At 37.0% G+C, this 72,089-nt stretch overlaps 2 protein-coding genes, 2 long non-coding RNA genes, 1 other non-coding gene and 2 pseudogenes across 19 annotated transcripts; 2 read left to right on the forward strand and 5 right to left on the reverse strand.

Moving 5' to 3' along the window:
• The first annotated feature begins 306 nt into the window (after positions 1-306).
• LOC148783103 (uncharacterized) lies at positions 307-2,249 on the forward strand. Its single transcript, XR_016049135.1, has 2 exons — positions 307-504; positions 859-2,249. It is a non-coding gene; the product is annotated as an uncharacterized LOC148783103 (long non-coding RNA).
• Positions 2,250-6,340: 4,091 nt separating this feature from the next.
• On the reverse strand, positions 6,341-11,464 carry LOC110008441 (disease resistance protein At4g27190-like; annotated as a pseudogene). Its single transcript, XR_016049412.1, has 4 exons — positions 11,028-11,464; positions 10,025-10,912; positions 8,034-9,909; positions 6,341-6,613 (listed from the first exon to the last, which is right to left on the reverse strand). The product of XR_016049412.1 is annotated as a disease resistance protein At4g27190-like (transcript).
• Positions 11,465-15,822: 4,358 nt separating this feature from the next.
• Positions 15,823-18,443, reverse strand: LOC110008442 (disease resistance protein RPS2-like; annotated as a pseudogene).
• A 6,629-nt stretch (positions 18,444-25,072) lies between these two features.
• On the reverse strand, positions 25,073-28,589 carry LOC18426882 (disease resistance protein At4g27190). Its single transcript, XR_016049413.1, has 3 exons — positions 26,596-28,589; positions 25,897-26,540; positions 25,073-25,838 (listed from the first exon to the last, which is right to left on the reverse strand). It is a non-coding gene; the product is annotated as a disease resistance protein At4g27190 (transcript).
• A 6,547-nt stretch (positions 28,590-35,136) lies between these two features.
• LOC110008452 (uncharacterized) lies at positions 35,137-36,518 on the forward strand. Its single transcript, XR_016049136.1, has 2 exons — positions 35,137-35,403; positions 36,119-36,518. It is a non-coding gene; the product is annotated as an uncharacterized LOC110008452 (long non-coding RNA).
• Positions 36,519-43,050: 6,532 nt separating this feature from the next.
• Positions 43,051-54,458, reverse strand: LOC18447972 (putative serine/threonine-protein kinase PBL7). 4 transcript variants are annotated; one of them, XM_088857975.1, is made up of 6 exons: positions 54,232-54,456; positions 53,853-54,096; positions 49,459-49,640; positions 48,184-48,373; positions 47,701-48,092; positions 43,051-44,010 (listed from the first exon to the last, which is right to left on the reverse strand). In XM_088857975.1, the coding sequence occupies exons 2-6, from the start codon at positions 53,944-53,946 to the stop codon at positions 43,654-43,656; spliced, it is 1,215 nt and encodes a 404-aa protein (XP_088714101.1). In that variant the 5' UTR covers positions 53,947-54,096; positions 54,232-54,456; the 3' UTR covers positions 43,051-43,653. The 4 variants fall into 4 exon arrangements, with proteins under 4 accessions (XP_088714101.1, XP_088714103.1, XP_088714102.1 ...); XM_088857977.1 differs by having other exon boundaries at positions 49,464-49,640; positions 54,232-54,442; XM_088857976.1 differs by having other exon boundaries at positions 49,464-49,640; positions 53,853-54,458.
• A 3,228-nt stretch (positions 54,459-57,686) lies between these two features.
• On the reverse strand, positions 57,687-65,496 carry ATG10 (autophagocytosis-associated family protein). Of its 11 annotated transcripts, none has more exons than XR_016049139.1 (9): positions 65,234-65,482; positions 64,992-65,124; positions 64,206-64,283; positions 60,618-60,886; positions 60,470-60,523; positions 60,184-60,246; positions 59,466-59,512; positions 59,281-59,378; positions 57,687-58,070 (listed from the first exon to the last, which is right to left on the reverse strand). XR_016049139.1 is itself a non-coding variant. In XM_020675920.2 (9 exons), exons 4-9 carry the CDS (start codon positions 60,771-60,773, stop codon positions 57,834-57,836), a joined length of 708 nt encoding a protein of 235 aa, XP_020531579.1. In that variant the 5' UTR covers positions 60,774-60,886; positions 64,206-64,283; positions 64,992-65,124; positions 65,234-65,491; the 3' UTR covers positions 57,687-57,833. The 11 variants fall into 11 exon arrangements, 7 of the variants coding, with proteins under 7 accessions (XP_020531579.1, XP_088714106.1, XP_088714105.1 ...); XR_016049140.1 differs by having other exon boundaries at positions 64,992-65,075; positions 65,234-65,431; XM_020675920.2 differs by having other exon boundaries at positions 59,466-59,565; positions 65,234-65,491.
• Between the last annotated feature and the right edge of the window lie 6,593 nt (positions 65,497-72,089).

Raw genomic sequence — 72,089 nt, forward strand, 5'->3', positions numbered from 1 at the left:
ATTTTTTCTCCATAGTAAAATGACGATCCATACCACCGATTCATTGATCTGGAGCAGCTTTTGCGATGCTTGATCCTAGTTACCGATCTGTTTTTAAAATCACTGGTGTTCAACATTTTTGGAAACTCGATACACTTACTACACTATGTAGTAACTTTTTTGTCTAGAGGTTTTATGTAATTAATCAGTGACAAAATTGAAATTCTAGACAGAAAGAAGATCATTTACTCAAGGATATGGTTTCTATGAGTCCATGTAGAAATAAATCACCTCTTAAAAATCTATTTTTAGATGAATTTTTCCCTTGATCTGCCTCTCTTCCTTCCATCTCTCTCTCGTCCCCAAAGCTCTCTCTCCATCTCCCCCGTTTTTGCTATGTCTCTCTCCCCCATTTTTCCTCCCATCTCTCTTTTCGCCCCCTCCCACCAAGTTCTCAGCGTGGAAACCCAATACAGAAAGTGGAAAGAAGAGGAATAGATCAACCCTAATCTCTAATCAAACTTGGTATGAACTCTATTCTCTTCAAGAAAAAAATTGGTGTTCAAAATTTATTACGTGAAGAAAATTTTGCTCCTCCTTTCTCACTCTTTCCCATTTTCCTTCCCCCTTTTTCTCCCTCATCCTCAAAAGCCCTAACAGAAAAAAAATTTTCTTTTAAAAAGAAAAATCTTACTGTTGCAGTAGGGCAAAATCTTTATCTATTTTTTTTTTTTTTTTTCATAGATACAGTAAACAAAATCCATGCATCGAGGAAAAAAATGGTATCCAAAATTTATGCCTCGAGGAAAACAAATGTCTCAAAAAACTTGTGCTATCTCAAGCAACCAATCTATAGATGATAAACTATCATGTTTGTAGGTGTCCACACTACTTTGTCCCTTCATTGCTCTGCCAACAGTGATGATGGCAAGTGGTAGACCACCACATTCCTTGACCACCGCTTCTGCATGTGGTTTTATTGCTGGCAGATCTACCACTCGAGAAGCTTTCTGAGGAAACAAGTCCCATGCTTTATCATTTTGTAAGACATCCACTTTCATATCCATATCAGTGCCCATTTGATTACATTCAACTATCTTTCCCATGCTTTATCATTTTGTAAGACATCCACTTTCATATCCATATCAGTGCCCATTTGATTACATTCAACTATCTTTCGGGTTGTTATGATGACTTTGCACTTATTTTGTGCATCTGGGGGAGGAACTCTATATCAAGCATTTCCCACACATCATCTAAAATAAGAAAAAACCTATGTTTCTTTAAAGTAGAAAACAATCTATTTGAAATCATCTCTTCATCTTCAATGTGTAATTCCAAACCCATTTGATATCATCTCTTCATTTTCAACGTGTAATTCCAAACCCAATTGCCGAGCGATTTCTTTTCGTATTCTTTGTATATTGAGATCTTTGGATACAGTGATCCAAAGTATTTTACTGAATCTCTCAATATTGGATTCATCAGTTTCTAAAAGAAGATTGTTTACATATTTCATGAGTCTTGTCCGTGAATGCCAATTGTGTCAAATTCATCATTATTTATGTCTTCAAGTACCGTTCTTACATTCTCCATGAATGTATACTGACCTGTGATGGGTGTTGAAGGCATCTCTCTGCCTAAAGGGGGTAGTGTATCCACAGCCAAACGGCTAAAATTAGCTCTATCAATGTGGGGAACAACTTCAATTCGTTTCTTTGTCGCACACCTGCCTGATTTGTAGTTGGAGAGGCAATTTGGACACAACTCTCCAAAATATCTATTGTTCTCGTTGTGGTTCGCGACTTCTTCGTCATCTTTGTTCGCAAAAACGTCGGCTCTTCTAATCCACTCACCCACTTCGCCTGTGGCCACCATTCCATTTCTCTCTGCTGCAATATCTCGATTCAAATTCCCCATTCGAGCCTTGAGTCGGCCTGCTTCACTTCTAGATCCTGAACCTTTAACCCGGATTTTACCAGATACCCAATATGTCGAATGATGGGACTGGTTACAAATTTCAAGATATCGACCAAGGAAATAACAACTATAGCCAAAGGCAGGTTGTTTTGCAAAGGAGAAACAACCAAAATGATGACTATACTGCGTAAATTAGAAGTAGCGCGATGAATGCCTCTTCATTCTGCTCAAACAGCTGAAAGAAAACCTGTTTGAAATGACAGTAAGAAAATGGTTTTAAGAACTAGAGACGTGTACAAGAAGTATAGGAGTTGAAGATTGCAATTTAATTGATAATTAATTCACAAAAATAAGGATTATTTGTATTTTATCTATATATTCATAAGGAAAGCAGGACAGTGTCAAATTAAATTAATGAACTTTTGAGAAATATTACTGGTTCTCTAGTTACTAAAAACTAAGAAGCAACCCGGTCACTTGAAAGTGGACGATCATTCTATAATATGTAAAATGAGTAGGCATCTTTTGACTATTTCTTTTAATTATTAATGTACATATCAATGTTTTTAAACTTTATTCGGGCCTCGACATTGTCCTTGTTCTGAGATGAGTAACTCAGCCCAGCAATATACAAGATCAGAGAGGACAAGTTGTGTTCTCTTATGCGGGACCACTGGGGGTGACTATTGCCAACTATGCGGAGTTCCATGTTGTGCTTCAGGGGCTCAATCTTGTTATTGATAGAAATTTGGGGCACTTATGTTTAATAGAAGGACATTCACTTAACTTTATCAAATAGTGCAAAAGAGAGCAGAAGGTTCCATGGGAGTTGAGAGCTACTATTGCAAGTTTGAGACTTGGTTAGACCTTTTTTCTTGTCCTTCTTGTACAGAGAAACCAATGGGCTGGCAGATTTGATGGCTAAAGAGGGTGGTTTTTTATCTGAGATTATTGTCTTTAATAATATAATTTCCTTTGATTAGACTTTAATAAAGATAGATAAATTCTCGTCAAAAAAAAATATACAAGACAGCAAAGGCTAAAAAACAAAAAAGTAATGAAAATTATTAAAATTAGGAAAAGGTAATTTACATAGTAGGATTCCTTATAAGTCTATAAAAAAACAGACATTTTAGTAATAACGGAAACTGTTTGGTATTTTGGTAATAACGAAAACTATAACGAATATTTATGTAATTTTCTTATAAAAAAATAAAAAACAAAAAATTGGAGCATGTTAGGAGAAAGCTTCATGAATCTTAATAAAAATTGTATAAACGATATTTCAAAATCACTTAATAAGAGTTTTTTTAACAAAATTGGGTGCTTTAATCATTTCAAACGGGGGCGAAGATGTCCCTGGAGCTTGCCTCGGCTGGCCGAGTTACTCGGCCAGAGTTCCTATTTATACTACTATAGTAATTTATATTTCTATAAAAGACACCGTCGATTGGAGGGAAGAAACCACTAAAACTTTCTATCTTTGCGCTTCCTTTCTTGGGTTTTCTAACAGAAATAGAATGCCATGTTGCCATGTTGTAGCTTAGCTCTCCTTACATATATTTCATAAAAATTGTGTAAATCTAGACTTTTTTCGTCGTGTAGAATGAGAATAATTTGTAATCTATTGTTTTCAAGATATTATTATTTTTCCAATTTCATTTGTACCAAACAACAAAATTATTATTTTTATAGATATCATATATAGAAACTGGTATGCTGACATGAATTAAAGGTGAGATCATTAGATCAGGCATCAAGGTATTTAAATCAGTTTATTGTCCTCCAACTGGTAGAAGGGTTGGAATGGTAGAGTAGGCCAAATGGCATTTTAGTCATTATATTAAGGGTGTAGGTTGTATAAGGTTTCAACTGTAAACAATCCAAGTAAGCCCTAGCTCTAAATTATACTAAAGATGTAGTTTTGGTGTCAGAAAACTTTTTGATGGCCTAAAAGAATATTTTTGTCCCTAATTGTGAAATTTAAAGCTCTAAAAAAAGGTGCAGATCATGTAGATCTATAAAATCTCGAAAATCTTAAAAATAGATGGTCCTGCACTATGAGATGCACTATTTTCAAGACTTTAAATCAATATTTTTATATCCATATATCTCGATATTAAGATGATTAATTGGAGAGTTTTCCAGCACCAACAATATGTTTTGGTGGGTCTTTGATACACCCTTTATTTCTATAGTATAGAGTTGACACCTTATATACACGGTTTCCTTTATTAAATACCCCAATGACATCTAATTATTGATATTTGGTATGCTTAGTGAGGATTGGTGCCTATAAAATAGTGAAGTATGCAACCCTGAGGCACACATGGTTGAAGCAACAAAACAAAAGATAAATAGAGTGGCCACAATTAAAAGAGAAATAGAAGTGGCAATATGCAACAAATTAACATTTTATCGTTCTTTATGCTAAATATTAGGGTTTTTGAAAAGAAAAATCTTATGAAGTGATTTTTTTAGACATAATGGATTTGGATGCTAATGTCTACGAAAAGCTATCCCTCCTTGTTGCCTTGCAATACGACATCCTCTCTAAGCTTTTTTAAGAAGGATTATCAAAAATAAGATTGCTTAATTTTGTATTAAAAAGTTACATTTATTTTTAGTCATTGGATTTGATACAACATTTGAGAAATATTAGGTATGGCTCCAATAGGTGATAAGATGAGAGAAAGTAGACTTAGGTGGGCTGATCATGTACAGTGCAGACCTAGTATGGCGGGAGATGCGAGTTGGTTCAAGGAGAAGGCTACAAAAGGATAAGGGGTAGGCCCAAAAAGACATGGTTGGAAGTAATGAAAAAAAGATATGGGCTTATGACATGAGAGTGTGGCCCTTGATAGAACATAATGACAGACTAAGATTTGTGTAGTTGGAACAAGGCTATGATGGTAATTATAATGATGACGGATGTATAGCAGTTGAGAGTTTGTCATTTCTCTTCACAAAGTTTGAGAGAAAATTATTTTGGACCTTAACCACAGTCAATGTCACACTCTCTACAGATTTCTTATCTAATGATTAAGAGTGATTATGGCCATTTTGTACTATTGAGAACCAAGATTTGCTCGTAGGGGTGGCGATAGGCTGAGTGGCTTGGCCTGGCCCTAAAAAATTAGGGCTTGGGCCACCTAAAGGGGTAGGCAACACAGCAGGGCTGGGCAGGTTTGGGCCGGGGTCAGGACCATGGCCAGGGCCAGGGATGGCCCAGTTGGAATCGACCTATCCCTTTTGATCTTTCTAAGTTTCTTTTAGTTTTCAAATTTCCGTTTTGGCAGGACCTCTTTGGCCCTTTCAGGATTGGGTCGGGCCTAGGCCAGCCCTATGGAGATTAGGCTAGGCTATGACTAGGGCTAGCTTGTTGCCAGCCGTACTTGGTCAATGGCCTCTTGTTATGGTGAACTACTTACAGTAACAAATTTAATACCTCAAAACCAACTCGCCTATCACTAGCAAATCAATTTCAAGAAATCTAAATTCCCAAGAACATTTGGTATAATACATTTTAAAAATAGAAAGATTTCAAGACAAGCAAAAATAGAAAATCTAAAATCACAATACACTACAAACCACAATTCTAACACCACAAATATGCATATTTCACCATAGGGCCAGATCTACAGGAATCTAGCAAGGGAATAATTTCATTATTATGGAAGAGTTACAAGATTGGGTAAAATATGAGGGGTTACCTCACATTCTACAAAGCACCACTAATTCCCTTTTCCACCACAATAAGAAAACCATGGAACCAACTTTCATTATGTACTATTACGGCCAATTGCTACCACCATATACAATTCGTTTGTTCATAGAGTTCTCCACTCTACATGTTTTATGGTATCAATTATCTCAGAGAAGAACAATTGTTTCATATGAGCTAGACCACATTTCTACAATATGCGATCGAGCGGTATAAAGCATCCATCTTAAAGATGGATACAAATAGATGGCCATCTAAAAACAATTGTAACTAATGGTCCAAATGTTTTCTTAATATAATTATTATTTATATACCACATGCTTTACATCGTAATGTCACTAACGTCTGAAAATCTTCTCGTGCTAGACATGGATTACCTTGAATTCAGAAAAAATTTTTAAATCTATGCCACAGGTGTATAATGGCACATCTCTCTCTCTCTCTGTGGCACCTGTGCCAGAGAATGGCTCCGGATTTCTTGTAAAGCAAATCGTCATTGTGCTTCAATTCCAAATAATGGTTCTGCATATAATGGCACCTATGCCAAAATGTTTCAATAGATACAGTTCTAGAGGTAACAACTACTGTATCACGAATAACATCAATTTCTTTAATCTATTATTTATGTGATCCTGCAATCAGAAGCATGGCCAAGAAATTCCATCAGTTTCTGGTTATACGTTTTATCACAAGGTTTCACCACTAGATTTCCATCAATATGGTCCTCAATCAATAGCATGGAAATATTATTAACTTGCCTATGAAAGACACCATGAACAACAAATTAAGAAAGAAAATTGGCAACTGTCATCATAAACATAGCTACCCTCACGAACAGCAAGTTCAGTCTGTATTAGAAAAATATAGGAAGTACAAAAGGAGCCATTTTCATATTGGATTGAGATCATATCGTGCTCTTCATTCATCCAAGGATCTGTTCGATGTCATAAAAGTATAGGCTGAGCTCCACCCACCATTGTTTTTCCGAACCTAATTCACAAAAGAAAACTGCATTTTAATGCTCATGTGCATGCTCTATAAATTCTGAAAGCAATTACATGCAAGCAGGAACTGACAATTCAACAAGAAATAACAAGCAAGCAAGCAATGGATATATTTCAACATAAGGTGATAACATGTACGAAAGCATCACTCAGCCAACCAGTTAATAACTATTCAACCAGTAGGCAATCACTAGAATTCATATTGACTCCTTACCATCAATGGTCATGTTCCACGATCTTATTAGACTGAGATGTATGGCAGATTTTGTCAGTTCTTCTATTTCTATGCCTTTGGTTGATGAGCCATGTTCCCTATCTCGCATTTTTGTAAGATAAGAAACATGTTCCATAGACTCATTTTCATCATCCATGCTTACGACATTTGGGCATGTGGGGGATGTCACACCAATTGAAATGGTGGGGTCCATCTCAATTTTTTAATTGACCCTATGTAAAAATGCAAACTACATAAATACATGTCTGCAAACACTTCTTTGAACAAAAGAGACAGATATAGAAGTAGAAATTATTTCATGCAAACACTTTTTTGAAAAATCGAATTCATGTGAATCAATGTAATAGCACCAAACATTGACATTGTGCTTCAATGAATTAGCATCGATGACATAGTCACCCCCTTTCTGGGAATTAATGTGCATCAATCACTATCACATGAATGAATTGAGTTGATGTATCCAAAATGATATCTACACAGATACAAATATCATGGTCATGGGCATTATTAAAAAAAAAGAAAAAAAAACAGAGCATTAGCATCTAAGAACTGTCTCTGTGTAGGAAAGAGGTCAGTTCTAGAAACAAACATCAAGTAATTTATGAAATTAAGAAAGATGGCAATTTCCATATTCCACCATGAATTTAAAAGTCGACATTTTTTTTTCAGAACAAATCATTTGGGTATGGGCATCAAATTAATCCAAAAAAAGGCATTCGGGCAGTCATTGTAACTGTCTATTTGATTGGTTTAAAAAAAAACATGTTAATGAGCATGAAGCATTAGGGTACTCAATATCATGGTCATGAGAATAAATTCCACAAATCAAAAAAGAAATGAAGAAAAACAGAGGCATTAACATCAAATAATTGTCTTTGTATAGGAAAGAAATCAGTTCTGTAGACAAATATCTAATAATAGCAGGTTCCATATTGTACCATGAAATTTTTGATGTCAATAACGTGATTTTAAATGTTCCCATATTTTTCAGAATAAAGCAATCGAGTATGGGCATAAAATGAATCTAGAATACAGCATTTGGGTAGCTATATTGTTGCTTGCTACGACCATATGCCATCTGATAAAGAAGCTTCTAATCTTTCCCATCTCACAACAAATAAATTTCAAAAAAACAAGTATAACACATAATATTGAGAGAAACTTCCCGTACCTAATTTTCAAGCTATTGATGAGAAAGAAAAAATATTGAGCACTGAGATGGGGAAATGGAGAGCCCATAGAGCTAATGGGAGAGGGCAGGGGGCTGGACTTGATTGCTACAAAATGTAGCTCGGAGAGGGGCTGGGCTTCCTTGCTGCGACCTCGGAGATAACGAATGCAACAATGTCTCATATTCACCATGCTTTATGCGGATGAAGGTGGATGGCCAGTCGTAGTAGCATACACCATACACTGCTCTATAATAATTTCTATTCTTTGACCAATGCGAAGAACCTTTCTCCGTACTCTAGTTCGGCCACTACTGATTCCTCTTCCTCTCCATTAGGATCCAATGGTGAGAAAATCATATGCTCTCAAACAGTGGCTGAAGAGTAGATTTGGCATGTTCATCTTCCCACTCTAATCCCTTCCACCAATCCAATGATCCCATTATCGATCCTAGATTTTTGGCTTCTTCGAGACCTGGATGGAGCTTCTTCCACTTAGGGCACCAATTCACATAGATGAAACTCATTGAAGACCAAGCAAAGCGACTCTCACATACTCTTCAATTTCGGCAATTTTCTGAAATCCAGCCAAATTAAATTGTGCAGCACATTTTTTTCTTCTACCACCCCACTTATCATCTCTTCCATCTCACTTATGCAAACACATTGTAAGTTTAGGAAACAGGGCAGCACAGCTGACAATAAGACATTCTTCAATCCATTGCATGACGTTATTACAATCATCTTTAAATTATGATGGACACTCTTTAGATCATCCCCTTCCAAATGCCACTTAGCCTTGGCAAGGAAAAGAGAAGCAATTCCTCCAAGTTGAGGACAAGATCCAGGACAAGCGACTCCAATTCCAAACATGACTCTATGAACAAAGTTTTTAAGCATGTCATGTGTGGTAGGTGATCAATATTCATCAGACCTTGGCATCGAACTAGCTCCAATTTTCTCACATGCACAAAAATTTCTTTGTACTCGGCTTTGTTTATAATCCGTGCTTCACTACATATAGAAATGCCCACTAATTACAAGCGTGTCATGCACTCCAATTCCTCCCAATTGGCAGCCCAGCTGCCTTCCCCTCTTTTCACTTTCCGATCCTGGTATCTGGTATCATCACTCCTGTGTTCTTCATCTCCTTCCAATTTCCACTCCTTGAATCCACACTCAAAAATATTGACCTCCTCCAAGCAAGTCAACCTCGATATCATCCCATGCTCAAATATTTTTAGTTGTTGAGTACCTTCCAAATCTAGATAATTTAAGTTCACCAATTCTTCTAATCCTTGAGGCAATCTTTCGATTTTAGTTTCCCGTAGGTTCAATGACTGGAGATGTTTGAGCTCTTGTAGAAGAGGAATGTCTACTAAGCGATAACAATCACTGAGAAGGAGGCAACGGAGGTTCCTCAAGTTTGACAAGGATGGGGGCAGTGACTGTATTACAGTTCCTCTGAGATCCAGAACCTTAAGGGTCACCAATTCTTCTAATCCTTGAGGCAATCTTTCCATATTAGTTTTCCGTAGGTTCAATGCCTGGAGATGTTTGAGCTCTTGCAGAGGAGGAATGTCTACTAAGCTATAACAATCATTGAGAAGGAGGCAACGGAGGTTCCTCAAGTTTGACAAGGATGGGGGCCGTTACTGTATTTGAGTCCCACTGAGATTCAGAACCTTAAGGGTCCCCATAAATTCAAAAAAGCCACTTGAAATGGAGCTCAAGGTGATGTTATCTTGAAGCAGCAATGTCGTGATTCTTGGACATACTGGCTGATTTGGAAGCCTTTCGATTCTATTCCTTGCTAGTGATACCCATTCAGCAGCTTCCCACATTGCAGTTTGCGTGTTTCCATTAGTCCCAAACCAGCTTCAACTACAAACTTCCCAGTTGAGGAACCAATCCATACCGCTAAGTCACAGATCACATCGTGAAGCTTCACTCTTCTTTCACTTGTGGGACACCTCTGTAACATGCATGACCCTATAAGCTTTTTATATGATGGCCTTTGTTTCTTGCATCCGCGAGACTTAAACTTCCAGCTATGAGCCCTTCCCATATCCAATACTCAACCAAGTCGTCAGTCTAGAAATTCATGGTCTTCTGGGAACAATGAACAATACAAGAAGCATTCTTTGATGTTTTCAACCTTCAACGCTTCATAACTAAATTTCAGAGGCAAATAGACTTTGGATTCCATTCCTTCTATCTCTGTAGATGCCTCACGCAAGGCTTGTAGAGCATTCTTCCACACGGCGATGCTTCTTTGCCGCCTCATTGCACTGCCAACTGTTGTGATGGCAAGTGGCAGACCACCACATTCCTTGACAACCGCTTCGGCATGTGGTTTTATTGCTGGCAGATCTACCACTCGAGTAGCTTTCTCACAAAACAATCCCCATGCTTCAGAATTTTGTAAGATATCCACTTTTATATTTGTATCAGTGCCCATCTGATTGCATACATCTATCTTTCGGGTTGTTATTATGACTTTGCACTTGTTTTGTGCATCTGGGCGAGGAACTCTTATGTTATCTATATCAAGCATTGCCCACACATCGTCTAAAATGAGCAAAAATCGTTGTTTCTTTACAGTAGAAAACAATCTATCTACCATCATCTCTTCATCTTCGACGTCTAATTTCAAACCCAATTGTCTACCAATTTCCTTTCGTATTCTTTTTATATTGAGATCTTTCGATACAGTGATCCAAAGTATCTTACTGAATCTTTCATTAATGAATTCATCAAGTTTTAAAAGAAGATTGTTTACATATGTCATTAGTGTTGTCTTTCCCACTCCTCCCATACCGAGAATTCCAATTGTGCCAAATGCATCATTATTTAAGCAATCACGTACCTTTTTTACGTTCTATTTGAATGTATACAGATCTGTGATGGGTGTTAAAGGCATCTCTCTGCCTAAAGGTGGTGGTGGGTTCACAACGACATGGCTAAAATTCGCTGTATTAATGTGGGCAATAACTACCTTTCGTTTCTTTGTCGTACGCCTGCCCGATTTGTAGTTGGAGAGGCAATTTGGACACCCCCTCCAAAGCATCTATTGTTCTCGCTCTAGTTCGCAATAACTTCATCAGTTTTGTTCGTGCTCTTCTAATCCACCCCCCTACTTGGCTTGTGGGCACCATTCCATTTCTATCTGCATCTGTAATCTCTCGATTCAAATCCTCCGTTCGAGCCTTGAGTCGCCCTACGTCGACTTCAAGATCCTGAACCTTTTTCCTGGATTTTACAAGATACCCAATATGGTGAGTGATGGGGCTGCTTACAAATTTCAAGAAGGCCACCAAAGAAATAGGAAGAGTAGCCAAAGACATGGTTGTTGTGCAAAGGAGAAACAACGACTGCAATGTGTAGAGGGACGAATGCCTCGTCCTTCTGCTCAAGCCGCTCAAACAAAATCGGTAGGAAACTAGAGACGTGTACAACAAGTATAGGAGTAGAAGATTGCAATTTAATTCACAAAAATAAGATTTATTTGTATTTTATCTATATATTCTATAAAGAAAGCAGGACAATTGATAAATTAAATTAATGATTGAGAAATATTACTGGCTTTCTGGTTACTAAAAAACGAAATTTTACCCAAAAAAAAACTCTAAATAACACACTTTCCATACAACTTACCCCCAACCTAACTTTTTATCTCACTTTTTACCCAAAACAAACTTTCTATGCAAATACCTTTCTAGCAAATACCTTCGAAGGGAAAAAATTAATTTTTTTTTAAACAGGAATGCCCTTCTTGTACAAAAAAAATCAGTTTTTTTTAATAGGATTGCACATTGCTGTGTAGCACATTGCTGGAGTGCATCATTACATTGCCGTAGCGCACAAGTGCCAGACCGCCCTAAGGCAACTACCGGATTGAAACTGAGTACTGCCAGACCGCTCTTTACATAGTGCTGGAGCCTTGGAGTCCAGTAACATCTACGGTCGGACCGCCCTTTACAACTGTTGGACCGCACTTTGCAATTGCCAGACCACACTATACACAGTGTATGAGCCCTACCGCTGGACCACACTTTACACAGTGCTGGAACCATACTATCAGACCGCATTTACATAGTGCGGGAGCCCCTATTTTGGTGGGATATAGGATAGAGAGGTGTGGGTAGGGTTAGGCATTTATTTATTTATTTTTTAGTTGGGGGTATTTGCATAGAAAGTATATTTTGGAGAAAAAAGTGAGAGAAAAAGTTAAATTGGGGGTAAATTACATAAAAAGTGTAGTCTTGGGTTTTTTTTTTTTTTTTTTACAATTTTCCCTACTAAAAACTAAGACGCAACTTATATTGTGAATGAAGACAAATCACTTCCACTTACCCCCACCTACTCCTACTTTTGGCGAATATAAAAATAGGTAAATGCTTTTATATGGATCGCATTTACCCTGACCTACTCCCACTTTGGTGTTGGAAATGTAGCCTATCAAGCCTTTTTTCTCTCGAAAATTTATTTTTTCAATAATGGTACAAAAGCCATATTGAAGTAAATGTGACATCCCATGTGGTTAACATAAGGCAATGCCATTTATATGGATCCATTTTTTAGCTTTAATAGGATGTATCAATGGAAGGAAAAAAACAATGTCACTGGAGGGAAAACCCAGTGGTATATTTAGATTTCTTGTAAAAATTTGATTTTTATATTATAGATATACAAAGTTTATTTAATTTTTAAATTTCTGTTACCAAATTGTGGGAATGCTTGGATGACATCCTATTATATGAGTCATTAATAGATTAATGACAGGTTTAGTTCATTACATATGATTAATAGTTTGGTGACAACTTGTTAATCTTATTTAGCTGCACTTAAGGGAATTAATGCAGGAGTTACACTTAGATCTCAACTCCTATAGACTGTGAATGTGAGAGTTGCAAAATAAATGTATTCTCTATAAAAGGAGGTTAACCCCTCTAGAAAAGACAGATAAAATGCTAGAAAAATAGAGATGGTAGGTAAAAAAGATTCATTAATAAGACTCTCAAAGTAGCCTGTCACCGGATGGCGTGGTTTATAGGTTTTGACGTGAAACCTTAAGTCCTTTATGTTATTTAAAGACATATCCGAGTAAGTTGTTTATCGATTTTATTTATTTATTAATTAATTTTATTTATTGAAAATAACAATGATATCAGAGTCAGGTTATGAGATAGGAGGGCTCAGATTTTTCTGACACTTGCTTACTTATTCTCGCAATTGGGGATGTAATCCGGATTCCTATTTCAATTATTTTATGGCTTCATGGAGCTGGACTCCAGACCTAATCCGCGTTCTCTATGTCGAATACCGGAGCAGAAAGAAAAAGGAAAGTTAATTTGAAGAACCATCTCTCAGTTGTTCGAAGTTTTCGATAGGTTATTGGGTCATAGGTCGAAAGCCATTGGCACGGCCTTCAATTGCACTTTTCTGCCATTCGGTACTGTTATCCTGCGCAAGCTAATTTCTCTCTAAACCATCACAATCTCTTGGGCTCGAGAGCACTTCCAAGCTACAACCCCCATTTAATTTCTCTCTCTAAACCCATCACAATCTCTTGGGCTCGAGAGCACTTCCAAGCTACGACCCTCATTTAATTTCTCTCTCTAAACCCATCATAATCTTTTGAGCTCGAGAGCACTTCTTAATTACGAACCTCATTTAATATCTCTCTTTAAACCCATCACATTCTCTTGGGCTCGAGAGCACTTCCTTTATACATAAGGCTTGGTTGTCCAGAACTGGAGTAGTTTGGTGAAGGATATTTGGATCCACTTTCTTTTTTAATTGATTGATATTTTCTTAAAAAAATAAATAAATTACAAGACACTCTTACTTTTGGCGTTAACCTACTTTTCTGGGGTGCTTGATGTGGTGATTCTAAGCTATAGTCATCAGCATCGCACTAGATTGGACAATACAATGGTTTACCCATTTCAAACTCGGTGAAAAGACATTTTTTTTTTTTTGAAACCTTCCTCATTGCTGATATTTGAGACTAAAAGGTTAAAGTTAAACCAATTCGGATTCGAACGATATTTTTTGGCCTTTGAGAGTTCATCTATGTGGAAGGTGCCATGATTTTTGTAGTCACATATTACATTTTTTTTGGTAAGTTTGAATATGAAAAGAATTTGATAGATTTCAATCACAAACATTTTATAATAAGCTCTTTATTGCCTTAATTTTTATAATAAGTTTTTTATTGCCTTAAATTAGAAATTTGTTCACATTTCTATTTTATCTAAATAACATGAAATCAATGCACTTTGAATATGAAAAGTATTTGAAAGGTTTGGATTACAAAGATTTTATGGTAAATTTTTTATTACCTTAAATTAGAAATTTGTTCACATTTTATTTTATCTTAATAACATGAAACCAATGTAAAGAAGTATATTGTACTATTTCAAAAAGTAATTCTCTCTCTCTCCAAAATTTAAGGTTCTCTCTCTACCTAAGGATAATAAGTCTACTTTTTCAATAAACACATAGCTTATCATTTACACCATAGGCCATAAACCACATGAACACCGTCATCCCCTTGTTTGTGGAGGGAAAAGAAAAGAATTGATTAAGTTCTAGGAACAAACACTTTTTTATTTTTATTTTTTTGGGTGGTTTAATGGAACAAAAAGACATTCACCCATAATAAAAATGAAAATAAAAATAAAAATCAAGACAGCACTTGTGGTATCCCACCACTGTAACTTCGCTAAAAATTCTGCTTGAAAAACGTAAAAGAGAGAGCCTGCATATTCTTGAAAGGGCTGCACCAATATTTATGTCATGCATGTTGGTAGAACACCGAAATCTTTCTATTAGTTGCATCATTGAATTATTACTCATAATATTCTTTTTAAAGGAGAGGTTATATGGTGGTCCTACAGGATCAACTTGTATACTTGGTTCCAACGGTTGGGGAGGGGGTGAGCATGACCTAATGCGCCAATGAGTACGCACGTATGACGCACACACAGAGACTTGTGGAAGGAAGCTGCAACACAATTAGGGGAGAAGGGGAACACAATTTGGGGAAAATCCTCTCTCTCCCCTAACTATTCAATAAGTCCCTCCCGTTCATGTAATATGGGCCAGCTACTTATGTATAACACATGCATGTTAGAAGTAAATTCTTCTAACAAGCATCCTATATTGGTTGGTATTTTATCAATGAAAAGGAGTCATTCTTGTGCTTAACAAGACAATCAATAGAATGTTGTGTCTCCCCTAATTTTTGAAACCTAATTCTCCTAAAATTTCTAATAGAGGCACTAAAAAACTACGTCTTGGCCCACAAAATGTGGCCTGACGGCTGGGCCTGGGTTAGGGCAAGACAAACCCGGTTCAGTTTGGCCTGTCCCGGCCTTTTTTTTTTTTTTTTTTTTCCCCTTTTTGCATTGTTTTCTTTTAATTTTACCCGGAGAGGCACAGCCTGGTTTGATAGGGCCAAGACCTGGCCTGGGCTAGCCCTCAAGGGAATAGGGCTGGGTTAGGGCCAAGGCTAGGCAGGCCCAGGCGTGGGCCTTGCTAGCCTTACTCTCATTTTGCCATTTCCTTTCCAAAAATGAGCCATGAATCAAAAGAGTCATTCTCCAAGTAAGATTGAATAGCTAAATCTAAGTGATGATGATAACAATGAGTTAGGCATGATTTCTTATCAATGCAAAACTAAGCTTACAGAAAAGTACATAAAGAGAACCACATTGGGGTTCCAAGCAAAAATTATAGCTTAGAGCTTCAAGGAAAACATTCAAATACAAGAGAAATCAACACATTACAAGAAAAGAGAGGGGCTTGGAACAAGAGCAAATTTCAAAGGGGTAAAAAAAAGTTGGATTCACTGATAGAAGTTGCTCCATCCCTTTGGACTGGCCTCACTACCCTGCTTACACTTACCATGGCTCAAAAAGAGATTGAAGAATGTACTTTGCTATAAAGTCTTGGTCGTTGTCTTCCCACTCCAATTCTAGCTCTCCTTGAATGATGCTCAGATTCTTTGCATCCACAAGACCTCGAGGGAGCTTCTTCAAATTCAAACAATTGTCTAATGTGATGGAAACCAATGAGGCCCAAACCAGTTCACTTCTACAAATGGTCCTCAATTCTGGCAGATTAGAGAGTTCCAGACTCCTTAATTTTGAGAGTGTGTTGTTTTCGTCTCCTATTTTCTCTTCTGTACCTTGGTGTTGGCCTATGTCTAACTCACCGCTGATAATCTCTTCCATACCTGCGCATTCCCATATGCCTATGAATTCGAGGTTTTGGAGACATGGCAACAAAACTGATGAAATAACACTCTTCAGTCCACTGCAGTTAAACATTTTGATTTGTCTGAGACCGAGATAAAGGCCCCTATCATGTTGAGGAACATAATCTCTCGTCCAGATGCTGCTTAGCCTCGGCAATGACATGAGACCTAACACCTCCAAACTTGGTACAACATTCACACTGAGCGACTCCAATTCTCGACAAGACATGAGTGTTAGAGAATTTAAATTGGTCATATAAGATAGGTGGTATTCTAAATTAGTCAAACCATTGCAATGGATAAGTACTAATTTTCTTGAACTCCGAAATATTTTCAGAGCATTGGGTTTGTCGAGAATTCGGGAATTATTGATGGATACACCAAGTGTGTTTAAGTTCCTCGAGCGTTCCAACTCCTCCCAGGATGCATTCTCACTGCCTTCCTCCCCTTCCACTTTCCAATACCAGTATCCACTCTTGTACAAGTCAATCTCCTCTAAACAAGTTAGCCTCGATATCACTCCACCCTCAACTATTTGAAGATAGCGAGTGCCACTCAGGTCTAGATGCTTTAGATTTTCCAATTCTTCTAACCTTTGTGGCAATCTTTTGATTGCGGTGTCGCTTAACTTTAACACTTGGAGTTGCCTGAGCTGCCCTAGGGGAGGGATGTCAACTAGCCCCTCACACTATGTTAAAAGAAGGCAACGAAGGTTCTTCAAATTTGATAAAGACAGGCAATGAGCGTATGCTAGTCAAACTGAGATCCACCACCTTGAGGGCTACCATACATTCAAAGAAGCCATCTGGAATGTTCACCAATGTTTTGTTTTGCTGCAGTATCAGTGTTGGGTCGTGTGAACATTCTAGCCGATTTGGAAGTCTCTCTATTTCATTCAGAAATAGTGATATCCTTTCTGCATCTTTCCACTCTCTCCCCTTGCGTGCTTCTTTTAGACCCAAACCAGCTTCCACGACAAACTTTCCGACCTCTCCCGAGGAAGAACTGATCCATATTGCCAAATCCCGGATCACATCATGAAGCATCACCAAAGTATCATCTCCAGGAACCCTTTCTACCATGCAAGAGTCTATCAGGCTTTCAATAAGAGCATGGCCTTTGTTTCTTGCATCCTCTATGCTGTCCACTCCACCTATGAACCCTTCCCATATCCAGTACTCTACCAACTGCTCCTTCGAAATTGTGTAGTCCTAGGGGAATAAGGAACAATATAAGAAGCATTGCTTCATGCTTTGGCTCTCCAACCGCTCATAGCTGTATCTCAATGATCGAAAGACTTGGGGTTCCATACCTTTTATTTCTGTTGATGCCCTGCGCAAGGCTCTCAGAGCATTCTTCCAGACGGGAATGCTGCTCTTCCCTTTCATTGCAGAAGCGACGGTGATGATTGCAAGTGGCAGACCACCACATTCTTCAATTACCTCCAATGCAAGGGGTTCTATTGTTGGGAAATCTACCACTTCTCCTACTATCTTATGAAACAAGTTCCAAGAATCCTCCACATCTAAGACATCGACTTTCTTAGTTTTATCAGTGTCCATCTCATTACAAACATCTAGAAAACGGGTTGTTATTATTACCTTGCATCTGTTATGTGGATCTGGTTGGGGAACTCCTATAATTTTCAAATCCAACTTCTCCCACAAATCATCTAAGATGAGCATAAATCTTTGTCTCTTTAAAATTGAAAACAACTTCTCTCCTGTCCTATTTTCTTCTTCAGCGGTTAATGATAAACCCAATTATTGAGCCATTTCCTTTTGTATTCTTGATATATTGAGTTCTTTTGATATTGTGATCCACAATATTTTAGTGAATTATTGAGTTTCTAAAAGATGATTGTTAACATGATGCATGAGCGGTGTCTTACCAACTCCACCCATACCAAAAATGCCAATCACACACAATTCATCATTGTTTATGAAATTTAAGATCTCATTTACATTCTTTTCAAGGGATGTCTGACCTGTGAATGGTGCTGTAGGCATCTCTCGCCCCAATTGTGGTGGTGCATCCATGGTCCAATGAACTGAATTCGCTCCATCAGTGTCAGCTGTGACTTTTGGAAGTTGCTTTGCTGCATTCTTTCCCAGCTTGTAGTTGGAGGGGCAATTTGCACAAACCCCCCCCCACAACAACTCTTTTTCTCATTGTATGTGTCAATCACTTTGTCGGCCTCTTTTTGCAGATCTTCGGCTCTTTTGAACCACACCTGCGCCTCGCTCGTGGCCATGTTCCCATTTCTCTCTGCTGCTTCGACTTCTCTCATTAAATCAGACCTTCGCGCCTTAAGTCGTTCGTTTTCAAGTGCGAGATCTCTGGCATTTGATTTGGAGCTTATGAGGTATCCAATCTGACGAATAAGGGGACTGACCAGAATTTTTGCAATTTCGGCAAGGGGATTAATGATGATAGACATGGCTTTTGCTCGAATGAGGAAAAGGTGACAAAATGGTTGTCATGGCTATCAAGTGGGCTTGTAGCACAGAGCTAAGAGCCTTGAAATATCCAGGCTACTTAAGAAAACCAGAAAAAATTGAAGGCAGGGGAGGTGGTTCAAGGACAAAGAAGTAGGAAGAATTGTAGGCCGATGAGATGGTTCAAGGACAAGGAAGTGAGCTTAGGGAGAGGGTGATGCAAATAGGATATAAATTAGAAGGATTTAAACTTCACTCACAATCATTGACCTTATAATTAATTGACAAAACACCAAAAGTCAAAGTCTTTAAATGGATTTTTGTATTTCTATCCCTTTGTTTTTGTGTGTTCGACAGTAAGGAAAGTAGAAGGATATAATATTCTATGCGATAGAAAGTCTTAAAGAAAGCTTGCACAAGCCTTTTATCTTTGGTGGGTAGGGGTGCCAATGGTCCGGGCCTCTAGGTTTCAGGGCCACACCAGGATTCCGAGCCGTTCTTGGACCAAAGCAGGGCCTGTTATGGGCTTTGGACTGGGCCTCAGGAATGCTACTTTTTACGAGGGCAAGGCCCGAAATGTGGCCTGGAAAGCCCCAAAACTTGCCACCGGGCCGGAACGGCCTGGTAAGCCCAAAATATAAGGCCCTATCCAAATAAAAGCCCGGCCTGGCCCATTTAGAAGCCATTGTTTTTAAAAAAATTTAAAATATTTTAGCATATTCCGGACTTTTAAAGCGAAAATTTCAGTCCGAGCCTCACCGGGACTGGCCAAAGTAGTTTGGTGCTTATCAGGCCCGGCCCGGCACAGTGGCAGCCCTAGTGGTGGGTGAAGCAAAATGGAGGTCCTCTTATAATTTGGATTTTAACTGCACAGTGGATTGAGAGAGAGCGAGAGAGGGGAGAGAGAGATCTTGTTCTCATTTTACTTTGAATTTTTGAACTCAAATGGGAAGGGAAAACAGTTCATAATAAACTATAGATATAGGAGGACAATAGCTCGAATAAGTTTGGGGAACACGTGGACTTTACGATTAAAAAGTTCGCTGAGTCTATGGAATACCTTATTTTTTAGTGTTTTTTTGAACGAAGTAGAGGCAAAAAGCATAACAAAGGATGGGATTAAAATATTTCTAGTCTTAAAAATTGTTCACCTTCTAAACCATTATCAGGGCCACAATTTTTAAGATTTTTAAATGTTTATAGATATGTTTAATCATCACCTTTTTTTGAACTTTAAATTTCATAATTGAGGACAACAATAGAATTTCATATCATTGCAAGATTTTACGACACCAAAATTACATTTTCGACATAGTTTTGAGGTGCACCTTATTTCAATAATATAAAATTGACACCGTATACAAACCCCACCCATTATATATTGAAGTGCTTGATTGGAATGAAAATGCCACCCTGTAGTCAATACTCAATTGTTGACTGGATAATTTAGTTTCTGTTTTTCTAATGAGGAAGTAAGATGTTAAGAATGGATGCATGTGACAATGACGAGGTTGATCGGGTCAAAAGGGCAAAGAGGGGATGGAATTTCCTCATTCTGTATAATATTGGAAGAATTATATTTGTACCGCATATAAACTTCCCTTGCTATTGTTTTATTTTTTATTTTTAGTTTTGCCTCCAACTGGTGTTTATTTTACTTTTTGCTTTATTTTTGAAGTTTAGGGATAGGCCGAGGGGCTTTCGTGATTCAAGATACTGTTATCATTTTTAAATAAGTCTGATGTTTTAAATATCTGACGGCGTTAAATTTTTTAAAAATTAAAGTTAAATTTGGTTTGATATTAGAAATATCGGATTTTAAATATTTTAAAAAAATAAAAATAAAATGCCATCCCATATTATTTAAACTTCATTTTTCTAAATATTTAAACTTTTTTCTTTTTTAAGATTTAAATGCCATCCCATATTGTTTAAACTTCATTTTTCGAAGGGAAAAGCTCTAAATGCTCAAATTCGAGCTTACCTCAAATTTTTTACTAAAAGTAGTTGTTTTGATGCCCAAATATCTTCAAATTGATCATCTCGATATCAAGATACATGGACATGAAAAAAATATGGATTTCAAGTATCGGAAATAGTGTATTTTGTAAAGCATTTTTTAACTATCAATTTTTCAAGATTTTCATGTTTTCATAGATCTATCGATCTATACTATTTTAAACTTTTAAGCTTTATAAATAAATATAAAAAAATATTTTAAGGCTATCACAAAGATTTTTAATATTGAAACCACATTTCTTGATACTATTTGAAGGTAGGCTTTAATTTGATTGTTTAGAGTCTAGGCTCTATACAAACAACACCCTTTTTCTAAAGGTTTAAAGACAGTCCGTTTAAAGACGGTCCGATCTTAAAAGGGTGCCCTTTGTTTAGAAAGTAAAGCGCACTTTCAAATAGTGTTGAGAAATACGGTTTAAATATTGGAAATCTTTGTGATAATCTTAAAATATATTTTCATCTCTAATTATAAAATTTAAAGCTTAAAAAATAGTATAGATTGAGCAGATCTATGAAAACTTAAAAATCTTGAAAATATTGAAAATTGAAGATCAAAAAATGCATTACAAGATACACTATTTTCAAAACTTGAAATCCTTTTTTTTTTTTTTTTCTCATGTCCATACATATTGATATCGAGATGATCAAGTTGAGGATATTTGGACATCAAAACAAAACAACATCATTTGAAGAAATTTTTGAGGTTGGCTCTAATTTGATTGTTTAGAGCCTCGGCTCTATATAAACTTTTCCCATCTTAAAAACATCATACTATATTTGAGGGTGTGGTTTGTATAGAGCCTAGTCTCTAAACAATCAAATTAGAGCCTACCTTCGAATAGTATCGAGAAATGTGGTTTCAATATTGAAAATCTTTGTGATAGCCTTAAAATATATTTTCATGTTTATTTATTAAGTTTAAAGCTTCAAAAATAACATATCTATACAAACTTGAAAATCTTGAAAATTGATGGCCTAAAAATGTGTCACAAAATACGCTATTTCCAAAACTTGCGATCCATTGTTTGTTCATGTTCATGCATCTTGATGTCGAAATGATCAATTTGAAGATATTTGAGCATCAAAACAACCTCTGAAATTTTTGAGGTAGGCTTAAATTTGATTGTTTGGAGCCTCGGCTCAATATAAACTTTTTTTTCCCATATTATGAACCTTCCTCATTTTGAATGTTTAAAGGGTGTGGCGTTAAAAACGAACCACATGGCATTCCAGCGTTCGAAACTTCGAGATGATTTTTAAAAGGAATTCATACTTACGCTTGGGTACAGTGTCGTGAAGAATTGACAGAATGCACTGATGCTATTGTTGGGTACAAGGTTATAAAAAACGGGGAGAGAGATCTCTGATAACTTAGGGTTATTCTTGTTGCTATAGACCCTGACCGTCGTTTTCTTCATTCTTTTGGCAGAATTCTCTGGGCCGGTGTTCTTCATTCTTTGGCAGAATTCTCTGGGCCTAACATCAACCAAAAAAAGATGTTCCCTATTATTTTCTGATATTTATGAATCACCCGGTTATTATTTTCTGATATTTATGGATCATCGGGTTTGCTTTCGAGAAGTAGTTAAATTCTGGAGCTGGCTCCACTCGGAGTCGGCCTACTCGGACTTGCCATGCTGACCCCTAGTACGGGGGCACAACTTGGGCATATCAAAAAAAAAAATCAAATTCATGTACAAAAATTATGTATGTAATTTAGATTTGTTTACACTCATTTGTGAGTTTTTATTGTCATATATCCTATTTTTGTATTTTCCCCTTTTTCTTAGGTTTTCTTGCATTGTCTCCAACCATAAATCATTTCTTTCTAAAGCCATGTTTTGTATACTTTTTCCAGCTCATTTCGTTGTTTTTGGTTTTGTTTCACTTTTAAAAAAAATTATCTACTAGTGGTTTTCTGGCGTGCGATGAATCTCATCAGCTTCTACATCGAATTCTTGATCAAAGTTAGCTCGTTATTTTTTTTTAGCAATTCTTTTTCTAAAAATTATTTTAAGGTCTTTTGCTCGGCTCAGGCTAGGACAGAGTCCAGGGCCCCAGCTGAGTCTAAAAACATTGTTCTTGAGTCCAGATTACTGCATATAAGGGTCATCATGTGTGCCTTTTATGGGCCAGAATATAGGACCAATATTAGTATTCCTTCCACATGGGAATGATGTTTCAACACTAAGACATGAATTCAATTGTTGGCAATTTGGGTAAATATACATAAATGACCCGAGTCAGCTCGGGTTTGGTAACCAATGATTCTGGAGGGAGTCATCTATCCCGAGCCTTGGGCCCCTGTTGTTATTTTCAAATAAATTTGCTCAAGTCTGGCTCTGACTTGAATTCTCTGACCGATTCCAGTTCCGGGCCCTAGCAAGTTCGAGCCATGTGTATTAAGATCCAGCATTTTCATACTGTTCTAACCAGCATAATGATTAATGGAGCAATGAATAACCCCCTTGACTTCACATTAGATAAGCACTCATATTTGGCATGCATTCATGATTGACTTAGATGATACATTTTTATTTTTGTATCTCCACAATTATTTCGAATAATGCAAATTTTGAGAACTAGATCGTATTTTAGTTGGCACTGATGGAATGTGGTGGTCCCAATGCAATGGATTAGTGGGGATGCTGAGAGAGCATTAGACATGCCCAAAAGGGCATGTTTGGGCATGGGCCAAACAATCAAACACCATTAGAACAAAGGTTGTGCTGTAAGATCGAACAGACTCAACATTCACCTTGTATAGTACATAATACCACCATCAAAGCCATTAGTTTTCAAGTTGCATAGAATATTACAACATAGCAAATATTTAGAATAGTGCATTGCATGTGTGAATGTTTGTGTCTGGAAAGAGGTCTACTGTCTTTCTCCTTGCTAGTTAAGAAAATTGTACGTGTGCTTCTGTGAGCAGGTGCATATATGTGTTTGTGTGTGTGCGCGCAGCGTGCAGTGTAAAAGAATTCATATAGGCAATTGTTTGTATATGTTAAGGCTGGATAATCCACTTAACAACAACCTCATCATGCACGCAAGTGATATGTAACATTCATGGCAATGAACTTGACGGATTCGCGAAAATAGACTCGTGAATCCTTCTTAAGGATCAGACTCTCATCAGTCAATACATAACGTTAGCTTAATTGATGTTCAATGCATTGCTTCCCTTAGCACATATAAATAAACAAAAATTCGGCCGCCTTGCCGCCTAGGTACCTGGCTAGGTGTCTGGGCGGGCATGCCTAAGGTAGGTGCCTAGGCAGTCGAGGTGGGCACCTAGGCGATTTGAGCGTCCACCTAGTGACATCCCTTAAAAAAATTAAAATTTCAAATCCACCCAAACAAAAATAAGGCCTGGTATTGGCCTTCTCTCACTTTCTCTATATCTCTCTACATATGAGAAGAAGAAGAAGACGAACATGGACTCCAAGTGTTCGATGTGTGGCCTCTCTCTCTATTTCTCACACCCACACAAAGATGCATATGGACCCATATGCTCCCTCTTTACACGTAAGAAGAAAAAAAAGGAAGAGAAGAGGGTGATCTTTAAGAATTTTATATGAGACCTCACGCACACACATACATGCGCATGCCCACACGCACAATAAACACATACATACACACGTTTACAGAACACACACACAACTACAGCCCCTACCTCAACCCCTTCCCTTAGTGCCACCTTTTTGTCTAAGCGCCTGCCTAGGCAGCTGCATCCACCTTCTTGAACATTGGCACAGATTAAGCCCATCACAATATTTTCATTTCAAATGTGAGCATCTACCGGGTGAAAGAGAGGTTGAAGAGCAGACTCTGCATCGTCTATGTCTTCCAATCCCCCCCACCATTCTTGTTCCCCTTTAATTGTTCTTAGACCGTTTGCTTCTCTCACACCTGCAGGTAGCTTCTTCAAATTATGACAATCAGTTACCTGGATAACTTCCAATTAAGACCAGGCCCCGACACTCCCACCAACACTCTTCAGTGAATGCAAACTTCTGAGGTTCAAGTCCCTTAATTTTGGAAGTCTGCTGTCCTCTATCGCTCCAGTGATTATGTCTTCTATGCTGTTGCATTTAATTATCTGAATCAATTCCAAGTTTTGGAGATGCTGTCACAGCAAATTATTGCAACGCGTCTGAGATTATTATGATGGCAAGCAATTGGAACATCGAAGCTCCATATGCTCTTCAGCATTGGCAACTCATACAGTTCCAACCACTCTAAGCTGGGTCCCCTACCTATATCAAGCCACTTCAAATCTAGACACCCATCAGTGTACAGAGTTTTCAAGGATGTCATAGCTGATATGTGATAAAAATTTGTCAATCCATGGCATTTGCATAGGTATAATTTTCTGAGATGCGAAAACATTGTTTCTACGACAGGTATGTTAAGAAATTTGACATCAAGAATGATGGATATGCCAAGTGACTTTAAGCGTTTCAAGCCCTCCAACTCCTCCCATTTTGCACCACCATTTCCATTTCCAAAATGTATCGACTCTCATACATGTCAAGCTCTTCTAAGTTAGTTAGCCTTGATATTAACCCATACTCAATTTCTTGAAGGTCACTAGTATAGCTCAGGTCAAGGTGCCTCAAGTTGACCAATTCTCCCATTTCTTGAGGCAATCTTGTGAAACCTGTGCCCCTTAAGTTCAAAACTTGGAGTTGCTTGAGCTTCCCTAGGGGTGGAATGTCTTCTAGGTTTTTGCAATCTCCCAAAGAAAGGAAACGGAGATTACTCAAGTTTGATAAGGATGGAGGTAGTGAGCATAGTTTTGTGAAACTGAGATTGAGCACCTGGAGGGCCTCCATACTTTCAAATAAGCCATCGGGAATGTTCTCCAAAGTTTGGTTTCCTTGAAGTAGCAATGTTTCGAGTCTTGAACAAAAAGGGTTATTCGGAAGTCTCTTTATTTCATTCCCCAATAATGATATACGTTCAACTACTATCCAGTCTTCCACCATGGGTGCTTCCTGCAGTCCCAAACCAGCTTTTACCAAAAACTTGCCAAAATTTCTGGAAGAGGAACTAATCCACAGTGCTACATCACGGATCAATCATGAAGCTTCACTTTAGTATCACTAGGGATCTTGTCCAGCATGCATGACTCTACAGCTTTTCAATTCGATCATGCCCTTTGTTTCTTGCATATTTTGGACTGTCTACTCTACCTGTGAGCCCCTCGCATATCCAATACTGTACCAACTCATCCTTTTCAATTTCATAGTCTTCGGGGAAGAGTGAACAATATAAGAAGCATGATTTGATGTTTTCACCCTCCAACCGTTCATAACTATATTTTAAAGATGAGAAGACTTGGCGTTCCATACCTTCTATCTCTGGTGATGCCTCACGCAAGGCTCTTGATGCATTTTCCCATACCTGAACACTACTCTTCCCCTTCATCGCACAACCAACTGTGATAATGGCAAGTGGAAGTCCACTGCACTCCCGGACAATCTCACGTGCACAGGGTTCTATGTTTGGCAAATCTACGACCTCTCCTGCTTTCTGATGAAACAAGTTCCATGCATCACCCTTTTGTAAAACATCCAATTTTGTAATTTTATCAGTCTCCATCAGATTGCATATTGCTAACTGTCGGGTGGTAATTATGATCTTGCACCTATTTTGTGCATTTGGTCGAGGGACCCTTATCCTATCTATATCCAACAAATCCCACATATCATCTAAGATGAGCATGAATCTTTGTCGATTTAAACTCACAAACAATATCTCAGCAACCGTCTCTTCATCTTCCACATTTAATTCTAATCCTATTTGTCGTGCAATGGAATTCTGTATTTTTGCGAGATACAGTGACCCATAGTATTTTATTGAATTCCCGAGTTCCCAAGAGAATTGTTAACATGGTGCATGAGCGTGGTCTTTCCCACTCCACCCATTCCATGAACAGCAATCGTACCCAACTCGTCATTGTTTAAGCAGTTTAGTATTTCAGTCAAAATTTTCTTGAATGTGTACTGACCTGTTATGGTTCTTGCAGGCATCTCCCTCCCTAGCGATGGTGGTGCAGCCATGGTCCATTGAACAGAATCGGCTACATCGATGTTGGCAGTGACTCTTATACGTTTCTTTGCCGCACGCCTGCCGAGCTTATAGTTGGAGGGGCAATTAGGACACAACCCTCCAAAGCAACACTTCCTATCATTGTATCTCGCAACCACTTGGTCTGCTTGGAGCTCCAAATCTTGTGCTCTTTGGAACCACCCGTTCGCCTCCTTTGTCAGCACCTTCCCATTAATCTTTTCCACTTCAACTCCAGCCATGAAATCAGCCCTTTTGTCCTCGAGTCGGCACGTCTCCACTTCCAGATCACAAACCTTTACTTTCGACTTAACAAGATACCCGATATGCCGAGAAACCGGAACCAATAAAATTTTCACAATTTCGACAAGGGGATTAATGAAGACAGACATCATTAGAATGCACTTCAGGTTTATCCAGAGAAGATGGTCAAGGTTTTGTAGGCTTAGGTGGGCAGCTCAAAAAACCGAGGTTGAACGCAGGGAAATGGTTCAAGAACTCCAGAGAAGATGGTCAAGGTTTTGTAGGCTTAGGTGGGCAGCTCAAAAAAGCAAGGTTAAAGGCAGGGAAATGGTTCAAGAGCTGCAATGAGAAAGACATGTCTTCACAAGAGGCCATTGACCTGATACTACAATGGTTGAAACTTGAAAGTAGGAAATCATTTCAGTTTGGCCTGCAAGGAAATTTAAGTCACTATTAAAAGAAGTATGGGGAAGTTTTCAATGGCCGCTCTCACATGCCATCTCGTTATTGGAAAAAGTTTATCTAAGGTGTCATAAAAAAAACCCACTAGAAAACTGGAAATTCTTCAAATCGTTCATCTCGACCTTGAGATTCATAGACATGGAAAAAAAGAAGAGATTTTTAGTCCTAAAAATAGTTTTCTTCTAAGACATTGTGGACTGTACATTTTCATAATTTTCAAGTGTTTATTGTTCTGTTTGATCATCACCATTTCTGAAACTTTAAATTTCACAATTGAGGGCAACCATATATTTTCATATCATTGCAAAGCTTTGCGGCACCGAAACCGTATTTTTGATGTAGTTTTGAAGTGCACTTTACTTCAATAGTATAAAGTTGACACCTTATACAAAACCTCACCCCTATTATTTTTGTCAATGGGTGCCATCACATGCCATCTAACATTTGACTTCGAGAATCAGATGGTGGGTGGTCGGTGAAGAGACGTGGAGGGTTGCTTCATTATCAGTTATATATTGCAAGTGGTAGGTCAAAGTATGAATACTCACTTATCCGAAACAAAAAAATTTTGAAGTATGAGAGAGAGAGAGCTAAGTATTCTTAATAGATGAGGGGCACAGAAGGGAAGCTCTTTTTATTTAAATATGGGTGCATGGATCACGATTGATTGGCTTAATGAGAATGAGATTGTATACAATGAGAAACTTTGATATAAGGCGGTCACAATTACTTACAATCATCCGATGTGAAGTTTGATAGCTTTGAGTCACAAAATTTGAGAAAATTTCTTTAGAATAATGAGCTTGGTCGATGGAATAATTTTAGCCACCCAATTTCACATTCAATGGTCAAAATTAATGTTTAATCTTGTATCAAAAATAAATGGTTGCATTCTATACTTTCCCAATGAGAATACTATCAATTGAATGAAGACGTCTGAGGGAGCATAGAATTATCAATGGTATTTTTGGTTATCATGTATATAGAAAGTAACATTATTTGTATATTGAAAGTGGTAGTTCAAAGTATGAATACGGACTTACCAAAACAAATAAAAATTTCGAAGTATATATATATATATATATAGAGAGAGAGAGAGAGAGAGAGCTAAGTATGCTTAATAGATGAGGGGTCTAGAAAGGGAGCTCCTTTTATTCAAGGGAAAAGTTTGTATAAGAGAGAGAGAGAGCTAAGTATGCTTAATAGATGAGGGGAAAGGAAGCTCCTTTTATTCAAGGGAAAAGTTTGTATAAGGTTGCAACTTTAAAATGTTGAATCACAGATGCACCTCAAAAATCCATTAGAAAAGGTTGTTTTAATGTTGAAAAACCCTCTAATTCATCATCTCGACATCGAGATGTAGAAATATAAAAAAAAAAAGGATTTTGAGTCCCATAAATAGTGCATCTTGCAATAGATTATCTAGACTGTTCATTTTCAAGATTTTCATATGTTTATAGATCTACTTGATTTTATCCATTTTTGGAGTTTTAAATTTTATAGTTAGAGATGAAAAGAGATTTTAAGATAATCTTAGGAATTTCTTACATCAAAATTATATATGATCAAATTTGGAAGTGCACCTTAAATGGATTGCTTGCCGATGCAACCTTATAGAAGCCACACCCTTTATTCAAATAGGGGTGCATAGATCATTGTGGACTAGCCTAATGAGAATACTATCAATTGAATGAAGACGTTTGAGGGAGCATAGAATTACCAATGGTATTTTTGGTTATCATTTATAGAAAGTAACAGTATTTATATGAAAACAATATAGAAAGTACGATGTAAATTCAAAGGTTGTTACCAAATAATACAAAAGGTGATGTGGCCAACTTGGTCCCTCTAAGAACTTTGACATCGTCGATATTTATGAATCACTTTTGCGAAATCAAGGGTGGCAACAGACCGGGGCCAGCCCTAGCCCGGTTCATGAATGGCCCAACCCTAACTTGGTTCTCACCAGACCAAAGGAGCCCAGGCCTAGGATCTTACCTACTCTTTGGCTAGTTGGCCCTGCCGGGCCGTATTAATGGGATTGCTTAGCTAAGCTAGTAGATACTAGTTTTTCTTGTTTTCTAAATATGCAAAAGAACACCAAAAAAAGTAGGATTGGGCTGGGCCTAGCCACGACCCTTGGGCTTGGCCTAGCCTGGCCTGGGCACCAAGCTCACATTTTAGGCCCAAGCGTAGCCCTAAAGCTAGTGCCTGCCCCAAGCCTAGATTTACCAGGATGGCCTACTAAGCCATTGCCCCATTTGAGTAGTTTCTAAAATTTGTAAAACTTACTTTTAAATTTTTTTTCTTTTTCGTGTACCGAAACCAAAAGTATCACACGTCTCCTAGGAGACTTACCATGGTATGTAACAAACTGGTTGGATGTCCGGATTCGAACCCAAGACCTTGGTGCACAAGAACAAACACTTTGCCAAGATGTCCGGATTCGAACCCAAGACCTTGGTGCACAAGAACAAACACTTTGCCAAGACAGCAAGTTAAGCCCTCAAAATTTGTAGCACTCATTACTTATACTTTGTAATGCCAAAAAGATCTTTTTTTTTCTGGAATTTTTTTTATTTTCTATATTCATCAACATCATCAGAGCCTTTTTTCTAACTATTTGGGATCGGCTAAACGAATCATGATCCACCATTTAGTTCTATCAAGGGTCATACCTTCAGTGAAGCCATAATTCCCTATATATTTTCTCATTACTTTCAACCATATCATTTTGGGTCTACCTCTTGTCTTTTTTGAGGCTTCCATTTGAATTAACTCGCATCTCTTAATAGGTACTGTATTGGGTGAGAGCTACAAATGACTATCCCACCTAAGTTTACTTTATCGCATCTAATCGCCTATTGTTATAACACCTAAGTTCTCCCGAATATATTCATTTCGAATTCTATCATTTCTTATCTTGCCACTCATCAATCTCAACATCTCATCTTAGCCACATTCAGCTTATGGGTATGTTGTTTCTTGATAGCCCAACTTCCACCTCATAAAGCAAAGCTAATACCACGGCAGTCCTATAAAACTTGCCCATTAGCTTTATTGGTATGCGGTGATTATATAAAACTTTGGTTGCACATATCCACTTTGTCTACTCATCTCTAATATCTACTGAATATATCGGAAATGCACTCTTTTTTGGTATTTGTTGATTGTCAATATTAACTAATTCTTTGTCTCTACTCCATTATTATTAAATTTGCATTCAACATCCTTTGTCTTAGTCTTGCTAATTTTAAAACCTTTAAATTCTAGAGTATTTCATCTAAGATCTAATTTTATGTGACGATGTCTCAGGTCTCATAGATCAAAACTATGTCGTATACGAATAACATGCACCATAATGCTATTGAAAAATCGATTGGGTGAAATAGGAGCAAAAAATGAAAAGAAAATACGCAAAAGCCTTGTTGTTTTTGGGCACACATAGTGTTTTCTCAAGACGATATTTGCTCCCCATTGAGACTGTGAAACATGTTCATAAAAAAGAGCAACTCATCCTCAAGATACATGAAAACAAGTCTTTTTTCAATGCTTCAAGATTTTATGCACCCAAACTTGAAGCCCTAGAACACCGGAGTCTCGTGTTATTAGCGAGAGAAAGAGAGAAAAACGAGTAGAGAGAAGGATGAGTGCCATGTTGTGCTCTCTATAACTTCGCAGAGAATATTATGGAAAAGCATGTGTCACGAGATGGGAAAAAGGTTCCTCCATTTTATAGAGTGTTTGGTGGATATGATTTATTGTTCAAGTGAACAGTTCATGTTGTTTACTTCACAAAATGATTGTTGAAATTCAAACAGCTTTCATCGATGGTTTTTAGCTGTTGGATGTGAAGAGTTATATGCATCTCAATACGGCTATCAATTTCAACTGCCTTGAGGCTTAAACGTCTTGAGACAGATGGATTTCCCACAAATGCATTGCTCACAAAAAAGATGTCGAGTTTAACCCGTACATGTGCTCGGGCGAGGGGAGGTAATACAAAAACTATAGCAAAAAATTGTGCAACATGAGAAAAATATGACTGGGAATTTAGTTTTAAAAAAGGGGCAAAGTAGTCCATTTGCCCCCTACAAAAAAGGAGGGGAGAAATAGAATTTAGTAAAGCCTTTTTAATAAAAATCCCTAATATATGTCATGTAACGTACAATCTTATTATCTATCATTTATGTAATTCTAAATAGTTTATTATCATATGATAGATATCAATATAAATTATAAATAATTGATAATAATATGATAGATAAATTAACATTAATATTTATGTCATTATTGATATTATCATAGTAGTAATTGTATTATTAGCCAACATTAATATCGATATCCCATTAGCCATTAATAATGATAACCGTTAGTTTAAAATTACTAATTATAGTAATATTAGACATTATTAACTAACCCCTGGCTCACTGAAGTACCTCACGTTTTATCTATAAATCATGTAATATATAATATTGGAATATCACCGTGCCATATATCATACCATAAATAACGACAACATCCATATTTATTTGCTGAACAGGTGCCTTACAAAAATAATTGGCACTTGTAACATATTAACGGCTTAACATACCCTAACCTATATAATAGAATATGATAGGAAAGTATGCAATGAAACCATTTACTTTTAGTACATGGATCTCACAATTACTTACAATCATCTTCTGTGAAATCTGATAGTTTGGGTGTGTCACAAAGTTTGAAGAAATTTCTTATGAACTTTTAGTTTGGCCAATGGAATAAATATAACCATCTAATTTCACATCTAATGATCAAATTAATTGTGACCACTTTGTACTAAAAGTAAATAGTGTCATTATATACTTTCTCTAATATTATATAATGTGATATCAAAATATTATATGACATATATCTAGGGGAATCGATCCAGGCGCCATACAAGGATGCCGTGCAAAGCTATGTTAAGAATAAAAAAAGATGAGTCTGATAAATGGTTCATTGCGAAGCATAATAAAGAGCATTCTCACTCCTTGACTTCACCATCCAAAGTTCATCTCCTTTGTTTACATCGTAAAATTCCCGAGCCCACAAGAGAATTGATCCATATGTATAGCTGATGTGGTTTAGGTGCACAAACGATTATGAACGTGGTGGATGGAAATCGAAAGAGTCTTTCTTTTATAGAGCAAGATTTTGCAAGAATGGATTGGTAAGAGGGGATGCAGAGGGCTTGATGGAGTTCTTTGCCGCAAAGATTACTACGAACCCATGATACAAGTTGATCAAGATGGGCATCTAACTAATGTACTATGGATTGATGCAAAATCAAGAATGGCATGTGAGTTCTTTGGAGATGTCATTATATTTGACACTATATACAATACCAATGCCTATAAGATGATGTGTGCCCCAATTTTAGAAGTAAACCACCACATATAAACTATCGTCGTTGGGTGTGCTTTGATCCAGAGAGAGGATGAGGACTTTTTTATATGGTTGTTTACGAAGTAGCTTGAGGTGATGAATGGACGCCAACCCAAGACAATCATAACCGACCAAGATAAGACAATGGTCTTTGCCATAAAGAAGGTATTTTTAGAGTTCCGCATCGCTTGTGCAGGTGGCATACTATACACAAATTTGAGAACAAAATGAGGCAAGTTGAGCATAGACATCCAACATTCCGACAGGACTTCTACAATTGCGTTGACCATTGTACCACACCTATGGAATTTGAAGATGGATGGTCAAGAATGTTTGAAAGATATGATCTAAAGGCTCATGAATGGCTTCGTTCCTTATATGGAATTCGAGATCAATGGGTGGATATTTGCAAAATTGTTTCTTTGCTGGAAAATTATACTAGTGGGGGACGTGAAGTTATGAATAAAAACATTAAGGCATACGTGAATTCTCAAACCAACTTAACTCAAGAATTAATTGATAAAAAGTTTTGTTGATGAAAATACTTTAGGCTTTGAATCTTGCAACAAAATACCAGTTATGAAGACCACTAGTCAAATAAAGAAGCAAATGATTTTCTTTGCTGGAAAATTATACTAGTGGGGGATGTGAAGTTATGAATAAAGACATTAAGGCATACATGAATTCTCAAACCAACTTAACTCAAGAATTAATTGATAAAAAGTTTTGTTGATGAAAATACTCTAGGCTTTGAATCTCGCAACAAAATACCACACTAGTCAAATAAAGAAGCAAATGGCTCAAATTTATACCCTCATTGTCTTCCAGGACTTTTTCCAACTAGAGTTAGTGGGAGCTAATGATATTAAATTACAAGAGGATAATGGGGTGTTGTGAGCTTTCAAGTTGTACATATATGGGGTTACGTCACTTAGCACACACAGTTGATTTAATGGTACTAAGAAGAAAGCAACATGTAGCTGACACCTATATGAGCGCATGGTGTTCCATGTAGTCATATGCTTAGGGTATTATTAAAAAAAAATAACCTTGAGTTACCTTATCGTTGTATTATGCAATGATGGATAAAGGATATGACAAAGGTGTTGGGTTTGGTGATAGCTAAATCACCATATCAATATTTTTTTTGCTAAAGATTAGAGTATTATGGAAAATAGAAAATTGAATTTCTTAAGAAGAAAGAAAGTTATATCTTGATAAAAGAGTGAAGGATGACATAATATTCATCATTTTGAAGGTCATATGAGAGTGGATCTCCAATATTGAGATGGGTCTCCAAGAGAGAGAGACATGGCCTCCGAAAAAGATGCGGTATTCATATGAATTTTGAGTTGGTTAACTTCCATTTTTAGAAAGAGAAAATCTTTATGTTGTTCTCCATGTTATCTTTCCAGTGGCAACATTGCGGTGGGAAAGAGGTTGATCGACAATGTTGTTCGATCAAGAGAGCGGGTTTAAAAAAGAAGATCGGTGATGGTTTTTTACCGATGTTTAGACATAGATATTATCTCTTATAACTCAAAACTGAAATCTTTATTGTGACAGTGGATTTCTAGTTGTCGCGGTCGTAGATGTAGCTCTATGAGATGAACCATATAAATCGTATGGTATTGTGGTTATTTTTTATATTTGTTTTATTTCTTGTAGTCGATTTATAATTATATTTATCTACTTCATATTTAGCCAATCATGTATACTATCCGAAAGAAATCCCGTGTTTGAAATTCCTGATTCCACAATTCATGAGAACCCACCAAAAAGGGGCATACAGAACTTCTAAGTACTGGTCCATGTCCCAAAAGAAATTCTCAAATTCCTTCGTATCGTGGGATCCACTTAACGGTTTAGGTTCCGGCACGCGAACTCTACAACCGTCAGAGCTCGCTGAAGACGTATTCCGCAACGCCTTCTTCAGCAACCCAAGTGAGCAACCCAACTCTTCGATTTGGTTGATCTTGATGGCTATGGGGTTCGAATATGGGATCGTTGTGATGATACCTATTCCACATGCTTCAATGACCTACATCGATGGGCCAACATGGTGGCAACTATCGGGGCAGTAAGTCCAGGTGCATGAGAATATGCAAAGATTGTTTTGAAAGAGGCACGTAAGAAGGTTACTGCTAGAGTGGATATGGAGAATGCTTCTACAAAACTAGCATCTTCTACCCATAGTGACCTTACGTCCATGCGGACTCCTACCCTTCCAGTAGCTCCTGTCCTGTATGTGGGTTCGAACCCACATGTAACTATGTGCAACCCTTCCAGTAGCTCCCGTCCTGTATGTGGGTTCGAACCCACATGTGACTATGTGCAAAGCAAAAAGGACGACCTGGCATTGCGAGATGCAAATCTGGGTTGGAGATGGCAAGTAAGAGAAATTGCAATACATGCGGAGTCATGGGTCATGACAAGCGCAATTGGTCCTGCTGGCACATGGTACAAGTCTTCTTTAATCATCTTTCATATGTAGTAATTCTCTGTTACTTCAATGATTGGATTTTATTTGCGAGTAATGATCTCATTTTCATTTGCTAACAATAGGGCAATTTAGAGGTGTTTAATTGGGCGCTTCATTGGTTTTACTCGATTTTGGTAGTGTGTGGTATATCATGGGAAATGACACGCAAAGTTCCTGCTATGTGTTTGTACACTGATATATCATTGTATATCAGTGTGCACACTGATTTACACTACACACTCATTTACACTGATATATTAGTGTGCAATCAGTGTGTACACTGATATATCAGTGTAAATGTGCACTGATATGGCGTGAGTCATTGTGTAAAAATTATGTGTAGCTTTTGCTAAAAAGCGTCAATGGATGAAGCTTGTGCTTTCATCTTGTTCTTGGATGTTTTCTACCAAATTGATTTCAGATGTCAATTTCAAAGATTTTGTGCACTTTGACATGTTAGACTTCACTTGAACCGATCTTGGTTCATCATACTAAGATGCATGCCATTTTGGTGCACTAGACATGATGTATTACCATCCACTGATATGTTGTTGTTGTACTCATCTACTGATACAAACATTCATACGAACTCATCTTTTTATGTTATTTGACATGCATTTTGTTTTTTATTCAATAGTAATCAATCACCTTTGATCATATATTCTCCGTTATATTTTTTATATTTTTGTGCAGGTGTACAAGTGATTCCCAATGGTGGATGACTAGCAGTCGAGGTGAAGTGGCTGAGGAGCAGCAGAGGTCTATAGCTATGGGGAGCACAAGTAAACATCAAGAAAGCATGAGTAACAATCCAACGCAATGTGCCTGAGGAGGCCAATTGATTGGCTTAATTCTTCATGCCATCACATTTTTTGATATCCCTTGGGAAGACATGCAGGGGAACTTTTTGATATACTTATGTTCATAATCTGATTGTATAGCATTTTTTGAGCTATCCACCATTTTTTTATGTTGTGGTTTTCTTGTATGGAATTTTTTATCCAGTACACCTATGATCATAATCTAATTATTCCTTCTCAATACAAATGGTAATAGTTTCAAAAATAAAAAAATTATATAGCATCTTTGTAAATAGACTTTTTGTTGCAAACATTATTTTCTCTCTCTGAATTTCAGAGAAACCCTTGAATTATTTGTGGTGTCTGTTGAAGGATAACGTGTGTATTCAATATTGGAAGGAGAGATAAATGGGTTCGACCCAATTCAGCTGCAGAAGCAACTGGTTCATTGGGCTTAGAATCCTCACAATTGACTCTTGACAAAATCCCTCAGGTACCCATCTCTGCAATTCTTACATTTTTTTATGTTTTCTTGGAATATATGGTCTTGTTGTCTCTGGCCTGAACCTAAAATTGGGCATTCAGAACATGGGGAACGTGGGTTTTCTTTGGAAATTGGTTTTGGTGGTCTTATCTGAATGAAAATTTTCTTTTCTTTGTTTGTAACTCTTTTGCTGGTATATCTTGTATTATATTTCCTGTGTGAGGGCTAGGATTAAAAAAGCTCCTTCTCGGTTGACATATTGCAACTTCTTTCATATTGCAACTTCTTTGTTTGTTAAGATGTTGCTTCACAAGTGCACTTGAATGCATTGGAACCTTGCTGAATTGAAACGAGCTAAGGTTCTAATTTGATCAATTTTCAGTGATCTTTAAAATTGGAGATCTTTCTGTGGTTATTTGCACTTTTTATAGGTTATAGAATATCAGAGTAGAGAGATTTTTTCAAGGAGGGAGTTTGTATCTAGAGAGATTTATTGCAATGCTGTTCTCTCTTGAGAAGAAAGGGGTGCTCCAGGGATAAAAGATTGTTTCATCTCTTCAACAATTGGTTTGCATAGACTCCTTTCAGATGGATTGGTGATCCAATGTATTTGGTTATTGAAATTCATTGGTTTCTATGTATATCTATATGGATGGGAGGTGGCCTTCCCGGATCACTGTAGTCTTTACTGACTAATCTTAAATGCCTTTACCAAGAATATCATCGTTGTAAGATCCAACTTAAGATGTAAAAGCATTAGAGTGTAGATGGAGTGTCAAAAGAATGTGAATTATACAAGCGTATAGAATTCTGTAAAATTCCATAGAGAGTTGTAATAATGATCATCCTTATAATGAATTGAATGATCATCCTTACAATGAATTGAATGATCAGATTTTATCCATTGCCATATTTGTTTGCAGCATACTGCTACATGGCCATACTGATCACTCTTTTGGGCTTGATTGCCCTAACTGAACTCCGACTTCATTTTGTGTTGATATTTATCAAGAACTCATGGTGCCATTGATATACCCTTCCAAATTGCCAGGATAAATGCATATTGTGTTTTTATGGCTGGTGAACCAGTAGAATGGTTTTATTCTTTCATTAATTTTTTTTATAAATTGAAACCATTTGCTCATTAGAACTAGTCTTGAGCCCATTTGAAGCATGTGGTGGTCTGGATTTATTTTTTTTTTCCCTTTCTTTTTCATTGTTATTATTGTTGTTGTTGTTGTTGTTGTTGTTGTTGTTGTTGTTGTTGTTGTTATTTTTGTTGGAAAGTGGTGGTCTGATGGTGTAGTTTCTGTTTGATAGGTCAGTGCTTCTCAATTAACATGGTCTATGTAATCTTTTCCAATAACTAAAGTTTTTTGTATTAAAGGTCCAGATTTGACCTGATAAGAGTTATTACATAATTTTAGAGAAAAACCCAATAAATTCCATAGAGAGTTATAATAATGATCATCCTTTTGTTTCTTCTCCTTTGATCTCAGGTTATAGTTTCCGAGTTGCATTTCTTTTTTCATATGGGTTGTAGTTGCTGGTTCGATAGGGCAGTGCTTGTCCATTAACATGATCTCTTTAATATTTTCCAATAACTAAATCTCTTTGTATATAAGGTCCAGATTTCAAAGCAACAGAAAGCAGCAAGCGGGTGAAGCAACAAAAAGGAAGATGCCCAAAGCCTTAACTACTGGTTATCTCTGAATTTGTTCAATGGTAAGCATTTCATAGAGGGTAAAGCAATGAAAAGGAAGATACCCAAAGCCTTAACTACTGGTTATCTACAATTCCCTTTTGGGTGAAAACTGACTAAGCTGCTTTCTAATGAATAGGGGCTTGTGAAAGACAAGATAGGGGTCCCAAGCAAGGCATGTGGGGGGCTTGGCTTGTGTTCTTGTGGGCTCTTGAAAGACAAGATAGGGGCTTGTGTTCTTGGGGGCTCTTGAAAGAAAAGGGGCTTGTGTTCTTGGGGGCTCTTGAAATACAAGATAGGGGCCCGTGTATGTAGGACTAAGAAACCCTCGTGGGATAGGAGCTTGTGTTCTTGGGGGCTCTTGAAAGACAATATAGGGGCACGTGTCCCAAGCAAGGCATGTTTGGCATGTATGACAAAGAAGCGCTTGTGGGATAGGGGCATGTGTTCTTGGGGGCTTGTGAAAGACAAGATAGGGGCACGTGTCCCAAGCAAGGCATGTTGGAAGCCCTTGTGGGATAGGGGCATGTGTTCTTGGGGCTTGTCAAAGACAAGATAGGGGCACGTGTCCCAAACAAGGCATGTTGGCATGTAGGAGGGCATGTGTTCTCCGGGGCTTGTGAAAGACAAGTTAGGGGCACGTGTTCCAAGCAAGGCATGTTGGCATGTAGCAGGCATGTTAGCATGTAGGACAAAGAAGCACTTGTGGGATAGGGGCTTGTGGGCTTGTGAAAGACAAGATAGGGGCATGTGTCCCAAGCAAGGCATGTTGGCATGTAGGACAAAGAAGCCCTTGTAGGATAGGGGCTTGTGTTCTTGGGGTTTGTAAAAAACAAGATAGGGGCATGTGTCCCAAGCAAGGCATGTTGGCATGTAGGACAAAGAAGCCCTTGCAGGACATGCCAAAGAAGCCAAGCAAGGCATGTTGGCAGGACAAAGAAGCCCTTGTAGGATAGGGGCTTGTGTTCTTGGGGTTTGTGAAAGACAAGATAGGGGCATGTGTCTCAAGCAAGGCATGTTGGCTTGTGTTCTTGGGGTTTGTGAAAGACAAGATACGGGCATGTGTCCCAAGCAAGGCATGTTGGCATGTAAGGGATATGTAGGACAAAGAGACAAGATAGGGGCATGTGTCCCTAGCAAGGCATGTTGCCATGTAAGGGATATGTAGGACAAAGAGACAAGATAGGGGCATGTGTCCCTCTTGTGGGATCGTGGGGGCAACGTGTCCCAAGCACTAGTGCCAAGATAGGGGGTAACGTGTCCCAAGCACTAGTGCCCCTATCCCACAAGGGCTTCTTTGTCCTACAATGTCAACATGTCTTGCTTGGGACATGTACCCCTATCTTGTTATTCAAGAGCCCCAAGTACACAAGCCCCTTTCCAGACGTGCACATGAGAGTATTAATGAAGAGGGTTTTATACATGTCAAAGGTATTCTACATGTTCAATGTGGGATATTTCATCCCATTTACCTTGTCAAGTGTTAGTTCTTTCCTCTTTCTCTCATATATCAATACCTATTTGGTATTTGTTAGATTTTTTTTTATCAAGAAATAAATGGCATAATTATATTAATTTCTTTTATAACATGGTGGCCTTTAACAAAATTTTAGGAATATTAATTTAAAGAGGAGAAAAATTATTCAAAATAATATTTGGTAGATAGGGCCCACCACCCCTATCCTTCACCAAAAAATTTAAATTTACTTATCCAAAAAAAAAGACTAATAGTATTAGGCTATTAACTAATTGGAATTAAAAAAATTAGTACTAGTTCATAGGATATTAAAAAAACAAAAAACGATACTGATACTGGTTTATTGAACATTAAAAAAAAAATACTAGTTTATGGGATATTTTAAGAGAGAAAAATAATACTAGCTCATACTACTTTAGAATTTATTTCAAGTTGCTTTATCAATTATCCCATATTACAAAGATGAGTTTCTTTATTTATTTTTTAAATTTTTATTAAAATCTGATTGTAATTTTATGTTACTAAATTTTATATTTCTATCAACACTGATTATTATACATTGGATTTATTTATTTGTTAGGGTCATATCTTTGTTTTTTGAATCACGTTTATTATAATATTATAATTAATAATTATACTAATTATAATGATAATAAAATATTATATTATATTTATTAATTTATTTATATTATAAATTATGTAATGTATTATTTTTTTGTTATAGTTGTAAATTAGATTTTTTAAATAATATGATATTATAAGATAAATTTCAAATTTATTCTCATTTGTATAGTAAAATAATGACAAAATAATAAAATACAAACCAATAATTCTAATTTCAATATATAATATTGTATTTAGTTAGGTTTTAATAAATGTTTGATAATAATCTTCATACAGGGAAAAAACATCTCAATATTCACATATTGATGCAAAAAAAAAAAGTTATTCATGTATTACCCTTATTTCTTATTGAATTATTAAAAAACAATATTTATATTGATTTTTAATAATTTTTTTGAATTTTTTTTAAAGTCGAAGTCGACCGATTTCAGAAACGAAAACGTTGATTTACCGATCCAAATGCGTTTATATAGTGCCCGATCCGGGGCACCACTCCATTTTTTAAACCACTGGCCTTCATGCATACCATTTATTTGTCCAAGAAATGGAGGTGTTGAACCTCTCTCTTCTTAATTTGTTGTTAGATTGTGGAGTGTTTGGGCCTGTATTGATGTCAATCGCTGCGATCTTTGATGATGATTTCATTGAGTCCATTTCCCTAAACGAAGAGAGACGAGTGTGACTCAAAAGTTTGTGGCTGACCTCCAAACGAAGTCGTGTCCGCTGTTTGTGGCCACCATGGCAAATGTTTTAACAATAAAAGATCCTCACACATACAAAGATGTACTGAACATTGCTCAGTGATGGACACCCAGGATGATAACGAGCTGTGGAGACAATGCTTTACTTTTATCGGTTGAAATTGTTAGTGTACTTTCTTGAAATTATTAGTTTTTATTTATTATGAGTGATGTTTATGAACTACTAGGCGGTTAGTAGTTATTGTTGCAAATAGGTAAAATATTACAGTAAATATGATTGTAAGAACTTATACTTAAAAAGAGAGCTGTGTGGTGAAACAAATTGGGTAACATGTATCAAGGTTATCTTGGGTGTCAAGATAGTAATGCCTTTGTGTACTCTGTTTTCATACTGTTTAAATGAAAGTTCTTCTACCTCATCTTGATTTGTTCTTCTTCTATCTCTTTGTGTACTCCGTTTTCATATTGTTTAGATGAAAGTTCTTCTTCCACCTCATCTTGATTTGTTCTTCATCTATCTCTTTGATTGTGAGTCTTGGGCTAGTGTCACACTAATTATTGTTTGAATGAAAGTTCTTCTTCCACCTCATCTTGATTTGTTCTTCTTCTATCTCTTTGATTGTGAGTTTTGAGTTAGTGTGACAATATCACACTAATTGAGAAGCGGATTGTTTCAGTATTGTAGCATCTTGCTTTCTTCACATTATCCTAATAGGGAGGATGAATTAGTTCGGATAACCCAATGAAATGGGGATATTTTCTATCAAAATCCTAGTACATGTGACTATTTCATGAGATAGGATAGATGGAGTATTTCATGAGATAGATGGAGTTTGAGGAAAGTTATAAAAAATTTGGAAATGGCCCATCAATTTTATTGTCTAGTCTATTAGGAAAATGGGACATATTCTTAATCCGTAAATTTTTTTTGCAAGGAAAATGAGGAGAATGGAGATCATCTCTTCTTATGGTGTCCATTGGCACACGAAATTTGGATGCAGGCTTGCCGCAAGTTGGGAACTTACATGGTATTGCCTAAAAGTGCAACACATATTGTTGATCAACATACTATTCCTCTAGTGCCGAAAGTTAGGAGATTGATCTAAAAAGCTCTCAAGGCTGGTATTTTGTGGGAAATTTGAACGGAACGAATATGAGATTCTTTGATGGAGATGTTGACCGAATGAAGAGCAAAGTTTGGATACATGGAAAATTGGATGATTTGAAGACAGGAGTGTAGTCAATTTTTGAGATTTCATCTTCTTTAGAACCCAAAGAAGTGTTGCAGGAGAGGTGGCATGAGGAAAGTATGACGCTTTTTCAATATCTCCGCCATCAGATGTAAGGGGTCACATCAAAGATAATAGAGGTAATCAATTTCTATAGGAGACTAGTTTTTAACCAATGCTTTAAACCACGGTAATTCCAAATCCTGATAGCCAATTAAAACCCGAATCAGGTGGACCATACCAATTCAATTCTAAAAAGGTATTAATCTCAACCCAATTTCCCCCTAAGACCCCGCTTGCAATTTTTTTTTTTTTTTTTCTTTTTTTCTGATCTTATCAAATGTTTTCTTAAGTCTTCTTTAATTCCTCACCCAATAAAACCCTATTTTATTTTTTATTTTTATTTATAAATATTTTTTGAATTGCCAATTCAAACTAATCTGGACAAATCAAATTTACCGATCCAACGATTAGATACGGATATGTGGGATGGACAAGCTACCCTACGGATCCAGGTTTTGAAAACGCTGGTTATAGCAATGAAGAGACTGATACAACACACTTGCGTCTCTCACCCACGGTGGTTTTTCCAATGGACTCTCATAATGTTCCTAGGAATTAGAACACAAAATGATATATCACCCGGGATCTTAAATACTTGTTTCTCAAACATCAAGAGAAAATTTCCTCGCCCATATTGCATGGGTTCCAAGTGATGAATAAAGGCTGAAAGAAGAAGCTTAAAAGTAGCAAACAAGCGGAGGGGGAGAATCCCAGTTGGCTATAATATCAACAGGCTTCCGAGATTAGATTTCCGGAGCAGAGAGAGAGAGAGAGAGAGAGAATTCCGGCCTCCCTTCATAAATGGTAATTTGCTGCAAAGGGCCCAAGTCCTCCACCAACGCATACCAATGGATGCATAAATGGGGATCAGAGAATAAAAACGTCATCCACATCTCTCATTTTCCAAGCCAGGAAGAACCCAGGGGAATATAGGTCGAAAACCAGCTTCTTTGCACCAATCATGTTTTGTTGGTGCAATGAGGGCATGGACCAATGCACCCCTCTCCTTGAACTCCATTTCCCTTGGCCAGTAACACTTACACCACCAATATCTCCATATTTCACAAATATACAAATCACCCACAGTTAGAAAAAAGCCGGTGGAATCCAACATATGAATTGGTTTCCACCATACACGTCATTGCCTTTTACGGATGAAACTCTTGACTGGCTTCCTTATTGATGCCACTAGTGTCTGGTTCTAAATCGAAATTTTGATTCTCTTTGACATGCTTGCCATGATCGCTCTCAGCAGCTGTAGCAGTTGAGGGAGGAAGTGTATCACGAGGATCAGAAGACCTTCCATCCAGTTCGAATGTTTGAGATGCCAAGTAGTAAAGAGCAGTAACAACATCGCTGATTAATGGGCGAGTGCTGGCTTCAGCTTGAAGGCACATGGCTGCAACAGCAAGTGCCTGGTATAGGGCTCTTGGTGGGTACCTCCCTTGAAGCATTGGATCAGCAATTTGGGGGAACTTTCTACGATCCTTGAATAATGGTTGCACCTGTTTAAGCAGTGAAAGAAATGATTAATACAAGCATTAGAGAAAAAGATAAACTCCAGCTTGATTTTTTTAATTCTCAGAGTTCATATGACGAATTATGAAGGCAAAAGTCAGATATTTTACGGACTAATTATAGTGCCGCTGAATTCCACTGCCTTTTCAATAAATACAGTGAAATACCACATAACAAAAAGCTAGCCCATGAATAAATACTGATGATAAAATGAAAATTCCAATTTGCCTGAAGGCTTGAACTACTACAGCATATCAAACTCAGATTTCTTAATTTCTCCGAGAAACTTAAGCAGTCAATTAGTCAAAAGAATAGGTAAGAGAATCCATATAAAAGCATGGAATTGCATTTTTCTAGTTATACTGTCCATACGTAGATGATTCATGCATTTTGCATGGTAGCTAGAGAGTTGGGTGTAGCCCAGCATTCAAGATTAAATCTTGAAGCTGACAATAGTCCAACAAACAATCGTGGATTCCACCAGTTTAACACAAGTGAATCCATTTCTGGCATGCAGCCAAAGCTCATAGCATATTTCAGGCTTTTCATCAGTGCATTTCAACATCTGCAATCGGCACAAATTCATGACACCAAATTCATTCTTTTTACTGATAACATTTTTAGCCAACCTGGTGATATTTATCAACCTCTGCAATCGGCACAAATTCATGACACCAAATTCATTCTTTTTACTGATAACATTTTCAGCCAACCTGGTGATATTTATCAACATCTCCATGTTCTTTGGACATTGTCTAATAGCCCATTAGGATCGGAAGAATGCTTGCTATAATCTTGCTTTCTATGGGGTAGATCAACTACTTTGAATTGCTTCTTTATGTAGCATTAATCCTGGTATTCATTGGTTAACCATGTTACTATGTGTGCTGAGTCATAACAAGTAGAACCAACCTAAGAAAATTAACAACTCCATGAAAGTTAATTTCCCAACAAATTGCAATGGTACTTTTGGTAAATATCCCATTTCTAATGTCCACCAAAGTAAACATAATAAGCTTACACGAATACTTATCCAAAACAAATTGTAATGCTGAATTCACACAAACGCACAAAGATCATATAGGTGAAACTGAGTCACATATAGTTGTATATTTTCAGAGTAGTCTCTCCACCTATGTGGTCATCTGCAACGCTTTGTCGCTATTGGAGCCCTTGCCTTGCATTCAGAGAATTCCACATGAATGCTAAAAGTGATTCTCATGAGGATTTGAGAATATAAAAAAAATACGTGTCACTATTTATTGAACTGACTTATGTTACCACAACAATCCAACTTCTTATTCCTCCTCCAAAACTATTGTGTATCTGTTATTCATCCAAATGCTCTAAATGTTTCACAATTCTTGTTAGGCATCAATTAAACAACTATGGTGAACATGCCACTACTTCTGCCCCAACATGATGATGATGATAATGGCATTATATCTAGTTTCGGAATAAGTTTCCTCACAATATTTCAGATAATTGGCAGATGCATACTCCTCTCCCACCATAAATCAAATGCACCTTCATAACACTTCCATTTGCTTTTCTACGAATATGTTGAAGAATAAAAAATTAGTGATTTTCTTCAACAAAACAAAACTAATCATTCTACCAAATCATCAAAGAAATTTTCGTAAGTACCCATAGTTACTGAAGGAAGATTGGCTCGCGTATACAAAATATAAAAGTTCCTAAGGATGGAAATTCCTCAATGAGTTTCTCAAACAAGATTTATCCTTGTGATGTTTCCGAAAATTAATCCTTCACCAGTTTCTTCAAATTAATCCATTCAAATGCTACCTCAACATATTCTAGCTCCACCAAGTTAAACTGCTGAATATCAAAGAACCAAGTCTTAAGCGCTGATACAAGAAACATCAACCATCACAGGCACTAAGTCTATGCCTTCCTAATTTCTCATATGAGTCATATCCATGGAAAGTTTTTTGTGTACTCTCATAATCCACTTTGCAATAAAATATCATGTTCGATGCATACAACAATTTTTCCAAAGACAATTCAAACTCATCAAGTTGCAGCATAGAGTACATAATGCACATATCAAATCTTCTAATCAATGCCATCTTTGATAAAAAAATTAATAATACCTCTGCCTTTGAGTGAAGTTTTCCAACCCTATTGGAATCTCGTTTCTGATTCAATGCAGTTATTAAGCTCCAAAATTTCATCCTTTCTTCCACACAAAAAATTGATGCATGTTCTATCCAATTACCATATGTACTTTGGACTTTCTTTGGCCATGAGTATTTTCTTTTATCTCTATTTTAACATTGCAATTTGCATGGTTTTTGTTATTTTCAACATATTGTTTCTTTCAACATTCAGCTGTAAAATAACCAAATCCTTTGTCTGGCATTTAAAACTTGATTGGTCTAACCAATGAGGTGTACCCCTCTAGATAGCCTGTACTCTTCCTTTGGAATCTAGAAGTGGCTACTACATTCCCAATGTGCAACTTGATTTCATCTCCAACTCATCATTTCCCTTACGTGCATTTCTTCTTCAAAAGTTCCACGTCATTTTCTAAGAATCTGTGCTTTTGTACACAAACTTGAATGAAACTTCATTTCGAAGGTATGTTCCAGTGAAACTTCAGGCTTCTAAGTTCAACCTTTGTTCATATGACTGTAAAGACCCTATTACTTCATCCATAGAAGCAACATAAAATAATAGAATTCCAAAAATAAAAGTTAGAAAAAAAAGATTTCCAACCATAGCTACAATTGATGATCCTTACCTCGATAACCTTACATGCTCGATTCATGGGGCCCATGCCTCAACATAATTCCTTTTTATCCAAATTTTTTCACCATTGAAAGGTCTAAATTCTCCATCACTTGATTCACAGAGCCTCACAAGCTCTCAGATTCTCATTTTTAGACTTCCATATTCTCTTTGCAAAGACTTGCAGCTTCACTAATTTTACTACTGATTTCCTTTCGAATGTCTTCTCTAACATTTTGCTTAAATGTGTTTTAGCATTCACATCAGCAATTCTCTGCAGCACATTCAGCTCAAGTACTTGATAAAGTAATAAATTATTCCTACCACATTTTCTGACATTTACCCTTACGCATGCATTTGTCCATTGGATGCTTGGATGCACATAAAGGAAAAAAAAAAAAAACAATTCACTGCAGTACTTCTCCCTAATACAGAACTTTCATATACAAACTCGAATGCCTATAACTTCCATCATCCAATTTTTTCTTAACAAGTTTAGGGACAAAGTGTATGAACCGATTAACAAGGTATTACCATTTCCACAATTTTTCTCTCATAAATATAGTATGCATAAATTACCTCTGAGCTTTTGACAAGTAGAAAGTTTCTAGTATCCCTTTCATGAAAAATCAATCCTACTTGATGGCAATCAAAAGCATTTCAGGAAGCATGAACCAGTATCTCACCAAAAGGCAAATTTTGATATGAATTTGGACATTGCGTGCAATGGCTTCACAAATATAACAGCACATAATATGCTAACATAAAATCACAATTCCTGAAAAAAATTTTAAGAACCAGACAGACCATCAGAAGGGAAAGTGGCCAGCTCGGCCTGAATCAACATTACTGCGTGTGTAACAGGTCAGCCCAGTAAAGATATGGCTCTAAGGTAGCTCACTGTCTATGAGGCTAAGAGAACTTACCCAAGTAACAAGATTCTGCTCACTAGATGGTTTTGCATTGTCAATAGCTCGACGGCCTGTGATTATCTCAAGTAGTACAACCCCAAAACTGTATACGTCAGATTTTGTAGTCAACCGACCTGTGCTTGCATACTCTGGAGCACAATATCCATAAGTTCCCATGACCCTTGTGGAGACATGACTCTTATCTCCTACTGGACCAACTTTTGCAAGCCCAAAATCAGAAAGCTTGGGATTGTAATCTTCATCGAGTAAAATATTTGAGGATTTGAAATCGCGGTATATGATTGGTGGGTTGGCTGTATCATGCAAGTATTCCAGACCTTTGGCAGCTCCCTCTGCTATTTTCATCCTAATATTCCACTCCAAAGGCTTCTTATTCGGTGACAAATCTGCACAAGGTCACATATCCTCTGAATCAATTCAATTTTATCACCGAACAATTACTCAACTGACTGGCTATAAGAAGGTGTCAAGGTATACCAAGAAGGTGATCTTCCAAAGAACCCAAAGGCATGTACTCATATACCAAAAGCCTTTGGTCTCCATCTGCACAATATCCAATGAGATTTACAAGATTTGGATGGTGAAGTAAACTGAGCATGAAAACCTCCACGAGGAACTCACGATTTCCTTGCAAGCCATTCCTGTCAAGTTGCTTGACAGCAACAACCTGATCACAAAGAACCAAAATCAGACTCAACGAGACATATTCGTATAAAGTTTCTCTCTCTCTCTCTCTCTCTCTCTCTCTCTCTCTCTCTCTCTCTCTCTCTCTCTCTCTCTCTCTCTCAAAGAAACACACACACATGCCTAAGGCTCGCCCCTCAAAAACCCATGTTAGGTGTATGTTTTTAACCCCATTTTCGGCATATACATTCTCTTGACCATGGCCAATATGTTCATGATAAAAATTGAAAGAAAAAAGGCCCTTAAAAATAGTTTATCAAGGAAAGAGAAAATAAAGTTAACACCAGCTGTAAATCTTGATGAGCTTTCAGATTGGGATTAGATGACCTTAAAATCTTCTTCTTTTTTTTTTGTTTCTCTGATGTAGATCATCCCCAAAGCTTGAGTCAAACAAATCGTGTTGAGGTGGTCGTCTTTTTTAGGGTGACGAAGGGTGGTCATATGAATTTGGAGAATATGCAACATACACATACACACATATATAAGGATGCAGTTTCTATAGGGCCCATGTTTTATGAAAACAAAGTAAAGCCTCCCCTCAAATCCTCGTCTGGTAAGCACTTTGGGCATCAAAATCTCCATGATGGCTCCAAAATCAATTTCCAATACCGACTATGAAATTTAAAGCTTAAAAAATGGTAAATTCTTGTGGATCTGTGAACACTTATTTTAAGGGCAAAATGGATGGTCTAGGTAATGTGTTAGACTTTACATCACTTTTAGGGTTTGAAATCCTTTTTTTTTTTGCAAACATAATGGTCAAGACCAAGATGACCGATTTGAAGATTTCCGACACCAGAACTACAATTTTCAATGAGTTCTGAAGTGAGGCTTTATTTATTTATTTTCCATACACACACGCACGCACACAACCATGCACTCACACTTGCATGCGCACACATTCAAGCGCATGCACATGCACATGCGCAGGCGTGCATGCACATGTACACACTTATGCGTGTATGTACACACTTATGTGTGTGTGTACACACTTATGCGTGTGTGCACACACACACACACACACACACACACATATAGAGAGAGATAGAGAGATAAACACAGGAATACCTGACCCGAACTATCAAGGAACCCCTTATAGACTCTTCCAAAACCTCCTTCACCAAGTAGAAAATCAGGCCGGAAGTTCTGAGTTGCTGCTGCTAACTCACGGAAACCGAAAATCTGTGCAGAAATGTTTCCATTGCCAACTCTCAAAAGTTCCTCAGATATGGACTTTTGTTTGAAGCTCTCTGCACAAGTTCAATTTATAAAGGTTACATCAAGGAACTTGAAGTTCATGACAAGGGATAAGAGAAGCAGCATAGAAGACCTTGAGCATTCAAAGTGCAGCTATACAAGTGATAAATAAGGTTCACACTAATTTCTATTTTTAGCGTGTTCATTCTGAATTACAGTCTAATCCAAAAACACATAGCTCCTCAATTGATAGGGATGTAGGTGGGAACCTTAGGTTATTTGTTCTCATCTATTATATTAAGATATTTATATGCCGGGTGTTTTGAAACCCACTTTCCAACTCCAACTCTGCCAAGTTACTAGGACTCTGCAGGGTGACATGCCCGAGTGACAAATCTCAGGTACAAGCCGAGTATCACCAATCCTAAGGTTACTATTTTAATTTGTTAAAGACTCGGCGAGTTCAAGTCAGACTCGTCCAAGTCTAACCCACTGACTCAAACTTGGGGGTGGCCCAGTCCCATGCCCAAATCTGAGTTTAAAAACTCAGTCCCACTCATATTGTCCACGATAAGTGGACCGTTTAGGTCAAATTGGTGCTAGATTAAATACAATGGTGTGAATATCCTGTATTACTACTTTCCAATCTAGCACATGTGGAATTCCACAGCAAAGCATTTAAACAAGCACTAGTCTGACCTGAGCAGTCCGCATATTGGTGGACCATACAAGTGGGACTGAGCCATTGCAGGCGGCTTAAACACCTAGGGACTGTATGGCACAGATGACTTATGTAGTTCCATGCAGTGATTCAAAAGCGGACCGCCTAACGCCTAGGCGGTCCAGAAGGCCTGGGCGCAGGCCTAGGTGGCAATCTCTGGGCGGCCGCCTAGGCGGTACGGAACCCGCCTTGGAGGGCGCCCCACCCAGAGGCAGAAATTTTTTTTCGCCCCACCCAAATCTATGATCTTTTGATTCCCACATGATGCATTTTGTGAAGGCTCGTGGAGTAGACTAAACGTAGCAACGAGCAAAGCCAGTTGTAGCTTGCTCATCACTTGCTCTGCTATGAAGATGCACACAAGCAAGCCAGTGGTAGCCAAGTCTTGTCAAACCCCTCGTTTTAGAAGCGAAGAAAACTACACCAAGCAACCAAGCAACGGGAGAGCGCGTTAGCGCGAAAGACGTTGCTCTAATGCCTCGTGTAGTATACTTCACTCGCTTGGTAGCGCATCCGTTTTCTTGCTACGCACTAGCGCGAAAGCCGTTGCGCGGCGTTTTCTTGTTGGGTAAAAAAGCAAACCAACGAATGCAAGCAAGAAAACGGATGCGCTAGCGGCGCGTTAGCGCCCTTGCTTCTTGCAAGGAAACGGATGCGCGTTAGCGGCCCAGGGCCTGCGCCCGCCTAGGCAGGCACCCCACCCAAAGGCAGAAATTTTTTTTTTTCAAAGTTGACAAAAATTGATCAAAACATCACCCATTGATATTAGATTTAATTTTTGATGTTTTATAAATCTATTGGGGCGTTTTTTTGAAGATTTGAGTCCTTAGACGCATTTTTTACTGGGCATCCTTTTTGGATTTGACTGGGCCACCCAGGTTCTGGGCGCCCGCCTAGGCGCTGGGCGGCCTGGACCCCCGAGGCCACCTAGCACTTTTGAAACATTGGTTCCATGTTCTCCTACATTGAGTTATCATCTTGTAGCATCAAGTATAACAGTCAATCCTATTAGTATCATTCCTCTCAGTGATAATATTTACTCCTTATGTACATAAGGTTGTTTGGTGAGTTTGATTTTATGCCTAGCCAAAAAAAGACTTTGATGTCATCATACAAAGTATTTACACAACATTTTGCACCATGCACAACCATTGGCCCTACTACTGTTTTGCTGATCTGTGCATGCCATTTAAGTATAAATATCCACCTTCTATGATGCAACAATACACCATCTCCCAGTATTGATTATTGAATCACATCCTCAGTAACATTTTTTACAATGCATACCCATCAGCTCTATCTGTTTTGCTAATCCCATGCATGCCATTCATGTAGTAATTTCTGACTAAAAAACGATATAAGCCCTACAATGCCAAACAGCTACAGGCATATAGACAGCTAGTTTGATTGGACAGGATCATAATAGTAGCCAGTATCCATCACTGGGTAAATCCCAAATACGTGCACCATGTGCTGAGAATACACAGAAAAGATGAGCAATCTTCTTATCTATTGCAGATTGATGACTGGTGACGGCACTAAGTCCTTTGTGTTCAGTCCTTTCACACTACATTTCTAGTTAGCTAGTCCTAGATATCAAACCCTTATAGAGGCTGTAGCCTCTAGAAGACGAGCCCCATCACCAACTTTAGGGAATTGGAGGGCGAGCAACAATCACAACGTTTCATGAGGAAAAGACAAACTAAGACAAACTCAAAACCAAATACCTATTTCTTGCCAGAGCCCAAAGCATCAGGATTTAAGGGGCTCTAGAACTATTGCCCTTCATTCGAATCAGTAGATGGTTCCTTGCAGTTCACGCATTCAACAGAGAATACTGACTGATGCAGTAAATGCCACCACCACATTGCTAAGGCTCAAATTTGATGGATGTTCATGAGGTAAACCGGGACACACAAGTGTTGGAGGTATATTGGAAGTTTTCAACAACACAACCTTGAGAATGTTTTCGATTACAAGTGGGGTTGCCCTAAAATGCCAAAGTGAGCTCATCCAGGTAGCTCTAGCAAATGGCCAGCGGCATCTCCCAGTGAGCATCATGTTACTAACTCGAATATAGATAAAATAACTAATACCTTTCAAAAACAAATTAAAATCAAATAAGTTTCATAGAACTATCAAGGTTTAGCCACTGCAGCTAGTTAAGGCCCTCAATAAGTATGACAAATATATAAGGAGCACTGGCCCCACCCCCAGTTTTTATTTATCTTTTTTTCTTTAATCCACACTAGATTAGGGGGTAGAACATTCATGTCGCAATAAAATCATGACAGTTGTGCCTGTATTTTCCTATCAAGAAACCAGTGCATAAAATGATTCCTCATTTGACAATACCATACAAAGATCTAACAACTTTCCAATCACGTAAATTATACACAAGATGTAAGATTTGGTGATTTTCCGATCATTACAATCAAATATATGATGTACACATAAAATGCTCATGCATAATAATTCACAGTATTGTCACTTGTTGCTTCAGCTATGAAATTGGTTTAGTGCCCACTAAAGATCTGAAACAGCTAGCCAACAATGTTCATTTATGTTACAATCAGAGAAAAAAGAAACACCGTAATTTCAGTGATGGGGATAAACCATGAGCAACGAGCTTCAACTCTCCAACTGCTGAGAAAATAGCAGACTTAAGTTCTGTCGAGTAAAATGCAAATATGGAGACCGAGTGATATTCAATGGTGTCTATATTGTCAGTAGTACCACGTCTTTCCCATCGCCTAGCGAGAGATAGATCAATAACAAAATTCCCAGGAAAATCCAGAAGGTAAGTAGTTAACCACAGGAAAAAGTTATCCTATACATCATTCTCAATATCAATGGTCCAGTCATTAAGTACACCACCAACTAAGGGGCAAGGAAACTAAAGCAAATTCATGACCACCTACGTAAAATCGCCAATAAAGTCACCTAGAAATCCATTGAGAGAGAGAGAAAGAGACTAGAGCCATTGTCCCAATAATGGTTAGCGGCATGGGTTCAGAAATGCCCATAAGAATAAACTGACTTCAGAGAAGATAAACTTCATGAAAGAAAAAATAACTTTGAAATATTCATCTGTTCCCCGTTTTTCAATTTTCCAACTCAAAATCTATAAAGATAGTTTTATTCTTTTTCCGTCGTTCAGCTGGAGGAATCAAACTGGGGAAGTAGTGTTGCACTTGTCAACTGGTAACGTATCAAGCCCGAGGTTGATTCCCATCAACAAAGGGATGTAGAGAACGTATCACATCAATTGAATTCCACTTAGAAATAATTGGAATTTATGCTCATTCAGAACTTGAATAAGTATATGACTTCCCAACATTCATTATAAATTTGTAATTAAAGCAAGCAAAACCCAGAGTGTCATATCTTATTATCCACAATTAAATAATCAAAGACCAAATCATGCAAACAAATTTGCATTGTTGAATTTTAATGTCGAAAGAGAGAGATTTTCAATTTACAACAATTTTTCTCGATTTTTAGATAAAACCATAACTAATACAAGATTTAAAAAAGACATTACCTGCAAATGTAGCAAGAGATTGTTCAGCTTTCGGCCCCCTCATCTTCTTTGAAGACTTTCTACGCTCTGGTGTCCAGCACAGAAGGCACCTCATTTTCTCCGTCCTCCCAAATCATCCCCTAATCATTCTCTCTCTCTCTCTCTCTCTCTCTCTCTCTCTCTCTCTCTCTCTCTCTCTCTCTCTCTCTCTCTCTCTCTCTCCTGCCCTACGTGCTTCTTCCCCAAAAAGCTCCTACCCACCCCACTAGAGAAATCACACACAGTTTCAGAACCCAATTGCTCTCTATCTTTTTCAACAATACAAACTCTAGTCTGAAATGTAGTATAACAAGTCCATGAATTCAAGAATAACAGAAAGAAATGGCAATGATGACGGAACCTGGTGTTTGTTTCAGAAGAAGAAGGAGCAGATGGCAGGTTCCTGTTGAAGAGAAAACCGCGGCGTTTGTTTTGCTTCATCTTTTCGAAACGCCAATGAATCGTTGTGGACCAGAGATTTTTCTCTGCAAGATTTTTCCTAATTCGGGGGGTCATCAACAATTAGTGGCCCTCAGGACAGAGTAACAACACTCCAGCTATTATAGCCAACCGTTCTCTTCTCTCTGTAATTATAGCCATCCGTCTCGCAGTGTTTAAAGCCAGATACAAGGTTGGGCCGGGCAGGGGCGGGCCGGGCGGGCTCAGCCCTAGCCATTCTCTTATCCCCATAGGACCCACCAGGCCCGGTCAAGCCTTAATAGGGACCGGACCAAAAAAACAAACTAAAAAAAAAAAAAAAATTTGTTTCATATGGGCTGGATCGTATTTCTACACATGCGATCCAGTAAGTATAAAACATCCATCTTAAATATGGATGCAAATATGTGTTCCATCTAAAAACAATGGAAACTAACGGTCCAAATGTTTTCTTACTGATTTAAAGATGCACCTAAAAAATCCATAGACAAAAGTTGTTTTTAATGTTGGAAACCCTCTAATTAATCTTCTTGATATCGAGATGTATGAATATAAAAATAAAAAAAAGAAGTTGTTTTTAATGTTGGAAAACCTTCTAATTAATCATCTTGATATTGAGATGTATGAATATAAAAAAAAAGAAAAGATATTGAGTCCCAAAAATAGTGCATCTTCCAACATATTATCTAGACCGTCTATTCTCAAGACTTTAATATGTTTATAAATCTGTTTGATTTTAACCATTTTTGGAGTTTAAAATTTTATAGTTAGAGGTAAAAATAGATTTTTAGACAATCCTAAGAATTTTTTATACCAAAATCACATGTTATGATAAAATTTGGAGGTGCGTCTTAATTGGATTGTTTAAGGTCCTAAAAATTTTTTATACCCAAATTACATGTTATGATAAAATTTGGAAGTGCACCTTAATTGGATTGTTTAAGGTCCTAAAAATTTTTTATACCAAAATTACATGTTATGATAAAATTTGGAGGTGTACTTTAATTGGATTTCTTAAGGTTGCAACGTTATAGAAATCACACCCTTTACATATATAAGAATCTAAATACCCCAGTTTTGAGGCACATCCAAGTTTTGTACATAAGCCCCAAACACCCCTTCAAAGACTTGGGAGGTTGGGTTAGGTCGGATCCGGGTACATTGGAATATAAATATTTGAAAATAAACAATCCAAATAATGTATTGTAAGATACACTATTATTAGGACTCAAAATTTTTTTTTTTTTTAAATTTCATACATCTCAATATTGAGATAATCAATTAGAGGGTTTTCCAACATCAAAACAACCTTTTTCAATACATTTTTTATATATATCTCAATTCTACAGTTTAAGGTTTGCAACCTTATATAAATATTTTCTAAAAGGTTGTTTTGGAACTGAAAGTCCCCAATTAATCATCTCAACCTTGAATGTGTGGATGCGAGAAGAAAAAAGAAAAATTTCAACACCTAAGAGGCGCATCTTGTAATATATTATCTTGACTGTTTATTTTTTAGATTTTAAGTTTTTAGAGATCTACTCGTTGTGCACCATTTTTTGAGTTTTAAATTTCACGATCAGAGAGGAAAGCATATCTAGGCCATCCTAACAATTTTTTATGCAAAAATTAAGTTAAGTCTCATCAACTTGGACCAAATGGCTCCAAGTTGGTTGGGCTCAACCTACAAATCATCGGACCCATTTACACCCCAAGGGAGAGAAAAAGCAACAAAAAAACTAGCAAGATTTATATGCTTCCATTGTGATTATAATCCGATCGAAACACATAAAAGGAAAAAAAATATTCGGCTTAAATTATTTTACATGAAATATTAAAACTTGAGAGGTTCACGGTCCCATTTATCCTGGCAATGTTTACTTTTTAAAGGGTCATTTTCACAAAAACACCTCGCCAAAAATTTGAAATTCTCAAAATACCTATATTTATGGTTTAAAACCTGAATAACCAGAGCAGTTTGGCAATTTGGCTCCTTAGAGTGGCTTGAGCTAAATTACCAAAGTAACTTTAGTTGATCATGATTAGGAAAATGGAACTATCAAATGACCAAAATAAGCTTTGATGTTTAAGTTTAGTAATACAAAAGAACGGCCATTTTTATCATTTTTTAGTTTTATTCCCAACCATTAACAATCAAAGGTATTTTTTGTAATTTTGTTCGTGCCATTTAACCGGGCTAAGTTACAAAGCTAACCATAGTTATTCAGGGTTCATAGTCCTAAATAGGAGTAATTTGTGAATTCTTGAGTAATTTTTTTACGGAAATACATTTCAAAATGAAAGTTAAAATGTAGAACTTGCATTGGCAAATAGGATCATTTCAGTCCATTATTAATTTTGTATAGTTTGAGCCCGATGAATGATATTTCCCTAATTTTTAGAAAACTAAACCCCAGCATGCCTAGATTGAGGATTAGGTTTTAAAAAGAATTGTTGTGAGAAAATCTCTCTTTGGGTTTGTGTATCTCAAATATTCATTTCTAACTTTAGTCTCTTTTTTTTCGTTTCTTTTTGTTTTTTTTGTGAAAAGTTAAGAAAAGAGTTCCCTACCTGTAATAGGAATGAAATTTAAAACATCATGTTGAAGCGCCATGCTACCCTGATAACCTAACCTTAAGTTCACTCCTAAAAGATAAGGTATTTATCGAAGGAAGAGCTCTAATATTTTTCTCTCTTTTGAGTTTGATAGCTAGTTTGTAGATGTTACATACCCAATATTTGGGGTCCTAAAAATACCTCCTATATCACGTTTTACCCATAGGACTGAATGAAAGGAATGCTCCCATGGGAGTATGGAATCTTTTTAGTTTGTTCAATGATTTGTTTGGTATTAGTGATTATAATTCTCCTTGTGGACTACAAATGGTTCCTGATGACAAAGGAACCAGTGTCAACTCCTTTAGAATGAACAGCAAAATAAAATTCCTAATAGTTGGGGGAAAAGAGCCAACAGCTTTTCCCCATATTTCGTAGGAATGGCTTAGCTGCAGTTGAAAGGCGAAGAATTTTTCACAAAAACCAGTGGCTTTACACGTCGGTGAAAAAGGCATATCAAATATTAGGCATCCCAATATGATACAATAGAGTTTCTGATTTTTTGATATGATTTTTAAAATGAGGTCATGAATTGTTGTTAGGGGAGTCAATTGACAATGTTTATCTGTAGCTGTTGATGCAGGTACTTAAAAGAACCTTGGAAAATATCTTGAGAGGCAAGTCTCAATGGAGGGGTTTGATCTCACACAAAGACTTGTTGCCATACACCCAGCAACGTACAAAGAACCAACATAAAGGAAAAACAAAGTAAAAACTTCATCTATGAAACTTCACTTAAGAAATTCTGTAAATTGATGACAATTTCTTTGATGGAAACATCGCTCCCTTTTTTTCCTTTTAATAAGCTGATGATTAACCATTGTCAATGACAATTTCTTTGATGGAAACATCGCTCCCTTTTTTTCCTTTTAATAAGCTGATGATTAACCATTTTCCCATGAGTTTTATCTATGTATGAGAACAGAAAGTATCAGAAGATGAAGATGAAGAAGAGCAATGTACAAGGTTAAGTGGAGCCCAGAGCCCAATAACTTGGCCTACAACAGAGAACCATGCGACCAAGTAATGACTGCACAGATCCTCTGGACGGCTGGAGTAGAGCCTCTGTTGAAGGAGCAATCTCATCCATTCACTGGTTCCACATGGGTGCAATGTAAACCATGGGCAATTCAAGTACGGATGCTCCTGTCGCCCATTCAAAATATCAAATACAATAACAGGCGAACACTTCAATAATTTGTAGAAATATTCAAGACATTTTATCACTTTTTGAACTCTGACCAGTTTTAAGATGTTTTGGTTATTTTTAGATGGGAGAGAGATATGGATTTGGGACCACATACAAGACTCATGGCTAGCATAATTCAAGTTACTCAGACCAACAATCTGCCATCCGTACTTATCAATGGCTAGTGGAGATGAGCTGATGTTTAACGGTCTACTTTTTAGTCCATTTTGTCCATCAGCTGAAACATCGGCTTATCTCTCTACCTTCCATTAGGAAGTGAAAGTGGATGGCCAGTCTGATACCTTACACTATTCTCGTGCATGCTAATTCAAAATAAGAAGCAATGCCGCATAGGTTGATGTGTGTGGTTTGTATAAGGTGTCAATCTTCTTGAGAATCAAAGATTAACACCTGTATAAGGTGTCAATCTTAAACAATCAAAGTAAGACGCACCTCCAGACCTTGTCGGAAGATATAATTTTGGTGTCAGAAATACCTAGGATAGCCTGAAAATTTATTTTCACTTCTAATTATGAAATTTAAATCTCCAAAAATGGTGCAGATCGAACAAATCTATCAACTCTTGAAAATCTTGAAAATTGAGGGTCTAGATAATGTGTTAGATGCACAATTTTTTAGAACTTGAAATCTTTTTTTTCTATATTCATACATCTTGAGACCAAGATGCTCAATTGAAGGGCTTTACAATGTTGGAACAACCTTTTCTAATGGATTTTTGAGGTGCATCTGGAGTTTTGAGGTGTGCCTTACCTCTACAGTATAAGGTTGACAACTATGGTGGCAAACACACAGTGACAGAGGTGAGGTGAGTAAATGGTGCAAGGGCATGAATGTTTTGAGAGGGAAGAGAATGGGAGTGCATGTATGTTGGGTGGGAGGGCACGCATGCACACTCGCTCAGACGTGCACACATGCACACTCGCTCAGACGCACACATGCACACATCCAGATATGGTAGAAATGAGGGGGGGGTTGGCGGGGGAGAATGTACATTACAAGTACACCAAGTAGATGAACTTGAAACGGGCTTCCAACTTTGTCAAGAAGAGGGTGAAATCCATGTCTCCTCCTACAACACTAACTAATGATTGCTTATTTTTTGTAAGGAAATAGAAGTTCATACAATTAGGGATAAAAAAAATAAACCTCTTGAGTGATAAATGTCCATTTTGACTCCTCCAGCAATTTTGAAGTGTACAAAGGGAGATCTTTCTCAACTTCATCACATTTTAAGGGCTGTCCACCTGCAAATTTTAGATATCTTTTGCGACTTAAAAGCTCAAGCATATCGAGGGTTTTCACAAGGAAAATAATGACAATAAGACACTTACCTTGGTGGTAACCACGAAAGAAAAGCACAGGAACCTTGTAAGACGTACTGTAAATTATATGGAAATTGTAGTAGTGAGTTTCATTTTCTCCACTTAAAACCTATAAAGACAAGAGGAAAGGAAAGCAGTAAAAGTCAAATGTGAACATGGAATAAAACATTGCGTATCTTTCACAGAGCATACACAAAATTCTTAGCACGGGTTTACCAAAATAGGTGCACATATGCAGCCCTATTTTATTCACCTTTTCTTCCTTTTTCTGTGTTAAGTAAGAAGAGAAAATAGAACCAATTAAATGGATTTGTGAAAGTGTTTGAACAAGGGAAAACGTAAAATGTAGGGCTCTTCATCGGGTCCTACACAAACACCAATATCAAAAAAATGGAGAGAGGGAGAGAGGGGAACATGGAGGCACAAAGTTGCTCCAATGGATCTCGACAGATGTGAAGAATGTACATGATCCTTGATTTTCATCAACATATGGGTTTCCTTTGCTCTCATACGATGTAAAAGGTTTTAGACCATGAGAAAATCAAATGCACCGAAGTTGATCCCAGATAAATGTAATGAACACGAGTAGTCATATCACCAGAATAGTATACAAAAGTACATACACGACTAAACAATCCAAGGACACATCCATGAACATTCTCACAGTTCTAATGGGACTAATCAGCGACTAATCAGCCAAACGAAGGGCAAGAGATACAGTACTTACCAAAGTTGCACTATCCAAAGCTTCTACTTCTTCCTCAGAATACTTTTGCTCTATGCAATCTTGCTAAATAGACAGTAAGAATATATACAAGATTATCAAAATTATTAACATATGCTCTGCAACTTAGATGCAATCTTGCTAAATAGACAGTAAGAATATATACAAGATTATCAAAATTATACACATATGCTCTGCAACTTAGAAAGAACTGTATCTTAAAAGCCTAGTGGATGAATACGCTAGCATGTATTAACTGTCCCATGTACATTAAAAAAGAGGAAAATACCTGCTTTTTGAATTCAAAATGATGAATATGTTCAAGGGATAAATAACCACCTGCCTGAAAGGAACCAACATCAATAATAGTAAAACATGAACAGTCTCAATGATGCCAAATAACTGTAGTTAGGAATATTACAGGGGTCCAAACTCACTTTATCTGGAGCCCCAAAAGGTAATTTTGGACAAGGTATCCATATCCATGGATGCAAAATTGACTTGCACTCTTCCCATTTTTTCATGAGGGCTTCTGCTGCAAACTTGAACTCAGTGGGAGAGAGAGTTCCATCGCAAGGAGAGGCCATTTTCATGGTAAAACAACCAATCACAATGTATTTATGCGATATATTTACACATTAAAGTAATCCGTATTTGTATTCATAAGCAGCAATGTTAAACCATTGAAAAGGTTACAAATGCCAACCTGCACACCATCATTTTATAAACATAAGAACCTCAACTAAAATATAACACATTCATAAAAAAATCACAAAGTTATCTTCATAACACAGTGAAACTATTTTTCAGAAAAAGCATGAACATAAGAGAATTGTCGGCAATAACTTGGATGGTATTGGCCATCTGTGATCGTGTTTGCCAAATTCATGGTGATTTCATACACCAAAAACATAAGCCATTGGTTTTATGGATTCCAATGGTTTTGCGGATTCCACCATTGTTGGGGCTTTGGCCCTCATAGAGAACCTTCATAAATTCAACCTTAGCTAGAGCTTGGAGGTGTTAGTGGAAGGGGACTCCAGGAATTGTCATAACCTGGGCCTCCGGCTTAGCACCTTGCCCCTGGAGACTTGACCACATTAGCAATGAAGTAGCCCCCCACGCGAAAAATTTCCGAGTCTCTTGGAGACATATCTTCAACACGCAGCTGATATGCTCGCTAGAGAAGGAGCAGCTATCAATTCCAACTAGGGGAACACGGCAACTCATCGAGCATCTTGCCCCATTTTTTATGCCTAATCTGTGTAGAGCATTTTTTGTGCCCCTGTGTCAGTTTCTGTACAGGGTACCCTTCCTAGGTGCCTTTTAACATGCTTGTACTCTTTACATTTCAATACAATGTCAACATATTAAAAAAAATAAAAAATTGAACGTATATTTGTACATAATCAAAACCATAGAAATGAGAGAATTTCCTTATCCTAGTTTTTAATTGTGAATATTAGTTTTGGATGTGTGGAGTTGGAACACTTGATGACATGTTATAGCTTTGCCTATCCCTACCCCTGTGCCAAGAGTAAAAAAAACACCTCAACCACAAAACAGATGCAAGGGCCTTATATGTCCAAAGCTCCTCATAAAACTCTGTGAATGCATCACAATAGAGCATTAGGGCTCATACACAAGGCCATAAACAATTGAAAAATCTTACTTCTACATACAAGCGTTCCCATGGTGGCATGATATCACCAACTACATACTGCACAAATCACCGTTGACAATCGTGATTGCTAAAGCCACTTGGAATACAATTGATTGGTTGTTAAAGAGATAATACTTCGTTCTCAAGACACATGCATCACTAATTAGCTTATAATATATTTTGTATTCCTACCTTGGATAGCATGTTAACATATGAGAACCCTACGAAATGCTACCGATAACTTCCCTTCCCATATGATTAGAACAATGGATTTGCCTCAGAAAAGTATGTCACCAGAAATTGATCACATTACCCCACTAAAACAAAGACCTATATGTTCATGTTCCTTTTAATCCACCAAACCATATGTTCTTGTTCCTTTTAATCCACCAAACTTGCTTACCTTGAGATAATATTGTTTAATTAACAATAAAAGCACATCACAGATGTCTCAATATCCAACAGAAGAAATGAATCCATAACAACATCAACAAGTAGGGCATATAATAAAAGATATACCATTTTCCCATTAACGTTAAATTCGGATGATCATTTTCAAAGGCATTGTCCCATTACAACCAGAAAAAACAGAGCAGAATTGTTGGAGATTCGAATACCCGAAACACCAATTTAACTGATCACCGAATATCACACACTCAAAACCGAATATGTAAAATCGATAATCTAATAATAAGCTCAAAGAATCATGTGCAATAATTTAGAAAAAATAAATAAGAGATGAAATCACAATCATGAGAGAAAATAAAAGAGATAAACCACAACACGAATTTAACGTGGTTCACCCCATAGTGCTACGCCTACGGGCATGCCGCCAAGTAATTGCACTATCAAAGATAATTTTATAAAAGGGATACAATAATACCTCAATAGAGAAAACCGGTGAAAACCATCACCAAAATACCTTCTTGAAACCACAAAAAAAAAACCTACGATATACCCTGCAATTCTTTTGGGATGATCCAAGACCTTAAGCACACAAGTTCATACAATTTCTCCATAAAAATGGACAAGAAATCCCTCTTCCTCACCTCTTTCCCTCTCCCCCATAACCAAAAGAAGCCTTAACCGCTTTTTAGAAAGAGAGAGAAAAGAACCAAGAAAAAGTGAATCGTATGCCCAAAAGTTCGTTTTTTAGCTTTTATCCAAGTTACCTAATTAGTGATGAAGAAACCTCTTAACAAATGTGGAAAAGACAAATACATGGAAAGGTGAATTTCTATCGCCATTAACAATCTCCATCTTGATAATAAATTACTTACTTGCCTTACCTTCCCCTTTTTATTTTTTCATGAAGCATAAAGAAGTTGGCTCCATTCCAACTTCTCTACGGGAACCGTCTTCGTGAGCATGTCCGCCACATTTTCCTTGGTTCCAACTTTCACCAAACGAATCAAACCATCTTCAACAACTTGTCGAACATAATGGTTTCAGACTAATATGTGCTTTGTCCTCTTGTGATAAACATGATTCTTAGCCAAATTAATGGCACTAATATTATCACAAAGTATTTCCATGAGCATAGATTCGATACCTAATTCACCCATAAGACCTTGAAGCCAAACCACTTCTTTACTTGTTTCAATTGCCACCATGTATTCCGCCTCGATGGTGGATAATGTTATCGACGACGGTTTTGATAGAGAAGTTGGAATGGAGTCTAACTTATTGCCACCATGTATTCCGCCTCGGTGGTGGATAATGCTATCGACAACGATTCTGGTAGAGAAGTTGAAATGGAGTCTAACTTCTCTAAGCTTCATAAAAAAGTAAAAAAAAGAGTTATCAAGAAGGCAAGTAGGTGTTTTACTATCAAGGTGGATATTATTAATGACAATAGAAATTAAATTTGCAGGAAAAGGAAAAGAGGTGAGGAAGCGGGATTTCTTGTCCATTTTTATGAAGAAATTGTATGAGCTTGTGTTGCTCAAGTTTTTGGATCATCTGAAGATAATCATAGGGTGAATCGTGGGTTTTTTTGGGTAGTTCAATAAAGTATTTCGATGACGATTTTCATCAGTTTTGTCTATTGAGGTAACAATGTATCCTCCTTGTAAATCTCTCTCTAATAGAATATGGTTGGTAAGAGATTTGCTTTGATAAACACTTTTCAATTTCTCCGACAAGCCTTTTGTCGTCTTCTCTCCCACTATATTGAATAAATCTTATTTGCTAGGCACAATTGAATTGCAGCCAAGGTCCATTTCCTCCCAATCCTCATTACTTATGGATTCCGGATTCTTTTCCTTTCTAAGTAGTGCTTTGTATGGTCCTTGTTGGACAAAAGATCATGAACTTGAATTTTCCAAATCTCAAAATCATTTTGTCCATCAAATTTCTCCACCTTGGGTTACTCGCCATTCTCCCAAATATATTGTAGAAAATCTAATGCTCTGATACCACTTGTTGGAGATTCGAATACCTGAAACCCCAATTTAACCGATCACCGAATATGACATACTCGTGTGCAATAATTAAGGAAAAATAAATAAGATATGTAATCATAATCACGAAAGGAAATAAAAGAGATAAATCATAACATAAATTTAACTTGGTTCACCCTGTCTGGCTGTATTCACAGGCAAACCGCCAAGTAAGTCCACTAAAACCGGTGAAAACCATCACCGAAATACTATCCAAAAAACCCATTGATTTACCCCGTGATTCTTTTCCAATGATTCAAGAACTTGAGCAACATGTGCTCATATAATATAAGAAATCCCTCTTTCTCACCTCTTACCTTTACCTCATCACCAAAAGAAGTCATTAACCCATTTTTCAAAAGACGCCATAACCCATTTTAAGAGGGAGAAGACAACCAAAAGCAAAAAGCAAATCTATGCAGAAAAGCTCTTAACTTAGTAACCAAAAAGCTATTTGTTCTTAATTTAGTGACGAAAAAGCTATTTAACAAATGTAGAAAAGAAAAACACATGCAAATGTAAATTTCTATCACCATTAACAAGAATGATTACAAAATATCAAAATCAGAGATATACTTCAATCCAACAAAGAAAAATACCACCATTCCCACAAAAATAACCTATTCCAAAAGAACAAAAGAGAAATAACCAGAACATCATTTCCAAACGAAAACCAAATTGAAATTTGGAATTTCAGAGAAACATACCACTATCACCTATCCTTTATGCGAAAACCATAATCAGCAAGCACTGCAAGGAGAGAGAAAACAAACCACACCCCCAAATGCTACCTGTAAAAAAATGAAGAGTGAGACAACAAACCACACCCCCAACTGCTACCTGTAAAAAAATGAAGAGTGAGACAACAAATGCAGAAGAGAGAGAAAATTTCTTTCAAAGAGTCAACCAAAATTGCAGGAGAGAGAAAACAAAGAGCGGGTAAAAATACCAGTAAAACGGATCCCCCAGAAAGAACACTGAAAATGTTGAGATCTCTCACAAATCTGTGAATCTAATATTCGCCACTCTCTGCCCTGCGCTTTAGAGAGAGAGAGAGAGAAATGTCCGTCCGCTTGGGTCGTCGAGTATTTAATGGTTGGGAACAGGGGTGACGAAAGTGACCAAATTGTTCAGAGATGTCATTCTGATAAAATTTAAAGTTTTAAAAGTATTTATGGAAGGAGTAGATCAACAAACACTGGAACTTAACATAAAATCATTTTAAGGTTGCAACCTTATTAAAACCTTTTCCCTTTTTTTTTTTTTTTTAGATGTGTTTTTAAGAGAGTTTTTTTTATAGGTGTGACTTTAAGAAAAGGGGTGGACACCCAAAATTTAGTATCAAATTAGTTTATAAAAAAATTTAAAATAAAATGTTTTAGAGATCGACATTGTGATTAGAGTCATCCCAACCATCTATTCGGAATGAAAGGTTGGATAGGGGAAATCATATTAATTTTATACAGTAGGGGAAACATAAAAAGCTTGCCCAATAAAAAATAGTCATGTAAAAAAGTTCTTTATTTCATTACTCACGTCAACTTTGTACATCCTATTAGATTAATAACTTTTGCCAACAAACGCACCTCCTCTTTCGATCAAAATGCCTTATTAAATCTTATGACCATCCAGAAACCATGCTTATTACGTAAATGGCTTAACACCAAGTTCCTCGGCATTTCTAGCACATATAACATGTTCTTCAAGGTGAGAACTTTACCAAAATGAGTTTCAAGTCCACTGTTCCTTTACCAAGTATTCTTGCTAAGGCTTGGGTTCTCAGTTGGACTGAATTCCCATCCTCCACCGGTTCCTAGGTATTGAAGTAATTCTAGTTGTTACAAATATAGATGGTAGCACATGTCAATCCACCAACTAGAATCATTCCCAATTAAAATGATCTTATTGAACATAGCCACAAAATTTTCTTTAGTAGTTAAGTTTGCTTGGTTTAAGGGCTTTACAACCCTCTTCTAATGTCGACACTCTTTAAGTGCTTCCTTGATTTCCCAAAAAGTAACATATGCAGTTTTGTTTAGACTTTTTATCTATAGATATGTCTTTTTAAATAAATATTTCTTGTTTAGAGGCTTGTCCTTAGACTCTTGCTCTACAAGGTTTGCCTTGGACTATAAGTCCCTTGTCAACTTAGTTTCGTAGCCCAATTTTCAAATTTAAAGCCTACTCCTTCCTCAATGCGAAGAGACCATTGAATTTGAACGAGATAAATATACTGTGATTCATTTTTTTTTTGGGTACTCTCTTCATAATAGGGGTAACTTATGAATAATGACTCCCACTTGGAAATCCTCACTGAACCCCACTTCACAAACTTCAAGTTCATCAATAAAAAGTTACAACTCATATACTTGATTGAGTATAGGCTTATTGTCAATGAACTTAAAGTCAAGGTAATTCGAAATAAAAATTCTTTGGTTACTTGACTCCTCAGTCTTGTATTTGATATTCGACTTGCTCCAAACTTCCTTTGTTGTGGACAATGGTCCATACATGCCGAAGATGGGGTCTATGAATATGTTGAGGATGTGTCTTTTGCATACGAAGTCATCCTCCATCCACTTCTAGCTAAGTTTTGACTTCTGCTCACGCTATTGTTCTTGTTCCATTGTCTCTCATTCCCCTTGTAGTAGCTCCTTCAGTATGGGATTAAAGAGAACATCAATAAAAGTACGAGCTTTTGTTGCCACTTTCAAAAGTTTGACCTGTCAAAGCGGTCTATACTCCATGTTTACCCAAAATATTGTTATTAATTATTGGAAATGGAGGGTGAAACAAGGCAAAAAAAAAAGACGATAGAGAACAAATAAATTTCAATATCTCTGATCTCAATCGCAATATATTAATTTTTCAAGACAATATTTGCCCTTTATTGATAAGAATCAATGCACATCTAAGTTTATACCATGTAAAATGGTCCTCGAGATATATGGGACTAAATAATTGTGAAAAATATATTGTCAATATAAATACACAAGTACTGCGAGATCTAAATTACCAAAATTGTCTTTTTTCTAAATAAATAAAATTCTTAGAAACCTCATATGAAAAACTTGTGAATCAAAGCGAGAAAAGTAGTTCCTATTTATAGAAAGATAAAGTACCCTTTCCCTACTCCGCTTGACTATATAGTCAAGAAATGCGTCTCTTGAAAACTCAACTACCAATGCAGTGCATCTGTGGTAACTTTTTGGGTTCCGAGAGAGCAACAGCCACATTTTTCACTTGTGAACCAAACATTGGCTTATGGGAGACCAATCGTCTTGCACATATGCTTCTTCACTGGTGGAGCACATCTACCGACCAATCTACCGAAGCCTCGCGTCTTTTTCGGAGGGGCACAATACACTAGTACACACCATCCACTAGAACTATGTGGTGAGGCATAGTTTAGAGGAAGGCACTATTCAATAAAAACCACACGTTGGCTAAAAGAAACGAGCCACGCACCCGACCCACACACATGCTCAAGTGATGGTTAAAAGAAACGAGCCACGCACCCGACCTACACACATGCTCAAGTGAGGGTCATATGCGCTAATAAGCGTCATTGCACCCCTTGTACATACACATATGCATTCACATGCTATGCATATTTTGCATAGGTCTTTTCTCATTTTTATTCCTAAAACACAAGGGAAGAGGATGAACTTGTATCTAAGGAAGTCTTTCCTATGCACATCTTCAGTGTAGGATAAATAACCTATTATTTTTCTCTATCAATAAATAAGATAAAACACAACACTTTTTAACACATTATACTTTACAAAACACCATGGAAAAAAAGAGGTATTATTTGGGTATAGCATAGGAAAAAGTTAATATAAAATTGTAACATTAAAATATAGAAGTAAAGATGCACCTCAAAAATCCATCAAAAAAAGTTGTTTTGATGTTGAAAAACCCCCTAATTGATCACCTCGACATCGAGAGGCATGAATATGAAAAACAGAAACAAAAGATTTTGAGTTCATGAAATAGTGCATACTGTCTATTTTCAAGATTTTCATATGTTTATAAATCTATTTGATTTTAACTATTTTCGGAGTTTAAAATTTTATAATTAGATATAAAAATAGATTTTAAGATACTAAGAATCTTTACAACAAAATTACATGTTATGATAAAATTTAGAGATGCGTTTTAATTAGATTGTTTAAAATTGCAACCTTATAGAAACCACACCCAATAACTAAAGTGTTTTCCAAAGTAAAATACAGCGGTTAGGCCGTGTTTTGACAACGGTCTCAGCTAGAATAGTCATTATAGCCCTTATCATGAGACTTTGATTCGCGGTTTCCATCACCTAAGTCCTTCCTAATAGCCTTATTACTCAAATACAGTTGAGGTTTGACCACACCTCGAATGACTAGAAGGTATTTGAATTTTCGACCCTAGTCGAGGTCAACTAGGCTCGAACTGGGGTTGGCATGCTCTCTTTGATTTCTTCTCAAAATCGTTAATCATTTCCAAACCAACCCAAAATATGACCCCCCATAGGCTGCGTTTATGCATTTTGAAAATCATATGCTTGTAGTGCATGATACTTCGCTGTCTTACGTTACTGGGTTATTGAGCTTTATTCCGAAGCTTTGAGGACACGGTTTGTTTTCTATTTCTTCTTCTTCGTCGTTTTTTATTTTATTTTATTTTATTTATAAATGTTAACCACGAATATCATGACACAGGGTTCATAATTGGAGCTCCCAATTCATTTGTACTGGGGTTCCTTTCTTGCCTGAATCTTGATTTTGATCTTCATGAAAAGATGCCAATTTGATCTGATCTCTATCTAGAGATGCCTTGACCTTTCATAGAAGAATTAGTAAATAAATAGAAAAGCGATTCCCTAGTTTGATTTTTTGTCGATAAAATTGAAGCTTATTGAACTTTGAGCTTCTCCCTCTGTATATGTAGCATCAGCTCACTTCCTGATAATTTTGTGTGAGAAAATTTAGGACATGGCCGGAGGTGGAGATAGAAGTGGATTACTGAATATACTTAGAAATTGAGATTGTGAGTGCTATGTGAGGAATTCAAAAGAAAATATCTAAATTTCCCTCAAGCGCCCTGAAATTTTATAATACATAAAATAAATCCTCAAAATTAAATTAAAGTTTATACTTAACCTCGTTTATTAATGATCAAATTCACACTTATTCATTTGTTTTCAAATCTTCTAATGTATTTGAGTGATTCTCAAGCTAAAATTTTATAATTTTTTTTGAAAAAACTACCCTAATAAAAGCCTAGCAATAGAGTAATTTTGGAGCCTAACAATAGAGTAATTTTGGATACTTTTTTAAGGCATCAGAAACACTTAAGGCACATTTGGTTTGCGTGAAAAAAAGTTCTTATGTGATTAGGTTTGAGAATATTTTAATACTAATTAACTGTCAATTGGTGTGAAAAGATACACTAAAACTTAATTGACGTGAACATATTTCCACACTTAACCACATGAAAGGATTATTTTATGTAAAAATTATTTTCCTGCGCAACAAATGTGTCGTAGAGATCAATTCCCAAACTTTTGAATCACTTGTCAGTACGAGTTAAACTAGGCAAGAAGCCACTCCACTCAGCTGCCAAATGTGGAGGGACTTACTGCCGCGGCAGGCATGCGTGCGCCTCTCTGTTTAATTTCAATGTACTTAGCTAATGACACGTCTAAAATTTCACATGTGCTATTTTTCGATAGAATCCGTATGTTTCTTTTTATTTGGGGAAAATTTTAAAAAAAAACCCAAGACCACAATTTTTACGCAACTTACCTCCAAACTAAGCTTTTTTCTCAATTTTTTCCAAAAAAACACACTTTCTATGCAAATACCCCCCTAAAGGAGAGAGTTCATTTATTTTAGAAGGAAATACCTTTCCCGTACATAGAAATCAATTTAGCCAGATTTGACGTTGACTTTCGGAGCTCATTGCTGGTGTGAACCACCACAGTGTCGGAGCGCATGATCCACTGCCGGAGCGCACATACACAGTGCTAGAGTGTTGTGACTCCAGATTACACTGCCGGAGCGCACATAGGCAGTGCCGGAGAGTTTGTGACTCCGGAGTGTTGCACTATCGGAGCGCACTTACACAATGTCGGAGCGTATCATCTACTGCCGAAGCGCACAGACACAACGTTGGAGCGCTGTGACTCCAGAGTGTTGCACTACCGGAGCGCACATACACAGTGCCAGAGCACTGTGACTCCAGATTCCAATGCCGGAGCACACTTACACAGTGTCAAAGCGCATGATCCACTAGCGGAGCCCACATAAATAGTGCCAGAGCGCTCTGACTCCAGAGTGTTGCATTGCCAGAGTGTACTTACGAAGTGCCAGAGCGTACTTACATAGGGAGCGTAGTTTAGGTATTTTTTTATAGTATTATTTGATTGAGGGGGTATTTGCATAAAAAGTATATTTTTGGAAAAAAAAGTGAAATAAAAAGTAGGTTGGGGGTAAGCTGCATAGAAAGTATAGTCTTGGGGTTTTTTTTGTAATTTTTCCTTTCATTTTGTTTGGAAAAGGTTTATACAAGAGTGAGGCCTAAACAATCAAATCAAGGTGCACATCAAAAATTCACTATTAAAAGGGGTTTTAAAATGTCCAAATATCCTCAAACTTTTAGTCTTGATCTCAAGATGGATGGATATGAAAAAAAATGGATTACAAGTTTTGAAAATAGTGCATCTTGTGATGCAATTTTTGGACCGTCAATTTTCAAGATTTTTAAATACTAATAAATCTGTTGGATCTACAATTTTTTTGAAGCTTTAAATTTTATGACTAGAGATAGAAATAAATTTTCAGGCTACGACAAAGATTCCAGTATGAAAATAACATTTGATACTATTTGAAGGTGCACCTTACTTTGATTGCTTAGGGCATCAGCCTTATACAAAGCACACCCATTTTTATTTCGGGCAAGCTTTATATGCTTCCTCTACATCATAAACTTCTATACTTTATCCTATCCAACCGTCCATTCTGAATGGACGGCTGAGATGACCCCAATCACAATGTACGCTATTTTATTTTTAATTTTTTTCCTGTTAAGTATTTGACGCCAAATTTTGGACATCCACTCCTCGCTTAAACTCGCACTTGTAAAAACTATATAAAAAAAATTCCCAACAAAATAAAATGATTAAAATACCCATGAAAGTTTCAAGAGGTATTTTGGTCATTATATTTTATTGAAATATTCTCTTTAATATTTTTTTAAGGTGCACCCCATTAAGAAGATGGAACGTACCAAATTTTATAATCATACAATTTCTAGAAAAAAGAATATTCTGAAGCGTCAGTGGCTCACTTGATATAAATTGGACGTCTTGATGGAGGAAGTATATATCTTCTATGATGTAGGGGATGCATAGAAATCCTTTCCTTTTATTTATGATTACATTTAATCAATGTTAACATGATCAGATTGGCCACAAAATGAGTAAGGGTTTGGTCCAATCAAAACCAATGCAACTACTGGTTGAACTAGTTGGATCAAGTTTTAGAAAAGAAAAAGAAAAAGATATATTATAGTTTAAAATATAAAACATATTAGAAATTTATTGAACATCATTTGTTTTTAACCTAGTTTCTATGTGGAAATGCGGGCCTTTTAATAAATCTATTTTTGAGATGAATTTTAGGACTTAATTTCCAAGACTTAATTAAGAGGTCAGCATATGTAGAAATGTGGGCATCTTAATAAATTTATTTTTGAGACGAATTTTAAGACTAAATTTTTAAGGACATGTAATCTCTAACATGGAAATCATGAATATG

This window comes from Amborella trichopoda, chromosome 2, assembly GCF_054954075.1.
Source record: "Amborella trichopoda isolate Santa Cruz 75 chromosome 2, AtrichopodaSantaCruz75HAP2 v2.0, whole genome shotgun sequence".
Taxonomy (NCBI): domain Eukaryota; kingdom Viridiplantae; phylum Streptophyta; class Magnoliopsida; order Amborellales; family Amborellaceae; genus Amborella; species Amborella trichopoda.

Bases quoted from the DNA above. Each gene is read 5' to 3' on its own strand.
- ATG10 (XM_088857979.1), bottom strand. From the start codon at position 60,773: ATGAAAATGGCCTCTCCTTGCGATGGAACTCTCTCTCCCACTGAGTTC. The intron at 60,524-60,617 runs GTGAGTTTGGAC...GGTTCCTTTCAG, and splicing joins CTTTTGGGGCTCCAGATAAA to GCAGGTGGTTATTTATCCCT. The intron at 58,071-59,280 runs GTTTATTTTTTT...AATGGGCGACAG, and splicing joins GGACATTTATCACTCAAGAG to GAGCATCCGTACTTGAATTG.
- LOC18447972 (XM_088857974.1), bottom strand. From the start codon at position 53,946: ATGAGGTGCCTTCTGTGCTGGACACCAGAGCGTAGAAAGTCTTCAAAG. The intron at 49,641-53,852 runs GTAATGTCTTTT...GAACTTGTGCAG, and splicing joins ATCTCTTGCTACATTTGCAG to AGAGCTTCAAACAAAAGTCC. The intron at 44,011-47,700 runs GTAAGTTCTCTT...CTGCTTAAACAG, and splicing joins AGCAGAATCTTGTTACTTGG to GTGCAACCATTATTCAAGGA.